Below are 72,089 nucleotides of genomic sequence, written 5' to 3'. Positions count from 1 at the left end.
TAGCAAAGTCCAATAGCCACGTATAGGATGCCACTAGGTACACTGAGTGTTTGCTAGTATAATGGCTTGGTTAGAATGAGTTGTAGTGTGCAATGCAGGCAGATGTGCTCTGCTAATGTCTTTGCACTAGTGGGACTATAGCAAAGTCCAATAGCCACGTATAGGATGCCACTAGGTACACTGAGTGTTTGCTAGTATAATGGCTGAGTTTAAAAAAGTTAGAGTGTGCAATGCAGGCAGACGTGCTGCAAATATCGTTCCAATACTGTGAATAGACAAAAGTACAATAGCCACGTTTAGGATACAACTAGGTACACTGAGTGTTTGCTACTATAAATGGCTGAGTTTAAAAAAGTTTGAGTGTGCAATGCAGGCAGACGTGCTGCAAATAACGTTCCAATACTGTGAATTGACAAAAGTACAATAGCCACGTTTAGGATACAACTAGGTACACTGAGTGTTTGCTACTATAAATGGCTGAGTTTAAAAAAGTTAGAGTGTGCAATGCAGGCAGACGTGCTGCAAATATCGTTCCAATACTGTGAATAGACAAAAGTACAATAGCCACGTTTAGGATACAACTAGGTACACTGAGTGTTTGCTAGTATAATGGCTTAGTAACAATGAGTTGTAGTGTGCAATGCAGGCAGACGTGCTCTGCAAATGTCTTTGCACTAGTGGGACTATAGCAAAGTCCAATAGCCACGTTTAGGATGCCACTAGGTACACTGAGTGTTTGCTAGTAAAATTGCTTAGTTTAAAAAAGTTGGAGTGTGCAATGCAGGCAGATGTGCTCTGCTAATATCTTTGCACTAGTGGGACTATAGCAAAGTCCAATAGCCACGTATAGGATGCCACTAGGTACACTGAGTGTTTGCTAGTATAATGGCTTAGTTAAAATGAGTTTGAGTGTGCAATGCAGGCAGACGCGCTATGCAAATGTCTTTGCACTAGTGGGACTATAGCAAAGTCCAATAGCCACGTATAGGATGCCACTAGGTACACTGAGTGTTTGCTAGTATAATGGCTTGGTTTTAATGAGTTGGAGTGTGCAATGCAGGCAGACGCGCTCTGCAAATGTCTTTGCACTAGTGGGACTATAGCAAAGTCCAATAGCCACGTATAGGATGCCACTAGGTACACTGAGTGTTTGCTAGTATAATGGCTTGGTTAGAATGAGTTGTAGTGTGCAATGCAGGCAGATGTGCTCTGCTAATGTCTTTGCACTAGTGGGACTATAGCAAAGTCCAATAGCCACGTATAGGATGCCACTAGGTACACTGAGTGTTTGCTAGTATAATGGCTTAGTTAAAATGAGTTTGAGTGTGCAATGCAGGCAGACGCGCTATGCAAATGTCTTTGCACTAGTGGGACTATAGCAAAGTCCAATAGCCACGTATAGGATGCCACTAGGTACACTGAGTGTTTGCTAGTATAATGGCTTGGTTAGAATGAGTTGTAGTGTGCAATGCAGGCAGATGTGCTCTGCTAATGTCTTTGCACTAGTGGGACTATAGCAAAGTCCAATAGCCACGTATAGGATGCCACTAGGTACACTGAGTGTTTGCTAGTATAATGGCTTAGTTAAAATGAGTTTGAGTGTGCAATGCCGGCAGACGCGCTATGCAAATGTCTTTGCACTAGTGGGACTATAGCAAAGTCCAATAGCCACGTATAGGATGCCACTAGGTACACTGAGTGTTTGCTAGTATAATGGCTTGGTTTTAATGAGTTGGAGTGTGCAATGCAGGCAGACGCGCTCTGCAAATGTCTTTGCACTAGTGGGACTATAGCAAAGTCCAATAGCCACGTATAGGATGCCACTAGGTACACTGAGTGTTTGCTAGTATAATGGCTTGGTTAGAATGAGTTGTAGTGTGCAATGCAGGCAGACGCGCTCTGCAAATGTCTTTGCACTAGTGGGACTATAGCAAAGTCCAATAGCCACGTATAGGATGCCACTAGGTACACTGAGTGTTTGCTAGTATAATGGCTTGGTTAGAATGAGTTGTAGTGTGCAATGCAGGCAGACGCGCTCTGCAAATGTCTTTGCACTAGTGGGACTATAGCAAAGTCCAATAGCCACGTATAGGATGCCACTAGGTACACTGAGTGTTTGCTAGTATAATGGCTTAGTTATCAGTTGGAGTGTGCAGAGGACAAGAGGGTACAGTGGCAGGATTGTGGTGCTCTCGGTAGAGGAATGGAAGCCTGCCTTTCTATTCCCTCCTAATGGTGAAATGCAGGTAGGAAATCCCTGACCTGGGCTACACAGACGCTGTTGCTGTTTGCAGGACCTGTCACCTATGGCTCTCTGACCCTGCCGGATGGAGCCCTTAAAAGGACTGCTATAAAGTGCTCTCCCTAAGCTGTCTAACGCTGTGTATGCAGCGCATACAGCTGTATCGGCTATAGGACTCAGGAAGACGGAGCTGCGACAGTGATGTCTGACACCAAAGACGCAGAAGGCAGATAATGGCGTCCGTGAAGAAAATGTCCGGTTTTATAATGCAGGGACATGTGACATGCAGATCCTATCACACATGCCGTTGCTTCTCTGGCTCAAAGTCCACTTAGCTGTGTGTGTGTCTGGGATTGGCTGACATGCTGGCCCGCCCCACAAGACGCGCGCGCTTAGGGAAGGAAGACAAGAAAAAAAAAAAAAAAAAATGGCGATCGCCATTATAGAAACAGCAGTGATCTGAAGGCGCTGTTCACGCACACTATACACTGAAATGTGATAATAGTTTGATTCACAGAGTGACTTACACTATTACAGCAGAAACCAAGCTATGATTTAGCTGTTTTTTGGCTGCTAGAACCGTTCTCGAACGTTTCTAGAACTACCGAGCTTTTGCAAAAAGCTCGAGTTCTAGTTCGATCTAGAACATGCCCCAAAATCACTCGAGCCGCGAACTGGAGAACCACGAACCACGAACCGCGCTCAACTCTAGTATGTACGTGTCTGTTCTTTGAACCGCTGAATTCTCAGAAGGTTCAGAGTCAAACACTTCCTCTCCTGTCAGGGCAGCTTCTTTGGCTAGAGCATCTGCGGTTGCATTTCCTACAGATAACTCATCATCAGATCTTTGATGTGCAGCGACTTTCACTATAGCAAATCTATTTGGGGCCCTAGATGCCATCTCAAAAATTGATTCTAGCGTTTCGCGGTGCAGCAAGGCTTTGTTGGACGAGTCCACGTAGCCTCTCCTTTCCCAAACAGGCAGGTAATCGGTTAGGGATCTGACAACATAGGAGCTATCACTGTAGATTACCATTGGAGTTTGATCATCAGCTTCATTCAGCTGAAGGACCATTCTTACCGCTTCTATCTCTGCCCTTTGAGCTGAGAAATGACTCGGTAACTTGTGTTTTACCACTTGTCCTCGCTTGGAATAGAAAATTCCATATCCTGTGTGATAGTGTCCTTCCAGAAAAAATCTAGAACCGTCTACAAACACAGGTTCATCTGCGTCTTCCGACTGTCGTCTGAAGAGAGATGGACTTGGTTCATGGAACGTTTCTATGCAATCATGGGTTTGTCCTTCATACTGCATCAATTGAGGAAGAACATACTTGGCCTTATAATCTACCTCAATTTGATTTGGAGACAATGAGAGCAACCAATGGGCAAATCTCTGATTTGACACACCTGGGATGTTTTTCTCAAAGAGAAGTTTCAGTGTGGAATGTGGCGTTTGGAGAATAACCTTATGGAACCCGATGATGTGTTGAGTGATTTTTATCGCAAAATACACTCCCACCAGGTGTCTTGCGCACACCTCAAACCCCCTCTCAACAGGTGAGAGAAGCTTAGAGAAGTACCCCAAGATTCTCCATTCCCCCCCTTGCAGCTGCAGCAAAACCACAGAGATACTTGTCTCTGAAGTGTGTGCTTGAAGCGCAAAAGGTGCGTTCCTTTCCACCATACTTAACGCAGGTGCGTGTTGTAGATCATGTTTCAATTGTGTGAAGGCTTTTTCCTGTTCGACACTCCAGGGACCAAAATAATCATCATTGTCACCTTTTAAAAGATCATACAAAGGTCTGGCTTTGTCAGCAAAATTTTCAATGAAATCCCTTGAGTAATTTACAAGCCCTAAAAAATGTCTTAGTGCCTTGTGTGATGTTGGAATTGGAAGAGATGCAATTGCCTCTATTCTGTCCTGTAGGGGTCGCCGTGTACCTGGATTTAACAGAACTCCTAAAAACCTGACCTCAGTCTGCATCAGCTTGACCTTTTTGGTATTCAGTTTTAAACCTGCATCATGCAGCAGCTCAAACAATTCTGCAAGCAAGATCACGTGCATCTCCTTGTCCTCCGTACTCAACAAGATATCGTCCACATATTGCAATAAACATTCCGGACGAGAAAATTTCGACAAAACGTTCGCTAGCGCCTGATGAAAAATGCTTGGCGACATACTTGCCCCCTGAGGAAGCCTACAGCATACAAATTGCTGATCGAGGTGGTTGAATGCAAGCTTATATTGGCAACTTTGCTCAATCGGTATACTGAAAAAACCATTACTGATATCCAATACTGAGAAATACCTTGCCTTAGCATCCAATCTCGACATCATGTCATGTGTATCAGCTACAATCGGTGCTACATTGGGAGTACACTTATTGAACATCCTTAAGTCCAACAACATCCTATAGCTACCATCGCTTTTCAGAACACACCACAATGGATTGTTACAGACAGAATTTGCCTTACGTATTACACCCTGAGCCAACAATTCCTGTATAATCTTCGACATCGGAGCAACTGACTCCGGAGGCAACTTATACTGACGCTGTGGAGGTGGGTCTCGGCCTTCAATTTTGACAACAACATCCTTCATTGTTCCAACCTCATTCCTGTACTGAGCCCATAAAGAAGGAAACCGCTGTACTAACTCAGTCAATACTTCGTCACCACCAGTTTCAGGCCACAAATGATCTGCTGACACTACATCGGTCAAACAAATGGTCCCGACATGACTATATTCATCTGGATCAATAACTACCGCCTTACAACCGTTAGAATCTTTCCAAACTGTTTTGTTACCCAAATCAATAATCCAGCCATGCTTTTCCATAAAATCAGTGCCAATTATATTCTCAGTATCCTGACAACACCAAATATCCATTTTCGTTTTCAAAAAACCAGGTATTTCCAAAGAAACATCCTGCGCTAAAGTCACCTTTGTTCCATTTTTACCACTGAAACCAACAATTGTACATACAGGGGAATCTGGCTTTAAATGTAAATCAACATTTGTGACACTCAATTGCGCACCTGTATCAAGGAGAAATGTTACTTCCTGACCTTCAAGATTTACCTTTAAAAATGGTCGACCACAGCTATCCATTGAAACTCGAGTGACAAATTCCAGTGGATGGAGTCTGGGGACCGGCTTTGCCAGTCAGGATGATGGAGAAGGGAGAAGAGCAGCAGGTGTCTTGCCCCTTCCATCCAATCCCTGTATGGTCATTTCCCTTATCTGTCTGGTCAGAGGTGCATATGGTGATTGGTTATTTCTGTTGTCAGTATGAGTGGGCGTATATGGCGATTGGTTATTTCTGTTGTCAGTATGAGTGGGCGTGTATAATGGTGGAGGTGCTGAAGATGGGGGAGGTGCACTGGATGTGTTTGGCATCAGTCCATTTTCCTTACCCAGCCTTTCCTCAGCTCCCGCCCTCAGGAATTTCTTGCATTCCCACTTCAGGTGTCCGGGTTGGCCGCAAAAAAAGCAATGAATTGTGCTTTTCCTGTTACCCCCCCCCTGAATTCTTGTTTTTAGAATTCAACACCGGTCTTTTGTTGTTTTTGATCTGTTTTTCCTGGGATACTAATGTGTCAGTGTTCCCTTCTATCATGGCTATTTTTGATTTTACCTGATTTTGCTTCATTCGTCTACGTATTCTATCAATAAATGATGTGGCCTCTTGTAGATTTTCCATCCTAGAAGCTATTTCGAATGAAGCAGGGTCCAAATATTTAAACTTTTTAACAAAGGCCTTGATCATGGAAGGCGGTTCTTGATCAGATCCGATTTCCATTATCAAACGATATCCTTGCTCGAATTTCACTAAGAAGACAAACGGATCCTCCTGTATGTGTGTCTTAAGGTTTTCTAACAATTCGACTGTTGGGGTAGACTCTCCTGTGGTAAAGAGAATTAACTGTCTCAGCCTATCTTCCTTTGTGTCATGGATCAGGTCATTGTGTTCGCCTGTCCTAGGTGTTGCTTGTAACCTTTTTGCCATGTGGGAGGGAAGCCATACCCTGAAAATCTTGTTTCTCTGTTCATTTGTTAGATTATATTTATCGGAATGTGACTCAAAAATGTCCGCATTATTGAAGGCGTCCATTTTATCATCATATTTCGGTATGTCTTTAATGATTTTCATTAGTTGGTCATGGATTTTAATGTTAAGACGGGCGGCCTTATCATGTAACTTCTTTTTCCGAAGTTCCCCCTCATTCAGACTCTCGTCCTCGGCCGTATCCAGCCTGTCCGGGATGTCTGAACCTGAACCAGGTGATGCGGAAGCATCTGTCTTGTTCTGTCTCGTATTAACAGATACATATTTAATATCTTTCCGTAGTTTTGATATTAAATCTGCTCTTGTTTCCAACTGATCCTCCAGATGTTCGATATGTTCTGCTAATATCGGACAATTTGGACAATCTGTTGCTTCTGAATCTGTGACGTGTGTGTCTGTTGTATTGGGCGTGCCTGTTGTTATGGGTGTGTCAGTCACCATGCAGATAGTGTGTGCATATGGCTGTGCCCCACCCACCATGGAGTTGTAAGTGTATACCATACCCAATACATTCTGTATCTTTTTCTGTAACCGATTCACAGTAAAAAACTTTTTATCTAGCTTAGTATTCTCAAGTTCACATTGCCGGTACAGATTTGACCATAACTGTGCGTCACTATGTGTATGGTCAAAAGAATACTCTACATGACAGTTACTAGAATAATGATGAATAAAATCCATTTCTCACCAATATGTGATGCTTGTCCTTGAATGGCTCCAACCGTCCTATGGATGGATGGTCCTCAGATGGCTCCAACCGACTGGATGGATGGTCCTGAGATGTCCCCAACCGTCTTTTGGATGGATGGTCCTGGAATGGCTTTGACACATACGACCTCCGTGCAGCTTGTCACGTTAACCCTCTCTTAGGTTCTGATGTGGACACAGTGTATCGTCGTTCGCCTGCAGCTTGGACAGAAATTACTCACAGACCTACAGACCCCCCTTCTCGGACAAAGGCAGGGAATGACGTGAGAAAAAAAAAGAGTCCTTCTGCAAGAATAGGCAGCGTGAAAAAAATCACCTCTCACAGAAAACAGCTGTGTTTCACAATCATTCAGGCTGGTGCTCGCCAAATGTTAAATAATGGGTTTTAGGGCGACAACTGCATAGCCAGTATATAAATGATTGGAGCGAAGATAGGTCAAAAACATATTATGAATTTATTCAGATAAGAATTGGAGGGTTACAGTCATTAGAGAAAAATAACTGTCTTGGCTTGAGTTAATAGATGGATAGACAGATAGGAAAAATAACAGTTCATATGCCTTACATAGCTGTGATGTAGTAAGCCGTCTCTCTGTCTGTAGATCGTCTGGTCGGGTTGGTGAGTCCGTCTTTCTCCTCCCTCCTTCTTCTCAACCTTTGAAGTGTGGGCTTCTTTTATAACCCAAACCCCTCCTCCTGATTATCCTTATCTCTTTACATGGTAACACAAAAACTAACTATCCTTATTTTAGGTTGAGCATTACATCATGTCACGTGGTACGTTTTACCCGCGAAATAAGTGTACCTGCGCACTAGAGACTTGTAACAAAACCTACTTCAACTTATATATATAGACCCTTTGAGGCTCGCTGAACTTTGACCTTAGAGTAACAGTAAGACGTTTCTCATAGCTATTTCAGCTCTTAGCCCAACATTCCAAACAGAATATAGCTCTTCTTTGACAACTTTGACAAACAATGTCAGATGGCTTTGATGAACAACTAGCAGATGACTTTGGTTCTACAATGTCAAAAACCTTGGTTAGCATTTTCCAACTTACAGACTCTCCTTAAAGGGATGGGCGAAATATACATATATTTATGAATATATGTACTCCAGTCTATGAATCAATCTCCATAAACTCACTATTTTACAGTACCCACGCTAGCGATCTCGGTCACGATATTGCAGCGTGTAAAGCGGCCTTAAGTTTTGGAATTGTACTCATGCATAATAAGACATAATGTGCACACACAAAATGACAGCATGACTTCACAGAAGAGTGATTATCAGGCTGACTGCAGTCCAGACCTTTCACAAATGGAAACATTTGGCATATTATCAAATGAAAAACACAGCAAAGACCCCGGACTGAGGAGCAGCTAGAATCATGCATCATATAAGAACTGGATAACATTCTTCTCCCAAAACTCCAGCAATTGTTCTCCTCACTTCCCAGACATTTACAGAATGGTGTAAAAAGTAGAGAGGATCCTACACAAAAGTGGACATCGCCTTGTCCCAACTTTTTTGAAATTTGTTGCTGACATTAGTTTCTAAATAAGGTTAATTTTTTAAAATTAAATGGAAAAATACCTAACATTCAGGTTCTGATCTGTGTTCTATGTTCTAATGTGAATAAAATATGATGATAAGAGATTTCCAAATCATTGGGTTCTTGTTTTCTTTACACTTTACACAACGCCCCAATTTTTTCGAATTGGGGTTCTACCATCTTTTGAACAGAACAAAGAAGAGAGCTAAAGCATCTATAGTGTTTTGAATTCTATGCAAGGGTGCCCTGGGCGGCAGTCGATTGCGAGCAGGTCTTTGTCCCTCCTCGGCGCGCTACAGACAAGGGTGGTTGAGTGCGTGTGAGTGTTTAACCTTTTTGCATTGGTACTTCTTGGCCACAGGTCATCTTCTCATCGTCTGGTTCACACTGTGCGGTTCTGTGCTCAAAGTCATTAAGGATGAGTTCACAACGGTTAGAAACTGTATGCACCTTACTGACGTTTCCAACACCATTCCACTTTGCTTCTGAGAGGTTTCAAACTTGGTCTCTTACAATGCATTAACATTTTAGTATAGGATGACTCTTCCATTATGGCTGCAGCCATGTTCACATCAGTTATCAAGGAGGGAAGAGAAGGTTAGCTCATCTCTGTCCCCGGGTATCTAACCACATGGGTCAATGTGTGTCACTGTGATTAGTGTATCCTGCATGGCTATTCAATTTTTTTCTAGTCATTCCTAGAGTCTGTTTCGTAGTGCCAGTGGCCCTCAGCCAGGCAATCTCTTTCTGTCCTCACGATTCACACTTGCCTGCTTGGTGTCATTGTCCTTCAATAGATTGGGATCACACAAACATATTTTCTCCATTCAAGAAAAAATGATCTAATTATGCTAATCAGACTAATCAGAGTTTGACCAGAGTAAGATCCGCTTTTCTTGGTGGTGGAGAATAAAAAATAAGTTTCTCCATGTTCTCCATTCTGTCAGCCCGTAAAAATTAGACTGTACTTGGATGTCATCCAAATACAGTTGGATTTTTTCCCCAGACTTGATTGGTTGAGTGCCATCTGATTCTCATAGGCAAATTGTGCAATTTTTTTCCTCAAATTACTGAGTCCGAACAAAAAATCAGACCCGTGGATTGCCTCATTGAATAACATTGGCCCAAGTGCAATCCGATATTTTGTTGGATAGTATTTGGACGGAAATTATAATAGTCTGCATGAATATTATGATCCCTTAGAATAGGCCATTAAGCCCCCAACACACGCTTCAATATATCTCACAATCCGTCGTTGGGGTCAAGTTGTAAGTGACGCACATCCGGCATCGTTTGTGAGGTATCTGCGTGTGACATCTACGTGCGATCAGGATTGAACGCAAAACCGTTGATCGCAAACACATCGTATCTTTGTCTAGAATTGAGCGTTTTGTTGCACGAACCTAGTCAATTGTAACATGTGACATCCCTCATACGATTTTGGTGTCTGATGCTATGTGCGCAGGTGTGCGCTCTGCACCGCAGCTTAAAAAAGGTCCGCTTCAGAGCGCAGCTGAAAAGCTGCGTTCTGAAGCGCCTCACAATGTCTGTGATTCACTAATCTCTATCAGTCGGTCACTATCTCTGTCCCTCACTCTCTGTCCATGTCAGTCTATCCCCCTCTCTCATACTCACCGATCCCCGGCGCGGCGCTGCACGGCGTTCACACTGTTCCGGCGGCTTTTACTGTTTTGAAAAAGCCGGCCGCCCATTAGACAATCTTGTATTCCCTGCTTTCCTCGCCCACCGGCGCCTATGATTGGTTACAGTGAGACACGCCCCCACGCTGAGTGACAGGTGTCACACTGCACCCAATCACAGCAGCCGGTAGGCGTGTCTATACTGTGTAGTGAAATAAATAATTAAATAATTAAAAAAAACGGCGTGCGGTCCCCCCCAATTTTAAAACCAGCCAGAAAAAGCCATACGGCTGAAGGCTGGTATTCTCAGGATGGGGAGCTCCACGTTATGGGGAGCCCCCCAGCCTAACAATATCAGTCAGCAGCCGCCCAGAATTGCCACATACATTATATGCGACAGTTCTGGGACTGTACCCGGCTCTTCCCGATTTGCCCTGGTGCGTTGGCATATCGGGGTAATAAGGAGTTATTGGCAGCTCATAGCTGCCAATAAGTTTTAGATTAATCATGTCAGACGTCTATGAGACACCTTCCATGATTAATCTGTAAATTACAGTAAATAAACACACACACCCGAAAAAATCCTTTATTAGAAATAAAAAACACAAACATATACCCTGGTTCACCACTTTAATCAGCCCAAAAAAGCTCTCCATGCCCGGCGGAATCCAGGATGCTCCAGCGTCGCTTTCAGCTCTGCTGCATGGAGGTGACCGGAGCTGCAGCAGACACAGCCGCTCCTGTCACCTCCACACAGCAACTGAAGACAGCCGCGCGATCAGCTGAGCTGTCACTGAGGTTTCCCGCTGTCACTGGATCCAGCGGTGGCCGCGGGTAACCTCAGTGACAGCTCAGCTGATCACGCTACTCACCTCAGTTGCTGCGTGGAGGTGAGAGGAGCGACGGTGAGTAGCGCGATCAGCTGAGCTGTCACTGAGGTTATCCGCGGCCACCGCTGCATCCACCGCGGGATCCAGTGACAGCGGATAACCTCAGTGACAGCTCAGCCGATCGCGTGGCTGTCTTCAGTTGCTGCGTGGATGTGACAGGACTGCCGCTCCTGTCACCTCCACGCAGCAACTGAAGACAGCCGCGCAGCTCCGCTCACCTCCATGCAGCAGAGCTGGAAGCGACGCTGGAGCATCCTGGATTCCGCCGGACATAGAGGGCTTTTTTGGGCTTATTAAAGTGGTTAACCAGGGTATATGTTTGTGTTTTTTATTTCTAATAAAGGATTTTTTCGGGTGTGTGTGTTTATTTACTGTAATTTACAGATTAATCATGGAAGGTATCTCGGGGAGACGCCTGCCATGATTAATCTAGGACTTATTGTCAGCTATGGGCTGCCAATAACTCCTTATTACCCCGATTTGCCAACGCACCAGGGCAAATCGGGAAGAGCCGGGTACAGTCCCAGAACTGTCGCATATAATGTATGCGGCAATTCTGGGCGGCTGCTGACTGATATTGTTAGGCTGGGGGGCTCCCCATAACGTGCAGCTCCCCATCCTGAGAATACCAGCCTTCAGCCGTACGGCTTTATCTGGCTGGTTTTAAAATTGGGGGGACCGCACGCCGTTTTTTTAAATTATTTAATTATTTATTTCACTGCACAGTATAGACACGCCCACCGGCTGCTGTGATTGGGTGCAGTGTGACACCTGTCACTCAGCGTGGGGGCGTGTCTCACTGTAACCAATCATAGGCGCCGGTGGGCGGGGAAAGCAGGGAATATGAGATTGTTTAATGGGCGGCCGGCTTTTTCAAAATAGTAAAAGCCGCCGGAGCAGTGTGAATGCCGTGCAGTGCCGGGGATCGGGGATCGGTGAGTATGAGAGAGGGCTGCTCAATTCAGTTACTCAGGAGTTTAGCGGTCACCGGTGAATCCTTCACAGGTGACCGCTAATCAGGATGCGGCACAGACAGAGCCGCAGCATGACAATGAAGTCGGGTGAAGTTCACCCGAGTTCATTCAGACAGTGCGGCTCTGTCTGTGTCTGCTGTCATCTGCCATTCAGCTCTGCTACATGGCTGTCTGTGTCTGCTGTCAGCGGCCATGTAGCAGAGCTGAATGGCAGATGGCATAGTAAAAACGCATCCCTACACATTACACACGCTTGTCAAGTCAATAAATTAAAAAAAAAAGGTGCCCAATGCATACGTCACAGAACACATGATCTAAAGGATCGCACACAAAATTGATCAATTTAACATAGACTACTAACGCTCGTGTGACAGCAAATGAACGACCTACGTGTGATCTCATAAGATCCCGTATGCAACCTGGGCGTGTCACATCGCAAATGCGATTGTACAACTAATTGCAACGTGTTTAATCAGTGAGATCAGAGATCAGACCCTTGTACTTTTCCCATGTCTCATTCACTTTGATGGATAGGGCATCGATGTTTATGTCCCGGTGAACCTCTTGTAAATTTCCTTGGTCTCCAAATTCATTAGTAGAATATAGATGAGCATTTAACACATATCCAAGTTGAGGATTTGATCATCTCAAACAACTTTTCATTTAAAGGCTCCAGAGCAGACGATGGTGCCATATATTCCAGAACATGCAGTATTGGGCAGCTGTGTATTACGGATTTGGGCTAATTCTGCAGGAAACAATAATGTCAGCAGAGGGTCTTAAAAGAAGCCATGTCCTGAGCTAAATATGAGGTAGTTCAAAATCATATGAAACAGAAATGAAAATTGCAGTTGTCAGTGTCAGAAATGAAAAACCAAAGGCCAATACGTTTAAAGAATGTAGTAGCGGGGGCAACTGAATCCCAGCCAGAATTTACATTTCTCGGTTAGATCTCCTAACATCATGAATAACATTTTTGTAGCTTTATAAGACAAGACTGGACTGGATCAGGAACCTTTCCAATGTAAACATATAAAACTCAGGATGTAAGAAGAATGAAGAGAGGACACTCTCCATACTGCCTTTACTTTAGAAACTGAAGACTCTGCTTTCTGTAAATGACCCAGGGCTGAATTCTTGTAATAAACAGATGATTCATAATATTCATCTAAATTCTCACTAAAGACGATACCATGGGGGCAAAATGGACCGGCATTTAGATTTCCCTTTAATGCGGTTGTATTTTTTAAACTTTTTACTGTGCTGGGCTCAGAGAGGCGTAAAGTAAAAATATTACTGCTTCTCACCCTCCTCAGTTTCATATCTTTAGTGGTGAAATCATGTTGAAAATGTTGCTGCCAATCACTTAGCTCAGTGGTTTGTGATGTCTACATCGCCAGAGACACTGAGCTCTATCTGTGTGTGTCTCTTTCTGTGTGCGTGTGTTTCTTTCTGTGTGTTTTTTGTGTGTGTCTCTTTCTGTGTTTCTGTCTCTGTGTATATCTTTCTCTGTTTTTGTCTTTCTGTGTGTGTCTCTTTGTGCGTGTCTCTTTTTCCGTGTGGGTCTCTGTGTGTCTCTTTCTCTGTCCATAATAGGAGTCTATAATAACAGATCCGTTCCCAGCTTCATTGACTTTAGTGTAAGCAGGTTTATTGGCGAATAACTGTAAAGCGCAGGGTTAAATTGTCCCTTCTAAACATAGTCTATAATGTTCCCTGAGTCAAATGGGTTGCCTATTCAAAAATTTCAAGATTGTAAATGCGATGGTGCAGATTCCTTTAGTGGACATACACATCACACACACGCACACACATATACATACACTCAACGTTATATGTTAGATTTAATATATAAAGCTGAGTGTATGTGTGTGTGTGTGTGTGTGTGTGTGTGTGTATGTCCACTAATGGAATCCGCACCGTCGCATTTAAAATTACAAAGTTTTGCACAGACGCCTCATATGACTCAGGGAACATCATAGGCTATGTATTAGGGGGAAAATTTAACCCCACGCTTTACATTTATTTGCCAAAAAACCTGCTTACATTAAAGTCAATGGAGATGGGAGCTATAGGTCATAATTAGGAGCTCTAATTGGTTGCTATAGGCAACGAAGGACATTCTTAAGGCCACGTCACACTAAGCAACATCGCTAGCAACATCGCTGCTAAGGAACAACTTTTGTGACGTAGCAGCGATGTAGCTAGCGATGTTGCTGTGTGTGACATCCAGCAACAACCTGGCCCCTGCTGTGAGGTCGCCGGTTGTTGCTGAATGTCCTGGACCATTTTTTAGTTGTTGCTCTCCCGCTGTGAAGCGCACATCGCTGTGTGTGACAGCGACAGAGCAACAACTGAATGTGCAGGCAGCAGGAGCCGGCTTCTGCGGACACTGGTAACCACGGTAAACAACGGGTAACCAAGAAGCCCTTCCCTTGGTTACACGATATTTACCTTCGTTACCAGCGTCCGCCGCTCTCAGCTGTCAGTGCCGGCTCCACTAGGTTTTTACATCATGCAAGCCCCGTTAACAATCACTGCCGGCTTCTCTCTCCCCGCCTTTGGATGTATAAGTTAATCAACAGGAAGGGAGAGCTACAGCTGCTAATCACTTCCTGTTGTTTACCAATATATCTGATGGCGGGGAGAGAGAAGCTGGCGGGGAGAGAGAAGCCGTCGTGGAGAGAGAAGTGGGCAGATAGAGCACAATGGATTATATGTGCCAGGGGTGGACATATCAATGGTGCAGCCTGTGCAGCCACACATGGGCCCAAGAGAAAAGGGAGGCCCATTTCCACTTTCAAATCTGTTGGAATTTTGCAAAATTCTAAGCTAATGCACTGCAAAGGGCCCATATATTGTTCTTGCACAGGGGCCCTTTTCCTTTTCTTTTCTGTGTCCTCCGGTGGGCCAACCTACACCTTTAAATCAGCAAACAGGTTCTGCATAAACATAAAGAGAGGCCTATATACTGTTCTTGCACAGGGGACCTTTTCCGTCTGTGTCCGCCACTGATATGTGCTATCATTCATCTCAATCACAGAAGGATGATTTAGCCTCTGACAGCAACACCATCAGATGCAGTCAGCAATCTTCTCAGTCCACCTACTCCACCAGCATAAGTTAATGTTGTACAGTACAGGGTAATATTTCTATTCTGTTAATGACACCTAGTTCTTTTCTGCCCTAAAGTCCCCCAAACCACAGCTCCCTCGGGGCTTAGAAACATGCTATACCATAAAAAATTCTTCAGGTTGATATTTTGTAAGACATCAACAGTCAGCCTTTATTCACGGAAGGCATGGTGTGACACCCTGGGCAAGCCAGGGGTCACAGGTCATCACACCACCACACCCTACACCCCAGTTAGGAACACCAAGGCTAACCAAAATCCTTGTTGCCTTCCTCCAGGGGCTGGTGTTCACACCAGGGGGTGGGCCAGGCGGTTGGCTCCGCCCACCGAGGAGTTCACAGCCCTGGAGGCGGGAAGAACCAGGCAGTTTAGCTCAGGCAGAGCTTGAGTGAAGAACAGCTAGAGAAGTAGAAGGAGTAAACAGTTAGCTCAGGGAGAGCTTGAGTGTGGAGCAAAGATAAAGTTTGGAGGAGGAAGTGGAAGGAGTACAGTGGAGTTCAAGTTGGAGTTGAAAGTAGAAGGAAGTAGTAGTGGAGCTAAACAGAGAAGCTGAAGTGACAGTAGTAAAGCCTGAAGTTGGTCCGGCTGTGTGCCAGGACAATGACAGCAAGGTCAGCAGACGGCGGTGATAGTCTGGAGGGGGACTGCTCGGAGGTTGCTGGAAGGACCGCGGACGGGTAGTGGCCCGGCGGTCTGGAGCAGTATACGAAGAACAGTCAGCACCAGGGCAGGGGCCTCTCGGATCCCGGCAAGGCTAGGAGTCGCCATAATTTGCCAAATCCGTCAGTGAAGGGGACGTCTGTCTCCAAACAACCAAGTCCCGATTGAAGGCAACAGTCCAACCGTAACGGAGAGACACCGCCACCGCCAGGGCACCAGTTTCTCAGGGCCAGCGCCTGCGGGCAAAGTAGGGCTCCTCCGGCCCATATCCAAGCCGGGGAGCGGGTTACCGGTGGGAACCCATCGCAACCATCATCAACTTAGGTGCAGGACAGAGGGACCGTCACCTACTGGGGAAAGCAAGTGCAGCCGTCCGTGGGAACCGTCTTTCCAGCCGTGTGTTTTACCGAAAACTGTGTCAACGTCTCAGGCTGAGTGAGTACCACAGTGCCACAAGGCACAGCGCTGCCCCCCGCGTCCCTGCGCCCACCAAGCCCTGCAGCACCCACCTAATCACTGGGCCCCGGGATCACCAACCCCTACCCACGGAGGGGTAACACAACAACTGGCTGCTCCATACCATCCTTCCCGGGATCCCCATACAGAGCAGCGGTGGTGTCAACAAATCACCACAACCGTGGGTGGCGTCACGGACAATAACCAATCCCCACACCCAAAATCCCCTTTCACTCACGGGCGAGGAGCGCCGCTAGAGTCCCCGGGATCCGGCCCATCGCTCGAGCCACCGAGCAGCAGCAGGCCGCAGCAGCCACGGCAGCCGAACCCGAGCCGCAGTGGGAGAGCGCGACGTCCCCTCCTCCGCCCGCGACAACTTGGCGTCACGAACAGGATCTTACCGCTCTGCCGTTGGGTAGAGGTGCGCCTTCTAACCGCCGGAGGTATCCGGCTGAAAAATTTCAGAAGTCGCCATCTTTGGCGCGAAAAGTTCCCGCTCGAGCGTCTTCTCGGGTAGCAGAGGCGCGAAGGCCAAAACCCCGCCCCAATAGAGGAGGGGCCGGAAAGAAGCTAAGGGGGACGGAAACAAGATGTCTGCGCCCGACGGAGCCGCTGGAGGAGCGGCGGTCGCAGCCGCAGTGGCACCCGTGGATGGGAATGGGCCTGCCCAGGTCCCGGCCGCGCTGGCGGGAGGTGCCGCGGCCCCCGCGCTCGCTCAGGTGATGCCGTTCTCCTTGCCTTATGCGCCCGGAGCTACCTGGCTACCGCAGTATGACGGGAAACCTGATGCTTTACAGGTCTTCCGGAAAAAGCTTAACCTGTTGCTAGAGCTGTACCCCCTGACCGATAAGCAACGTGCAGCGGTAGTGCTAGGCCAGTTAACCGGTGCGGCTTAGCAGGAGGCAGAGACCTGGGCCGAGGGGGACCGGCTCTCTGTAGCCACCATCTTTGAGAAGCTACAGACTGCCTTTGAGACCCGGACTGAAGCTGAGCTGAGGATGCAGTTTTACCAGTGCCGGCAACGGGCTGTGGATAGCATTTGGGACTATGCTTTACGTCTGCAATCCGCCCTCCGCACGCTAAAGCGGGTGAATCCTATCAATGAGGCGGACAGCAACAAGATGTTAGTAGAGCAATTTGTGCAGGGGATGAGATCCCCTGAGGATCGCAAGCAACTCCGGCTGTGGGCCCTGGAACACCCTGATGTGGACTTTGCTGTGTTAAAGGAACGGGCCATTAAAGCACTACAGCCCCCAGCTTCAGAAGTCCTGGAGCCAGCCCCGTGGCCCATTGAGACGGCTCCCGTTGTGGTGGCCCCTGCCCTACCAACCTCTCCAACGCCTGCAGCCCCAAGCAGCACTATGGAGGAACTGGCAGCTCAGGTCCATCGCATGGATGGAGACCTCGCCAAGATTCTTGCTGCACTCCAACCTTTGACCAGATCTCAGCCTTCAGCACAGATACAGCTTGCCGACAGCCCTGAGGATGTCCCCTGGATGCAGCGGAGAAGTAAAAGCAACCTGCGGAGCAGACCTCCAACCTGCTACAAGTGCCGTAAGCCTGGGCATTACATCCGACAGTGCCCGTTAAACGAGCAACCCCTGGGGCCCCGGACCAATCCTCAGGAGTAGAACCCCGTGGCCCCCCGGACTGGCGGGACCGATATATCGGGGCCCGGCCCATCATCCCCGTGGCTGTGGACGGCGTCCCGGTGATGGCTCTCTTGGACACTGGATCACAGGTAACCACCATACCATACACATTGTACCAGCGGTATTGGGGAATGGACGAGCTGGCACCCCCAGATACTAGTATAACACTAATTGCTACCAATGGACTCCCATTGACCCAAGTGGGGTATAAACAGGTGTTTATGACAGTAGGGCAAGCTGAACTGCAACACCAGGGTATGATTGTGATCATGAATGAACCCAGTGATCATAACCCGAAGATAGTGCTAGGAACCAATGTGATGGAGCACTGTATGGGTGATGTGTTGGCCCTACTGCAACAGCTGGCCGCCACGGCAGCGGGGAGCCGACAGAGAGCTGTGCAGCGTGAGATCCGAGCCTTGATGTACCGCCAGCATGTAAACTCAACAGGAGGAGAGATTGGTGGAGTGAGAGTGATGGATGTTGCTCCGTTGATTGTGCCCCCTAGGAGTGAGATGATGATTTGGTGTAGGGCAGCAGTAGGGCCTCAGGGGCGTGACTACCTTGCCATGATGGAGCCCATACCCTCCGAGCACTGGCCCACTGTAATGGCCGCCCGAGGGGTGGTAGATGTGAAGAAGGGGAGAGTGCCCGTGAGGGTGCTGAACTGTGGGGAGGAAGAAGTCAGGCTTCCCTGGTATGCCACCATTGCCAAGCTGCTCACCCTGGATCCCCACACCATCCACGAAGCCAGTCCCTCAGTTTCCCCACCTACTACCAGCACTTCCCCACCTCCAGGGGAGGTAAATGAGTGGCACCAACAGCTACACGTGGGCACTGATGATACCCCTACACATCATAAAGCAGGAGTATACAGGGTGGTGCGGGAGTATGAACAGGTGTTCAGTAAACATCCACTAGACTTTGGGCAGATCAAAGGGGTCCAACACCATATCCCCACCGGTGAACATCCCCCTATCAAAGAGAGGTACAGGCCTATTCCCCCTGCACATTACCAGTGTGCCAAAGATATGTTGAGGAATATGAAGGAGGCAGGGGTTATTCGGGACAGCTGTAGTCCCTGGGCCGCTCCGTTGGTACTGGTCAAGAAGAAGGATGGTACCATGCGGATGTGTGTGGATTACCGGAAGATTAATCAGATAACCCATAAAGATGCCTACCCACTGCCCCGTATTGAAGAGTCTTTGGCCGCACTGAGAACTGCAAATTACTTCTCTACCCTTGACCTCACCAGTGGGTACTGGCAAGTGGCCGTGGCCCCAGAAGACCGGGAGAAAACCGCCTTCACCACCCCGATGGGGCTATGCGAATTCAATAGTATGCTGTTCGGGCTGTACAATGCCCCAGGAACCTTCCAACGGCTGATGGAGTGCTGTCTGGGACACCTAAACTTCGAGACCGTCCTATTGTACTTGGATGATGTGATTGTTTACTCCCAGACGTATGAAGCCCATCTGGAGCACCTGGCCAAGGTATTCGCATCCCTTGCCAAATACGGGATGAAGTTGAAGCCCTCTAAGTGTCACCTGCTGAAGCCCAGAGTGCAGTACCTGGGGCACGTGGTAAGTGCAGAAGGTGTCGCCCCCGACCCTGAAAAGATCACTGCCATCCAGGGTTGGCCGAGACCAACCACCGTGAGGGAAGTAAGGCAGTTTCTGGGTCTGGTGGAATACTACCGGCGCTTTATCAAAGGGTACACGAAGATGGCTGCCCCCATGCAAGATCTCCTCGTGGGACAGACCAAAGGTGGTAGACCCATCGGAGCCCCACTGGTGTGGGAAGAAAAGCATGAGGAATCCTTCTGCCAGCTGAAAGCGGCCTTGACTGGAGAAGAGGTCCTAGCGTATCCTGACTATGGCTGCCCGTTCATCCTCTACACAGACGCCAGCAATGTGGGACTAGGAGCAGTCCTGTCCCAGGTCCAGGATGGGAAGGAGAAAGTGATTGCTTATGCTAGCCGGAAGCTTTGGCCAACTGAAAGGAACCCTGAGAACTACAGCTCCTTCAAGCTCGAGCTCCTGGCATTGGTATGGGCTATCACAGAGAGGTTCCGCCACTACTTGGCTGCAGCAAAATTCACCGCTTTCACGGACAACAATCCGTTGACTCACCTGGACACGGCCAAGTTGGGCGCGTTGGAGCAGCGGTGGGTGGCCCGGCTAGCCAACTATGACTTCACCATCAAGTACCGTGCTGGTCGTGTCAACATTAATGCTGATGCACTCTCCCGAATGCCCCATTTGTCAGAGGAAGGGTGCGAGGATGACGACCTCGAGGAGATCGAGTTGCCTGCATTTCACCAGCCACCAACGGAGAAAGTACAGGTACACCAACAACGGGTGGATATGGACCCACTGCCCAGTCAAGAGTGGCAGGAAGCTCAAAACCAGGCGCCGGCTGTCCGCCTCGTCAAGACCCTGGTGGAACAAGGTGCTGTTGGAATGGACCCTGCTGCCCCTGCTGAAGCCCAGCGCTTGTGGAAGGAACGGAAACGGCTGTATCTACATCAAGGGAAGCTGTACCGTGAGCTGATCAACCCGAAGACTCATGAGAAGATCTGCCAGTTGGTTATTCAGCCAAGCTGGTGTGGCTATCGTTTTGCGGGCATACCATGATGGTGCTGGACACTTCGGGTGGAGAAAAGCTGGAGATGCTGTTGAGAGAGCGGTTCTACTGGAGTGGGATGCGGGAGTCGGTAGAAGCCTGGTGCCGAGAGTGTGGTCCTTGCACGCTGAGGAGGAAGGACGAGACCAGCCAGAGGGCGCCCCTACATCCAATCATCACACATCAGCCGCTGGAACTGGTCGCCCTAGACCATGTCAAGCTCACCCCCAGCCGAAGTGGGTACGCCTACGCGTTGACCATCGTCGACCACTATTCAAGATTCATGGTGGTTGTCCCCGTCAAGCACCTAACTGGTCGAACTGCCGCTCGAGCGTTCCAGGCTTATTTCTGCCGACCAAATGGATATCCAGAAAAGGTGCTTACTGACCAAGGCCCGGCTTTTGAAGCGGAGGTGTTCCATGAGTTCTGCCAGTTGTACGGCTGTAAGAAGATCCGGACCACCCCTTACCATGCCCAGACCAACGGCATGTGTGAGAAGATGAACCACTTGGTCCTGGGACTCCTCAAGACGTTACCGCTGGAAGAGCGGAACCTGTGGCCGGAAAAGCTACCCGACTTGGTCGATATGTACAACAATATCCCGTCCAGTTCAACAAAGTGCACCCCAGCATATCTGATGAGGGCTCGCCCCGGCCGCCTGCCGGTGGACCTGGAAATGGGGTTGGAGGCCCCAGAAGCACTCTCTTCGACAGCGGAATGGGAAACTCGGCGGAGAGCACAATACCGGCAGATTCAAGAATATGTCGAGAAGAACTTGAGTCGGAGTCGGGAACTGCAGGAGCAGCGCTTTAATCAAAAGGCGTCTGTTGGGCCTTTTCAGCCCGGAGATGTCGTGCTGAAGCGGAAGAGGAGAACCCACAAGCTGGATGATCAATGGGAACAGAACCCGTACGTCATACAGCCCACAGGATGGGAAGATGGGAAGGCCTACCAAATCAGTCGTGACCAAGGAGGCACTTTGGCCACAGTTTCCCGGGACCATCTGAAAAGGTGCCCACCAGCCCTAAGAGCGGCGGCAGAAGTACCGGTTCCCCTACCAGCGGATAAGGCGAAAGAGGTGATCCACACTGCGATGGGAGACTTCCCAGCAGACTGGCCTACACAGAACGGCGCGGTGATTCTTCCAGTGATACTGTTCCCACAACCTGTGGATGAAGAAGTGGTGGAAGTGGTCAACCGTGAGCCAGAACCATTGCCGGTGCCCAGGGATGAATCTGTGCCCAGCTCCCCTATGCCTCCGCCTGCCCCACACGATAGCCGGGAGGAGGAACCGATTGTTCCCTCTGCCCCACTGCCTAGCCACACTGACACCGGACCCCGGAGGTCCACCCGTCCCAACCTAGGTAGGCCCCCACTTAGGTACAGGGAAACCGTTCTTTAAGGGGGAGGAGAAAGAAAACAGGTGTGTTAAGTGTGTTTGTTTGAAAGTTTTAAAGATGATAAGAGAAATGATTACCGGAGTTTTACCTGATTTACCGTGATTGAGGAAACCGGCCGTTGCCGGCACCGTTGTCCCCGTGGGGACCGTTTAAAAAGTTTGCATGGAGGACTTTCCATGGACAAGCCCGTGAACTTGCAGGGCCACCACAAACGTTAGTGGCTTGTAAATAAGTTGTTTTACCGTTACCGTTTCTGCAATTGCCGCCTCCGGAGAGGCAGGTTGGAGGGAGGGCCCTCAGCAGAGCAGGCTGGGGCCCAGCCACCACAGGAACCGGTGGCTACCCTCTGAAGGGGAAGGACAGATCCCGCTCAGGTAACTTGTGCTGGACTTGGGTCAAGGGGTGCTGCCTGGGTTTTAGGGGCAGCATCAGGGCCAGGTTGCTTGGGTGGGAGAGAGCGGAGACCGTAACCGTAAACCGTTTTGCAACGTTTAAGAAATGTGCCTCCCGTTGTGGGATGATGTTATGATTTATATGTTACCGTTTACCTTTTTATATATATTTTTCAGAAAATAAAACCGGTGTTGGACGGGCAGCCCGCGGACGGTCTCCATTTTGCTAAGGGGGAATGTGACGCCCTGGGCAAGCCAGGGGTCACAGGTCATCACACCACCACACCCTACACCCCAGTTAGGAACATCAAGGCTAACCAAAATCCTTGTTGCCTTCCTCCAGGGGCTGGTGTTCACACCAGGGGGTGGGCCAGGCGGTTGGCTCCGCCCACCGAGGAGTTCACAGCCCTGGAGGCGGGAAGAACCAGGCAGTTTAGCTCAGGCAGAGCTTGAGTGAAGAACAGCTAGAGAAGTAGAAGGAGTAAACAGTTAGCTCAGGGAGAGCTTGAGTGTGGAGCAAAGATAGAGTTTGGAGGAGGAAGTGGAAGGAGTAAACAGTGGAGTTCAAGTTGGAGTTGAAAGTAGAAGGAAGTAGTAGTGGAGCTAAAGAGAGAAGCTGAAGTGACAGTAGTAAAGCCTGAAGTTGGTCCGGCTGTGTGCCAGGACAGTGACAGCAAGGTCAGCAGACGGCGGTGATAGTCTGAAGGGGGACTGCTCGGAGGTTGCTGGAAGGACCGCGGACGGGTAGTGGCCCGGCTGTCTGGAGCAGTATACGAAGAACAGTCAGCACCAGGGCAGGGGCCTTTCGGATCCCGGCAAGGCTAGGAGTCGCCATAATTTGCCAAATCCGTCAGTGAAGGGGACGTCTGTCTCCAAACAACCAAGTCCCGATTGAAGGAAACAGTCCAATCGTAACGGAGAGACACCGCCACCGCCAGGGCACCAGTTTCTCAGTGCCAGCGCCTGCGGGCAAAGTAGGGCTCCTCCGGCCCATATCCAAGCCGGGGAGCGGGTTACCGGTGGGAACCCATCGCAACCATCATCAACTTAGGTGCAGGACAGAGGGACCGTCACCGTTACCTACTGGGGAAAGCAAGTGCAGCCATCCGTGGGAACCGTCTTTCCAGCCGTGTGTTTTACCGAAAACTGTGTCAACGTCTCAGGCTGAGTGAGTACCACAGTGCCGCAAGGCACAGCGCTGCCCCCCGCGTCCCTGCGCCCACCAAGCCCTGCATCCCCCACCTAATCACTGGGCCCCGGGATCACCAACCCCTACCCACGGAGGGGTAACACAACAACTGGCTGCTCCATACCATCCTTCCCGGGATCCCCATACAGAGCAGCGGTGGTGTCAACAAATCACCACAACCGTGGGTGGCGTCACGGACAATAACCAATCCCCACACCCAAAATCCCCTTTCACTCACGGGCGAGGAGTGCCGCTAGAGTCCCCGGGATCCGGCCCATCGCTCGAGCCACCGAGCAGCAGCAGGCCGCAGCAGCCGCGGCAGCCGGACCCGAGCCGCAGTGGGAGAGCGTGGCGTCCCCTCCTCCGCCCGCGACAACTGTGCCAGAAGAGGTGGACGACACGATCCTAATACCATTCTGAGAGCTGAAGTGGTAGAGACAATGTAGTAGCACTTAGAGCCAGGGCAAACCTTTCTGGACTTGTCTTTGAGCTGCAAAGTGCACTCCACTATAAATACCTGAAGCAGCAACTATGCTCAGGGACAGAACATGAGTTTCACAGCTCCCTCGGTGAATATTTTCAGTGTCAGTGATGGAATACTGCATCTGTGACAGGTTGAGGCCTCGCGACTGGGAGCTAAATCTGATTCCACCAACAGGGGATTGTTATCTGTCTCCTCCAACACCTCCTCCCATTCCTCCTCAAATGACATGTCATCATCCCCAACAAGCACAAGGCACGTAGATGATTTCACGCAGAGCCTTCATTCTTGTCGGTAATACAAGTCCAAGCGCTGCCGAGCAAGTTTTATACGGAAGCGATTTGTGCCCATTTATTGTCTGCAAATTAAATATTTTGGGGGAATTTTGGCAAAGTTGGCAAATTTGAATTTCAAAAGCTCCGAAAGTCTGTACTTATCAAGAAACATCCCCTTTCATGCTGTATTGCAGCCACTGCTCGTATGATCAGCTGATCACTGTAGGTCCAACTTTTGGCAACTGCAAGAAGTTGATTAAAGCCGTCATTGGCCACCATCAACTGCAGGGGAAAAGTAGACAAGTAGAGCACTAGATTTTGGCCTGGGCGATGTACACACTGCAGCCCAACTTGCTGTGAGTAAAAATTAGACTTACATAATGGTCATTTGGAAGAATCTTACCAATTGCCTTTCCAATCTGGCCTGTTGAGGAGGTTGCCAAGATGGGACTTCCCTCTATGTTGTCTTTATGCGTTTGCATGCAGGGTTTGTCATATAACAGTGCATCTAACCCTGTTAGGGTACCTGTGTAGTACAGTACCACTACATGTATATCCACCCCTTACATATTATTCTCTCACAAATTTTTAATATTTTTATCCATGAGTAATGGCATTTGCTGCTGAAGTACAACCACTGACAATCTCCACCTGTCTGCAATATATTACCGATTGAAAGGAAATGACATATTTGCTTGCAAAACATTAATTGGTAAGAAGTACATTTTTTAGATATTAGCCTCTGATCTAAACTTGTGTTCCCAGCGGTTTTGACGAGTTTTGTACTTTGTACGTGAAGGGAGTTCATTTGATTAATGGATAAAAGCAAGCTTGTAGCAAGAGAATTTATAATGATATTGCTACTTGATGAAAAGTCAAATATTTAGCATTTTTTGCTGAAAGAACAATTTTGTGATGATCAGATACTAAAAATGTATAATTTCATTAGTAGCATTTCTTTATATACTATCCTTTTTAAAATGTTTATGTGCAGTGATTACTTACTACTACATCACTGCCTAGATACAGTTAGGTCCAGAAATATTTGGACAGTGACACCATTTTCGCGAGTTGGGCTCTGCATGCCACCACATTGGATTTGAAATGAAACCTCTACAACAGAATTCAAGTGCAGATTGTAACGTTTAATTTGAAGGTTTGAACAAAAATATCTGATAGAAATTGTAGGAATTGTACACATTTCTTTACAAACACTCCACATTTTAGGAGGTCAAAAGTAATTGGACAAATAAACCAAACCCAAACAAAATATTTTTATTTTCAATATTTTGTTGCGAATCCTTTGGAGGCAATCACTGCCTTAAGTCTGGAACCCATGGACATCACCAAACGCTGGGTTTCCTCCTTCTTAATGCTTCGCCAGGCCTTTACAGCCGCAGCCTTCAGGTCTTGCTTGTTTGTGCGTCTTTCCGTCTTAAGTCTGGATTTGAGCAAGTGAAATGCATGCTCAATTGGGTTAAGATCTGGTGATTGACTTGGCCATTGCAGAATGTTCCACTTTTTTGCACTCATGAACTCCTGGGTAGCTTTGGCTGTATGCTTGGGGTCATTGTCCATCTGTACTATGAAGCGCCATCCGATCAACTTTGCGCCATTTGGCTGAATCTGGGCTGAAAGTATATCCCGGTACACTTCAGAATTCATCCGGCTACTCTTGTCTGCTGTTATGTCATCAATAAACACAAGTGACCCAGTGCCATTGAAAGCCATGCATGCCCATGCCATCACGTTGCCGCCACCATGTTTTACAGAGGATGTGGTGTGCCTTGGATCATGTGCCGTTCCCTTTCTTCTCCAAACTTTTTTCTTCCCATCATTCTGGTACAGGTTGATCTTTGTCTCATCTGTCCATAGAATACTTTTCCAGAACTGAGCTGGCTTCATGAGGTGTTTTTCAGCAAATTTAACTCTGGCCTGTCTATTTTTGGAATTGATGAATGGTTTGCATCTAGATGTGAACCCTTTGTATTTACTTTCATGGAGTCTTCTCTTTACTGTTGACTTAGAGACAGATACACCTACTTCACTGAGAGTGTTCTGGACTTCAGTTGATGTTGTGAACGGGTTCTTCTTCACCAAAGAAAGTATGCGGCGATCATCCACCACTGTTGTCATCCGTGGACGCCCAGGCCTTTTTGAGTTCCCAAGCTCACCAGTCAATTCCTTTTTTCTCAGAATGTACCCGACTGTTGATTTTGCTACTCCAAGCATGTCTGCTATCTCTCTGATGGATTTTTTCTTTTTTTTCAGCCTCAGGATGTTCTGCTTCACCTCAATTGAGAGTTCCTTAGACCGCATGTTGTCTGGTCACAGCAACAGCTTGCAAATGCAAAACCACACACCTGTAATCAATCCCAGACCTTTTAACTACTTCATTGATTACATGTTAACGAGGGAGACGCCTTCAGAGTTAATTGCAGCCCTTAGAGTCCCTTGTCCAATTACTTTTGGTCCCTTGAAAAAGAGGAGGCTATGCATTACAGAGCTATGATTCCTAAACCCTTTCTCCGATTTGGATGTGAAAACTCTCATATTGCAGCTGGGAGTGTGCACTTTCAGCCCATATTATATATATAATTGTATTTCCGAACATGTTTTTGTAAACAGCTAAAATAACAAAACTTGTGTCACTGTCCAAATATTTCTGGACCTAACTGTATCAGTTATGTTGGATCATATCCTATTCTTATCCCCTAGTTTTAGGTGCCATCTAGAATTGGTATACCAAAGATATCAGTCTATCCCTAATGTAAACCTGCAGCTATGAATATTCTTTAATATCTTCTCTGTATAACTAGTTGGTAGTATCCACCTCAAATTGTTCTATTCCATACATTACTTTCATAAAGCCCCCCACCCCATGAAGCCAAATTATATAGTGCCTTATTGTAGCCACATAGAGCCATACAGTGTCCACTAAATTGGAAATGTAGACATTTATATAGCTTTGGATTTGGATTCACATGAATCTCAATGGATGAGGCTACAAGAATAATAAATGTCGTACTATTATCTGTCTAATCCTCTTGCCAGGTGAATTTGAAGACAGAATTCAACACTATTGTACATACTACTAGTCCTGTGCCTGACTGTACTCCACTGAGAACCGATGATCACCCGGTGGTGTACTGTCCACCACTGTACAGTTTATGATTAACCGCATGATATACTAGGATGTGATGTTGAAAATTGAATCTCAAAATATTTGAATACACATGGAACTGCCAATGTCATTACATTTCTCTCGATTCTCCCTGGATCGATCCTCTTATCTCTTCTTATGCCCATGTAAATGGCCGATTTAGGCTGTAAAATGACCTATGGTTGGCTACATAATGTACTAGTCAATCAGTGGTGTTTAATTGACCTATTTGACAAGCCAAAGAAAAATGAATGAGACAGAACGATCATTACTACAATTCTTTTTTCATCATACAACATCATGTTATGGGCGGCACAGTGGCTCAGTGGTTAGCACTGCAGTCTTGCAGCGCTGGGGTCCTGGGTTCAATTCCCACCAAGAACACCATCTGCAAGGAGTTTGTACGTTCTCCCTGTGTTTGCGTGGGTTTCCTCTGGATCCTCTGGGTTCCTCCCACACTCCAAAAACATACTGATAGGGAATTTAGATTGTGAGCCCCAATGGGGACAGTGTTGCCAATGTATGTAAAGTGCTGTGGAATTAATAGCGCTATATAAATGAATAAATATTATTATTATGATTATATTATTGGCAGTACATATTTCTGTTAGCCTGCTGTGATTTGCTGAACATAATGATTTTTCTGCATGCTTTTTAACTTCAAATATTTGGAAATGAGTATTCTGAAGTGCCTTAGTATATTTTTCCTATTATTCCTCTACTATACAGCTCTCCCTTAAGAAAAAACACCTACACTTGCATATTTCACCCCAACAGAGGACAAAATAACTATCTCAGCCTCTGTTAAGATATTTGAGCGCTATAGATATATTCTGCATTTCTGTCATAAGCTTTTCCAATAAAGACACCATAATACGACCAGGATCTCACGCTAACTTTATAACCGGAGGGCCCCCGTACTTAAACCAACATCATGGCAGGCCACACTGATATTGGCTCGGGCTGACTCTGCTATGAGTTGCCCAGTCATAAGCAGGCATTGACAGAGCAGAAAAAGAACCCCCCCCCACCATAGCTTACTTTTCTCATTGTGTGAGAGGAAATGATAGAGCTCCGATCTCCTGGTTTTACTTCCTGTATGATTAGAAAGTGCTGGCAGTGATCTGGGAGGTCACAACTAGGAAAAGAGGATCGGAAAGCGCAGAGAACTGCTGAACATGGCGACCAATAAGTATTCTACTACAGACAGGGAACATACATTAGTGATACCTCTCCAGGGATGAAGTAAAAAAAATAAGATGTTAAATATTTACAGCCATTTAAGGAATAATATAAAAATACATTATTTTATTAAAATACAAGATAAAAGGTTTTGAAGGAGAAACTATTTTATTTGGCTCAACATTTAACCAATGAAGATGAGTTAATGCCATATAATGTGTTGCAGGCACAGTTTAGGTTAATTAAAGTGCACGCTTTTAGATATTGTCACATTCAACACAGTGAAGAGTATGAAGAGTTCAAATCATTTTTTCCTTGCCTCTCATAGAGGAATGGAGGATTTGTTGATAAGTTTCAATTCAATAAAGGACCTATCAAATATTTATAACTTTGTATATAATATACATACAAAATGCTATAATAGATATAATATTGATAAGCCAATAAATGTAGCTTACATGTTGAATTTCACATTCAATAGTAAGATTAGTTGAGGAAAAATATGCAGGAAATATTATAGAGGCACAATGGCAAAATGTATAACAATATAACTGGGATCACAATCGATAAAATCATAAAGTGATCTGATTAATCAATTGGTTATATTTTTCCCATCAAATATTTTATAGAATGGGGAATTTTGATAGGCTTTGTGTTACGGTTGCTGCGAGCGCTGGAGACTAAAGCGGGCTTTACACGCTACGACATCGCTAATGCGGAGTCGTTGGGGTCACGGAATTCGAGACGCACATCCGGCCGCATTAGCGATGCCGTTGCGTGTGACATCGATTAGCGATTTTGCATCGTTGCAAAACAGTGCAAAATCGCTAATCGGCGACACGGGGGTCCATTCCCAATTATCGTTACTTCAGCAGTAACGAGGTTGTTCGTCGTTCCTGCGGCAGCACACATCGCTGCGTGTGACGCCGCAGGAGCGATGAAGCTCTCCCTACCTGCCTCCCGGCCGCTATGCGGAAGGAAGGAGGTGGGTGGGATGTTACGTCCTGCTCATCTCCGCCCCTCCGCTGCGATTGGGCGGTGGTTCAGTGACGTTTCAGTGACGTCGCTGTGACGCCGCATGGACCGCCCCCTTAGAAAGGAGGCGGTTTGCCCGTCACAGCGACGTCGCCGGACAGGTAAGTATGTGTGACGGGTCTGGGCGATGTTGTGCGGCACGGGCAGCGATATGCCCGTGTCGCGCAACAGATGGGGGCGGGTACCCACACTAGCGATATCGGGACCGATATCGCAGTGTGTAAAGTAGCCTTAAGTCCAGATTTCTTGCTACTGCACATGTGCGAGCGCTGGAGACTAAGTCCAGATTTCTTGCTACTGCACATGTGCGAGCGCCGGAGACTAAAGCGGGCTTTACACGCTACGACATCGCTAATGCGGAGTCGTTGGGGTCACGGAATTCGTGACGCACATCCGGCCGCATTAGCGATGCCGTTGCGTGTGACATCGATTAGCGATTTTGCATCGTTGCAAAACAGTGCAAAATCGCTAATCGGCGACACGGGGGTCCATTCCCAATTATCGTTACTTCAGCAGTAACGAGGTTGCTCGTCGTTCCTGCGGCAGCACACATCGCTGCGTGTGACGCCGCAGGAGCGAGGAAACTCTCCCTACCTGCCTCCCGGCCGCTATGCGGAAGGAAGGAGGTGGGCGGGATGTTACGTCCCGCTCATCTCCGCCCCTCCGCTGCGATTGGGCGGCGGTTCAGTGACGTTTCAGTGACGTCGCTGTGACGCCGCATGGACCGCCCCCTTAGAAAGGAGGCGGTTCGCCCGTCACAGCGACGTCACCGGACAGGTAAGTATGTGTGACGGCTGTGGGCGATGTTGTGCGGCACGGGCAGCGATATGCCCGTGTCGCGCAACAGATGGGGGCGGGTACCCACACTAGCGATATCGGGACCGATATCGCAGTGTGTAAAGTAGCCTTAAGTCCAGATTTCTTGCTACTGCACATGTGCGAGCGCTGGAGACTAAGTCCTATCTTGGAGCCATTGCACATGTGCGGGTGACATCATCGCTGACACGAGGTCACATGTCTCTGACACCTTCTATGCCGATTGGTCGCTGGTCATGTGCTTGTGATGCCTTGCTCGGTGATAGGCCAGCATAATGTCACTCCTGTCGTTCTGGCAGCGGATTGGCTCTGGTGTCCTCCATCTTGGATGAGGCACAGAGTCTATATAAGACCCTGACACACGCCGCATGGCGCTCAGTCCTCTTGGTTCATGTGTGTCGCCCTGGGCAAGCCAGGGGACACAGATAACAACACCACTACACCCCACACTCCAGGTAGGCACACCTGCTAACCAGAAATCCTTGTTGCCTTCCTCCAAGAGTCTGTGATGCACACCAGGGGGTGGTCCAGGCGGTTGGCTCCGCCCACCAAGGAGCTCACAACTCTGGAGGCAGGAAGTAAACCAGGCAGATTGCTCAGGGGAGAGCTGGAGAGAGGAGTTCTGTCAGGGAGGAGGAAGTGGAAGGAGTGAGGAGTAGCCCAGGCAGGGGCTAGAGTAAACAGAGAAGTGAAAGTGGTGAGAGTAAAGAAGCAAGCAAAGTGACAGAAGGACGGAAAGCCTGAGAGCCCAGCTGTGTGTAGGGCTAGAACAGCAAGGTCAGCGACGGCGGTGACTGTCCGGAGTGGGACAGTTCGGAAGTTCCTGGAAGGACCCCGTTGGCTGTGTGCCCGGTGGTCTGGAGCAGTGTTCCGAAGGACAGTCAGCACCAGGGCAGGGGCCTCTCGGACCCCGGCAAGGCTAGGAGTCGCCCAATTTGCCGAATCCGTCAGTGACGGGGACGCAGATCCCCCAACAACAAAGTCCCGATTGACGGCAACAGCCCGACCATTAACGGGGAGACACCGCCACCACCAAGGCACCAGTTTCCCCAGGGCCAGCGCCTGCGGGCAAAGTGTAGAGCTCCTCCGGCCCAGATTGCAGTCGGGGAGCGGGTAACCGGAGGGAATCCACCGATACCACCAGACCACACAGGTGCAAGGAAGAGAGAAGTCACCGCCACCTACCGGGAGTGCAGGTGCAGCCGTCTGTGGGACCGTCCTACCAGCCGTTGGTTTACCGTACAAACTGTGTCCGTGTCAGGCTGAGTGAGTACCATAGTGCCGCAAGGCACAGCGCTGCCCCCGCGTCCCTGCGCCCTCCAGGCCCTACACCTTGCATCTCTTCACCGGGCCCCGGGATCACCAACCCCTACCCACGGAGGGGCAACACAACACCTGGCTGCTCCCATCACCATCCCCGGGACCCCCACACTGAGCAGCGGTGGTGCCATCACCACAACCGTGGGTGGCGTCACGAACTATAATCCCAACAAACACCCCCTTTTCACTCACGGGCGAGGAGTGTCGCTCGAGACACCCCGGGATCCGGCCCGCCGCTCGAGCCACCAGGAGCAACTGCCGGACCCGAGCAGAAGGGGTGAGCGCGGTGTGCTGACACCCTCCTCCCCGCCCGCGACAACTTGGCGTCACGAACAGGATCTTACCGCTCTGCCGTCAGGTAGAGGTGCGCCTTGTGACCGCCGGAGATATCCGGCAGAAAAATTTCAGAAGCCGCCATCTTTGGCGCGAAAAGTTCCCGCTCGAGCGTCTTCTCGAGCAGTAGAAGCGCGAAGGCCAAAACCCCGCCCCGGGAGAGGAGGGGCCGGAAAGAGCTAAGGGGGACGGAAACAAGATGTCTGCGCCCGACGGAGCCGCTGGAGGAGCGGTGGTCGCAGCCGCAGCGGCACCCGCGGATGGGAATGGGCCTGCCCAGGTCCCGGCCGTACTGGCGGGAGGTGCCGCGGCCCCCGCGCTTGCTCAGGTCATGCCGTTTTCCTTGCCCTATGCGCCCGGAGCTGCCTGGCTACCGCAGTATGACGGGAAACCGGATGCCCTACAGGCCTTTCGGAAAAAGCTTAACCCGTTGCTAGAGCTGTACCCCCTAACTGATAAGCAACGTGCAGCGATAGTGCTAGGCCAGTTAATCGGTGCGGCGGAGCAGGAAGCGGAGACCTGGGCCGAGGGGGACCGGCTCTCTGTAACCACCATCTTCGAGAAGCTACAGACTGCCTTCGAGACCCGGACAGAAGCTGAGCTGAGGATGCAGTTTTACCAGTGCCGGCAGCGAGCTGGGGATAGCATTCGGGACTATGCTCTACGTCTGCAGACTGCCCTCCGCACGCTGAAGCGGGTGAACTCTATTAATGAGGCGGATAGCAACAAGATGTTAGTGGAGCAATTTGCGCAGGGGATGAGGTCCCCTGAGGATCGTAAACAACTCCGGTTGTGGGCCCTGGAACACCCTGATGTGGACTTTGCCGTGTTAAAGGAGCGGGCTATCAAAGCACTACAGCCCCCAGCTGCTGAAATTCTGGAACCCGTCCCGTGGCCCGTCGAAACAGCTCCCGTTGTGGCGGCCCCAGCCAAACCAACCTCCTTACTACCTGCAGCCTCGAGCAGTACAGTGGAAGAACTGGCAGCCCAGGTCCGTCGCCTGGACGGAGACCTTGCCAAAATCCTTGCTGCACTACAACCTCTGACCAGGCCTCAACCCCCAGCACAGATACAGCTTGCTGACAGTCCCGAGGATGTTCCCTGGATGCAGCGGAGAAGCACTACCAACCCGCGGAGCAGACTTCCAATCTGCTACAAGTGCCGTAAGCCGGGCCATGTTTACCGACAGTGCCCGTTAAACGAGCAACCCCTGGGGCCCCGGGCCAATCCTCAGGAGTAGAACACCGTGGCCCCCCGGACTGGCGAGACCGATATGTCGGGGCCCGCCCTATCATCCCTGTGGCTGTGGACGGCATACCCGTGATGGCTCTCCTGGACACTGGATCACAGGTAACTACCATACCGTATACCTTGTACCAGCAGTATTGGGCCACAGACGAGCTGGCGCCTCCAGACCCTAGTATAAATTTGATTGCCGCTAATGGACTTCCATTGACCCAGGTGGGGTATAAAGAAGTGGCTATGACAGTGGGGCAAGCCGAACTGCAACACCAGGGCATGATTGTGATCATGAATGAACCCAGTGATCATAACCCGAAGATAGTGCTGGGAACCAATGTGATGGAACACTGCATGGCTGATGTGTTGAACCTTTTGCAACGGCTAGCCGCCACGGCGGCGGGGAGCCGGCAGAGGGCTGTGCAGCGTGAGATCCGCGCCCTGATGTACCGCCAGCATGTAAGCTCAACCGGAGGGGAGATTGGTGGAGTGCGAGTGATGGATGTTGCTCCATTGACTGTGCCCCCTAGGAGTGAGATGATGATCTGGTGTAGGGCAGCAGTAGGGCCTCAGGGGCGTGACTACCCTGCGATGATGGAACCCATGCCTTCCGAGCACTGGCCCACTGTAGTGGCCGCCCGAGGGGTGGTAGATGTGAAGAAAGGGAGAGTGCCTGTGAGAGTGTTGAACTGTGGGGAGGAAGAAGTCAGGCTCCCCCGGTATGCCACCATTGCCAAACTGCTCACCCTAGACCCTCACACTATCCAGGAAGCCCGTCCATCCACACTCCCACCTACCACCAGCACTTCCCCACCCCAGGGGGACACCAAGGAGTGGCACCAACAGCTACATGTGGGCACTGATGATACCCCTACACATCACAGGGCAGGGGTACACAGGGTAGTGCAGGAGTACGAACAAGTTTTCAGTAAGCACCCCCTAGACTTTGGGCAGATCAAGGGGGTCCAACACCACATTCCCACGGGTGAACATCCCCCTATCAAAGAGAGGTATAGACCCATTCCCCCTGCACATTACCAGTGTGCCAAAGATATGTTGAAGAATATGAAGGAGGCAGGGGTTATTCGGGACAGTTGTAGTCCCTGGGCCGCTCCGTTGGTACTGGTCAAGAAGAAAGATGGTACCATGCGGATGTGTGTGGACTACCGGAAGATCAACCAGATAACCCATAAAGATGCCTATCCCTTGCCTCGTATCGAAGAATCTTTGGCTGCACTGAGAACTGCAAACTACTTCTCGACCCTTGACCTCACCAGCGGATACTGGCAAGTGGCCGTGGCCCCCGAGGACCGGGAGAAGACCGCCTTCACCACCCCGATGGGGCTCTGCGAATTCAATAGCATGCCGTTTGGGCTGTGCAATGCCCCCGGGACCTTCCAACGGCTGATGGAGTGCTGTTTGGGACATTTAAACTTCGAGACCGTCCTGCTGTATTTGGATGATGTGATTGTTTATTCCCAGACGTATGAAGCCCATCTGGAGCACCTGGCCGAGGTGTTCGCGTCCCTTGCCAAGTTCGGGATGAAGTTGAAGCCCTCGAAGTGCCATCTGCTGAAACCCAGGGTACAGTATCTAGGACATGTGGTGAGTGCGGATGGTGTTGCCCCCGACCCTGAGAAGATCACTGCCATCCAGAGCTGGCCGAGACCAACCACAGTGAGGGAAGTAAGGCAGTTCCTGGGCCTGGTGGGGTACTATCGGCGTTTTATAAAGGGGTACACGAAGATGGCTGCCCCCATGCAAGATCTCCTCGTGGGACAGACCAAAGGTGGTAGACCCATTGTAGCCCCACTGTTGTGGGAGGACCAGCATGAAGAGTCCTTTGGCCAGTTGAAAGCGGCCTTGACCGGAGAACAGGTCTTGGCGTACCCCGACTATGGGCGCCCGTTCATTCTCCACACGGACGCCAGTAACGTGGGGCTAGGAGCGGTCTTGTCCCAGCTCCAGGATGGAAAGGAGAAGGTGATTGCCTACGCCAGCCGGAAACTCCGGCCGACCGAAAGGAACCCTGAGAACTATAGCTCCTTCAAGCTCGAGCTATTGGCGTTGGTGTGGGCTATCACCGAGCGGTTTCGCCACTACTTGGCGGCAGCAAAATTCACCGCGTTTACGGACAACAATCCGTTAACTCACCTGAACACGGCCAAGTTGGGCGCGCTGGAGCAGCGGTGGGTAGCTCGGTTAGCCAACTATGATTTCACCATAAAGTACCGAGCTGGTCGTGTCAACATCAATGCAGATGCACTCTCCCGGATGCCCCATTTGTCGGAAGAGGGGTGTGAGGACGACGACCTCGAGGAGATTGAGTTACCTGCGTTTCACCAGCCGCCTACTGAGAGGATACAGGTATGTCAGCAAAGGGTGGATCTGGACCCGCGGCCCAGTCAAGAGTGGCAGGACGCCCAGGACCAAGCGCCGGCTGTCCGCCTTGTCAAGACTCTGGTGGAACAAGGCGCCATGGGAATGGACCCCAGCGCTCCAGCCGAAGCCCAACGCTTGTGGAAAGAACGTAAACGGCTTTACCTACACCAAGGGAGGCTGTACCGTGAGCTGATCAACCCGAAGACCCATGAGAAAATATGCCAGTTAATCGTTCCTCAGGCTGAGGTCGCTACTGTACTGCGGGCATACCATGATGGTGCTGGCCACTTCGGGTGGAAGAAGCTGGAGATGCTGTTGAGGGAGCGGTTCTATTGGAGTGGGATGCGTGAATCGGTGGAAGCCTGGTGTCGAGAGTGCGGTCCTTGTACGCTGAGGAGAAAGGACGAGACTAGCCAGAGGGCGCCGTTACATCCCATCGTCACCCATCAGCCGCTGGAACTGGTCGCCCTAGACCATGTTAAGCTCACCCCTAGCCGAAGTGGGTACACCTACGCATTGACCATGGTAGACCACTACTCGAGGTTTATGGTGGTAGTCCCCGTCAAGGACCTGCTGCTCGTGCGTTCCAGGCTTATTTCTGCCGACCTCATGGGCACCCCGAGAAGGTGCTGACTGACCAGGGCCCGGCTTTTGAAGCAGAGGTGTTTCACGAATTCTGCCAGTTGTACGGCTGCAAGAAGATCCGGACCACTCCGTACCACGCCCAAACCAACGGCATGTGCGAGAAAATGAATCACTTGGTCCTGGGGCTCCTCAAGACGCTACCGCTGGAAGAACGGAACATGTGGCCGGAAAAGTTACCCGACTTGGTCGACATGTACAATAACATCCCAACCAGCTCGACGAAGTGTACCCCAGCGTATCTGATGAGGGCTCGGCCTGGCCGCCTGCCGGTGGATCTGGAGATGGGGTTGGAAGCCCCGGAAGCACTCCCTTCAACAGCAGAGTGGGAAAGTCAGAGGAGGGCCCAGTACCGGCAAATCCAGGAGTATGTGGAGAAAAACCTCAGTCGAAGTCGAGAACAGCAAGAGCACCGGTTCAACCAGAAGGCGCCTGCAGGTCCTTTCCAGCCAGGAGATGTGGTGCTGAAACGGAAGAGAAAAGCCCACAAACTGGATGACCAGTGGGAGCAAGTCCCTTACGTCATACAACCCACTGAGTGGGACAATGGGAAGACCTACCTGATCAGTCGTGACCAAGGGGACACCCTGGCCACAGTTTCTCGGGACCATCTAAAGAAATGCCCCCCAGCGCTGAAGGCAGAGGCCGAAGTACCGGTTCCTCCACCAGTGGAAAAGGCAGCAGAGGTAATCCACACTGTAATGGGTGACTTCCCAGCAAACTGGCCTACACAGAACGGCGCGGTGATACTTCCAGTGATACTGTTCCCACAACCCGTGGATGAAGAAGTAGTGGAAGCGGTCAACCGTGAGCCAGAACTAGTGCCAGTGCCCAGGGATGAACCTGTACCCAGCTCCTCTGCACCTCCGCCTGCCCCACACTGTAGCAGGGAGGAGGAACCGATTGTTCCCTCTACCCCACTGTCTAGTACCACTGACACCGGGCCCCGAAGGTCCACCCGTTCCAACCTAGGTAGACCCCCACTTAGGTACAGGGAGACCGTTCTATGAATGAAAAGGGTCCGCGAATGTAAAAGAGTGTTGTTTGAAAAAGTTTGAAAGTTTTTGAAAATTCTGCAATGATGAAAGATGATTACCCGAGTTTGTTACCTGATTTGCTGCAGTGATTTGCCACCGGCTGGAGCCGGCACCGTTGTCCCCGTGGGGACCGTTAAAAGTTTAAAAATGCATGGGAACTAGCCATGGACAAGCCCGTGAACTCTGCAGGGCAACCACAAACGTTAGTGGCTTGTAAATATGTTGGGTACCGTTACCGATTCCGCAATGCCGCCTCCGGAGAGGCAGGTTGGAGGGAGGGCCCTGAGCAGAGCAGGCCAGGGCCCAGCCACCAAAGGGACCGGTGGCTACCCTCTGGAGGGCAAGGACAGATCCCGCTCGGGTGACTTGTGCTGGACTGTGGGTCAAGGGGTGCTGCCTGGGTTTTAGGGGCAGCATCAGGGCCAGGTTGCTTGGGTGGGAGAGAGCGGAAACCGTGACCGTATACCGTTGAAACGTTAAAAGTAAAATGTGCCTCCCGTCTTGGGAAGAGTTGATTAAAAATGTTATGCTTATGTTATGTTTAACCCTGTTATCCCCTTTTTACAGAAAAATAAAACCGGTGTAGGACGGCAGCCCGCGGACGGTCTGCATTTTGCTAAGGGGGAATGTGTCGCCCTGGGCAAGCCAGGGGACACAGATAACAACACCACTACACCCCACACTCCAGGTAGGCACACCTGCTAACCAGAAATCCTTGTTGCCTTCCTCCAAGAGTCTGTGATGCACACCAGGGGGTGGTCCAGGCGGTTGGCTCCGCCCACCAAGGAGCTCACAACTCTGGAGGCAGGAAGTAAACCAGGCAGATAGCTCAGGGGAGAGCTGGAGAGAGGAGTTCTGTCAGGGAGGAGGAAGTGGAAGGAGTGAGGAGTAGCCCAGGCAGGGGCTAGAGTAAACAGAGAAGTGAAAGTGGTGAGAGTAAAGAAGCAAGCAAAGTGACAGAAGGACGGAAAGCCTGAGAGCCCAGCTGTGTGTAGGGCTAGAACAGCAAGGTCAGCGACGGCGGTGACTGTCCGGAGTGGGACAGTTCGGAAGTTCCTGGAAGGACCCCGTTGGCTGTGTGCCCGGTGGTCTGGAGCAGTGTTCCGAAGGACAGTCAGCACCAGGGCAGGGGCCTCTCGGACCCCGGCAAGGCTAGGAGTCGCCCAATTTGCCGAATCCGTCAGTGACGGGGACGCAGATCCCCCAACAACAAAGTCCCGATTGACGGCAACAGCCCGACCATTAACGGGGAGACACCGCCACGCCAAGGCACCAGTTTCCCCAGGGCCAGCGCCTGCGGGCAAAGTGTAGAGCTCCTCCGGCCCAGATTGCAGTCGGGGAGCGGGTAACCGGAGGGAATCCACCGATACCACCAGACCACACAGGTGCAAGGAAGAGAGAAGTCACCGCCACCTACCGGGAGTGCAGGTGCAGCCGTCTGTGGGACCGTCCTACCAGCCGTTGGTTTACCGTACAAACTGTGTCCGTGTCAGGCTGAGTGAGTACCATAGTGCCGCAAGGCACAGCGCTGCCCCCGCGTCCCTGCGCCCTCCAGGCCCTACACCTTGCATCTCTTCACCGGGCCCCGGGATCACCAACCCCTACCCACGGAGGGGCAACACAACACCTGGCTGCTCCCATCACCATCCCCGGGACCCCCACACTGAGCAGCGGTGGTGCCATCACCACAACCGTGGGTGGCGTCACGAACTATAATCCCAACAAACACCCCCTTTTCACTCACGGGCGAGGAGTGTCGCTCGAGACACCCCGGGATCCGGCCCGCCGCTCGAGCCACCAGGAGCAACTGCCGGACCCGAGCAGAAGGGGTGAGCGCGGTGTGCTGACACCCTCCTCCCCGCCCGCGACACATGCATAAGAGTAGACGCTCTGTGCGCGTTCCTCTAGGCATTCCTCTGTCTATGCTAGGTGAGCGCTACCGGCAGGGTAGCGTTCTTATACCTTACAGCTTCGGCTGCTGTCCATATCCTTACCTCTTAGGGGAGCGGACATAGGCAGGTGCCTGAGGCACATGGTCTGGCTGGGCCTTGTGGTTCGACTCGTAGGTGGACGTTGCCGCTAGGGTAACGTTCCTTATACTGCGACTAGCAGTTGTTCGTATCCTCGCACACTAGGGGAGCGAACAGAGGTAGGAGCTTTGTGCAGCTTACGCTGCTGTTCGTCTCTTTTTCACCACTAGAAGAGCGGACCTAGGCAGGTGCCATATCTAGTGGTTCGTGTCCTCGCACACTAGTGGAGCGAACGCAGGTAGGAGCTTTGTGCGGCTTACGCTGCTGTTCGTCTCTTTTGCACCACTAGAAGAGCGGACCTAGGTAGGTGCCATTTCGCACACATTGCCTTTGTCTCTGTGATTATTAACAGAGATCATTCCACACACCCTCCAAGTAAGGGAGGACTTGCTTTACTTTCTTATTATATCCTTCTGTGAGTTAACAGAGGTATTGCACTCTGCCATAGTCTGCAGCAGAGTCTTTGCACGGTGGACCCTGACTGTCTGATACTCCTTTAGGTTATTATCAGACAGCCCCCCGTAACACTTTGATTGACTTTTTCTGTAACTCCAAATATATCATATAACTCCCAAACATCAACAGAGTCCTGTACAAACACTCCCATATCTCCATTACAATCTATGGAGGCTACCCAGAGATTGCAAATAAGACCATGGGATGCCCATTTTTATGTTAAATGAAACACCCAGTGGACAGACACCTACATTTCCTCATAGCCCCCAATGTACAGCATGAGTCCATATATAGTCTGCTATATACTGTATAAGCCCCCACACATGCCACTATATATAGCATGAGCCCTATCATAGCCTGAATATACAGCATGAGCCCAAACATATTCTCCTATGTACATTATGAACCCCCACACATGCCCCTATAACGAGCATGAACCCTCACATTGTCTTCTATATACAGTAAGAGCTCCCTCACATCTCCTATATACAGCAAGAGCCCCCATATAGGCTCCTGTATAGAGTATGAGCCCACACACATGCCACTATATACAGCATGAACTCCACATATCGCCCATATACAGTCAGGGCCAGAAATATTTGGACAGTGACACAAGTTTTGTTATTTTAGCTGTTTACAAAAACATGTTCAAAAATACAATTATATATATAATATGGGCTGAAAGTGCACACTCCCAGCTGCAATATGAGAGTTTTCACATCCAAATCGGAGAAAGGGTTTAGGAATCATAGCTCTGTAATGCATAGCCTCCTCTTTTTCAAGGGACCAAAAGTAATTGGACAAGGGACTCTAAGGGCTGTAATTAACTCTGAAGGCGTCTCCCTCGTTAAACTGTAATCAATGAAGTAGTTAAAAGGTCTGGGGTTGATTACAGGTGTGTGGTTTTGCATTTGGAAGCTGTTGCTGTGACCAGACAACATGCGGTCTTAGGAACTCCCAATTGAGGTGAAGCAGAACATCCTGAGGCTGAAAAAAAAGAAAAAATCCATCAGAGAGATAGCAGACATGCTTGGAGTAGCAAAATCAACTGTCGGGTACATTCTGAGAAAAAAGGAATTGACTGGTGAGCTTGGGAACTCAAAAAGGCCTGGGCGTCCACGGATGACAACAGTGGTGGATGATCGCCGCATACTTTCTTTGGTGAAGAAGAACCCGTTCACAACATCAACTGAAGTCCAGAACACTCTCAGTGAAGTAGGTGTATCTGCTCTAAGTCAACAGTAAAGAGAAGACTCCATGAAAGTAAATACAAAGGGTTCACATCTAGATGCAAACCATTCATCAATTCCAAAAATAGACAGGCCAGAGTTAAATTTGCTGAAAAACACCTCATGAAGCCAGCTCAGTTCTGGAAAAGTATTCTATGGACAGATGAGACAAAGATCAACCTGTACCAGAATGATGGGAAGAAAAAAGTTTGGAGAAGAAAGGGAACGGCACATGATCCAAGGCACACCACATCCTCTGTAAAACATGGTGGAGGCAATGTGATGGCATGGGCATGCATGGCTTTCAATGGCACTGGGTCACTTGTGTTTATTGATGACATAACAGCAGACAAAAGTAGCCGGATGAATTCTGAAGTGTACTGGGATATACTTTCAGCCCAGATTCAGCCAAATGCCGCAAAGTTGATCGGGCGGCGCTTCATAGTACAGATGGACAATGACCCCAAGCATACAGCCAAACCTACCCAGGAGTTCATGAGTGCAAAAAAGTGGAACATTCTGCAATGGCTAAGTCAATCACCAGATCTTAACCCAATTGAGCATGCATTTCACTTGCTCAAATCCAGACTTAAGACGGAAAGACCCACAAACAAGCAAGACCTGAAGGCTGCGGCTGTAAAGGCCTGGCAAAGCATTAAGAAGGAGGAAACCCAGCGTTTGGTGATGTCCATGGGTACCAGACTTAAGGCATTGATTGCCTCCAAAGGATTCGCAACAAAATATTGAAAATAAAAATATTTTGTTTGGGTTTGGTTTATTTGTCCAATTACTTTTGACCTCCTAAAATGTGGAGTGTTTGTAAAGAAATGTGTACAATTCCTACAATTTCTATCAGATATTTTTGTTCAAACCTTCAAATTAAACGTTACAATCTGCACTTGAATTCTGTTGTAGAGGTTTCATTTCAAATCCAATGTGGTGGCATGCAGAGCCCAACTCGCGAAAATTGTGTCACTGTCCAAATATTTCTGGACCTAACTGTATACAGCATTAGCACCAACATATTCTCCTATGTACATTACGAGCCCCCACACATGCCCCTATAAATAGCATGAGAACCAACACATTGTATTCTATATACAGTAATAGCTCCCACACATTCCCTATATACAGCAAGTGCCCCCATATAGACTCCTGTATAGAGAATGAGCCCCCACACATGCCACTATATACAACATGAACTCCACATATCACCCATACAGGGTCAGTCTGGCTCGCTGGGGTAGCAATCCCCCGGTAAGCCTCGGGCCCTCAGTGGGCCCCTGTGCATTATATCGTGCGGGACAGTGTATTGTGCCGTGGGGCCACCGGTTTCTCGGGGCCGGCGTTATGTGCGGCAGACTGGGCAGGGCCCCCACGCTCTGATGGGCCCCCTCTCCGTCGCTCTGAGGGTCCCCAGCCTTTCAATCACAGACTGCAGCGATAGCACAAGTTCTGTACTATCGCTGCAGTTTCCGCGGCTGCAGAAGGACCTGTGGTGACATCACAGTCATGTGATATCATATCACCATAGGTCCTGCACTGCAGAAGTCCCAGACCTATCCTGGAGACCGCACCGCTTTTCAAATGTACACGCACCGCTATTCAAATGTACGCGCACATTTCAGACGTGCGTACATCTGAACAGTGCGGCCGGTGTCAGGACTGAGGTGGAGGACCTGCTCAGCCCCGCACTGACACAGCGGCCATCATCACACTGCCGCCAGAGCAGCAGAGAAGAAGACGCGCAGGGCTGCAGGTAAGCGCTCAGGAGGAGCCGAAGAAAAAAAAAAATATATACATTCTCACCTATCCTCCTCCATGCCTCCAACTGTTTCTTCCAGACCGCAGGACACAGACCCCTCGATGATCCCGCACGCTGCACGGAGCCGTCGCTGCAGGTGACTTCATGGCTTTACTGCAGTTAAATACTTTACGGCGCCGCAAAGCATTTAACTGCAGTAAAGCCATGATGGCATCCTGCGGCGGCGGCTCCATGCACCGGACGAGATCATGGAGGGGTCTATGAGCCTGCGGACTGATAAGGTAAGGACAGCGCAGGAACGGAGAACAGGTGAGCATAACGTGTGTGTGTGTGTGTGTGTGTGTACTGGAATGAGGATATTACTAAAGGATGGGGGGCCCATTCATACACTGCACAAGGATGGGGGGGCCCATTCATACACTGCACACGGATGGGAGGGCATTCATACACTGCACAAGGATGGGGGGGCATTCATACACTGCACATGGATGGAGGGGCCCATTCATACACTGCACAAGGATGGGGGGGCCCACTCACACACTGCACAAGGATGGGAGGGGCCATTCACACACTGCACAAGGATGGGGGGCATTCACACATTGCACAAGGATGGGGGGCTCATTCACACTGCACAAGGATGGGAGGGCCCATTCACACAGTGTACAAGGATGGGGGGTCCATTCATACAGTGTACAAGGATGGGGTGCCCATTCACACACTGCACAAGGATGGAGGGCCCATTCATACACTGCACAAGGATGGGGGGGCAATTGCAACACTGCACAAGGATGGGCAGCCCATTCATACACTGCACAAGGATGGGGGGCCCATTCACATACTGCACAAGGATGGGGGGCCCTGTCATACACTGCACAAGGATGGAGGGGACCATTGCTACACTGCACAAGGATGGGGGGGACCATTGCTACCCTGCACAAGGATGGGGGGACCCGTTGCTACACTGCACAAGGATGGGGGGGACCCGTTGCTACACTGCACAAGGATGGGGGACCCGTTGCTACACAGCAAAAGGATGGGGGGCCCGTTGGTACATGGCACAAGGATGGGGGGGCCCGTTGGTAAACTGCACAACCATGGGGGGCAGATTCATACACTGCACAAGGATGGGGGGAACATTGCTACACTGCACAAGGGTGGGAGGGCCGTTGGTACACGGCACAAGGATCGGGGGGCCCGTTTTTACACGGCACAGGGATGGGGCACCCGTTGCTACACAGCACAGGGATGGGGGGGCCCGTTACCTATATACAGATCTGTTTATAAAGTCATCTGTGATCACTCTATTACCTATATACTGACACTTTATACAGAGCTCCTGTGTATAATGGCACTGATGGTAATATTAATGTTATTAGTTTTGTGGTTTTTATTCATGATCATTTATTGTAGTACTCATCTGTGTGTAGTAGTAATATGTGGTCTTGTCATGGTTTGGTGGTATTTGTCTCTTGTATGTAGTATTATTTGGTTGTCTAGTCATAGTATCGTCGTATTTCTCCCTTGTATGTGGTAATATTTGGTTACTATGTGGTCTAATTATGGTGTGGCGGTAGTGCTCTCTTGTATGTGATTGTATTTGGTCACTATGTAGTGGTAATATATTGTCTAGTCACGGTGTGGCGGTATTTCCCCCTTGTATGTGGAATTATTGGTCTTGGTATAGTGGATTGTGTTGTGTTTGGAGGTCACTTTTTCTCTCTATCAATATGGGGAATATTCTTTATTTCCAATAGTTTAAATATTTGAATGTTTAACCCCTCCCTGTCCTGTGACTATTGCACTGCAGCAAATATGCACTTACAGAGGTTCTCCAGTGAAAACAAGTAATCTCCTTTACTAAGGCCACATGCACACAATATTTGGTGAGTTTTTTACCTCAGTATTTGAAGCCAAAACCAGGAATTGTAAAATCAGTAAAATGAGAGGAAAAGTATAATAGAAAGACGGGCACCGTTTCTGCATTTCTCAGCCACTCCTGATTTTGGCTACAAATACTAATGTAAGATACTGACCAAATACTGACAGTATGAACGTGGCCTAAGCATGTGATAACTTATTCATCAGTGGGGTGTGATTGCTGGGACCCGAATTGATCAACAAAATGTGCAACTTTTATCCCCCATTACACTGGAGCTCATGTCTGACTCGACCCCTGATCCATTCATTCCCTCAGTGGCTGTGAGCGCTGCGCTTGTTTTTATCTGGCTGCTCCACAGAGGATGAATGGAGCTGCGGTTGTGACGCCCTGGGCAAGCCAGGGGTCACAGGTCACAACACCACCACACCCTACACCCCAGATAGGTACACCAAAGCTAAACAAAAATCCTTGTTGCCTTCCTCCAGGGGCTGATGTTCACACCAGGGGGTGGGCCAGGCGGTTGGCTCCACCCACCGAGGAGTTCACAGCCCTGGAGGCGGGAAAACCAGGCAGATCAGTGAGAGAACAGTTAGAGATGAGTTGAGGAGTTAGAGTGAAGTGGTAGAGGAGCAAGAGAGAGGAGTAAAGGTGGAAGAGAAAGTGACAGTTGAGAAAGCCTGAAGTTGGTCCGGGTGTGTGCCCCGGACTAAGAACAGCAAGGTTAGCAGACGGCGGTGACCGTCTGCAGGAGAGGCTGCTTGGAGGTTGCCGGAAGGACCGTGGACGGGTGGTGGCCCGGCGGTACCGGAGCGGTATACGAAGAGCAGTCAGCACCATTGGCAGGGGCCTTTCGGATCCCGGCAAGGCTAGGAGTTGCCATGAATTTGCCAAATCCGTCAGTGAAGGGTACCTCTGGGTCTCCCAACAACCAAGTCCCGATTGAAGGCAACAGTCCAACCGTTAGAGAGAGACAAGACCACCGCCAGGGCACCAGTTTCTCAGGGCCAGCGCCTGCGGGCAAAGTAGGGCTCCTCCAGCCCATAACCAAGTCGGGGAGCGGGTTACCGGTGGGAACCCATCGCTACCATCATCATCTCAGGTGCAGGAAAAGGGACCGTCACCGCCAACTACTGGGGAAAAGCAACTGCAGCCGTCCGTGGGAACCGTCTTTCCAGCCGTGTGTTTTACCGAGAACTGTGTCCCCGTCTCAGGCTGAGTGAGTACCACAGTGCCGTGAGGCACAGCGCTGCCCCCGCGTCCCTGCACCCCACCAAGCCCTGCACCGGCCCCGCCATCCCTCATCACCCACCTCATCACTGGGCCCCGGGACAACTACCCCCTACCCACGGAAGGGAGAACCAACAACTTTGCTGCTGTCACCGCTCCCGGGATCCCCATACAGAGCAGCGGTGGTGTCCACACAATCACCACAACCGTGGGTGGCGTCACTGACAATAAACAATCCCAAAAACCAATCCCTTTTCACTCATGGGCGAGGAGCGCCGCTCGAGTCCCCGGGATCCGGCCCATCGCTCGAGCCACCGAGCAGCAGCAGGCCGCAGCAGCAGCGGCAGCCGGACCCGAGCAGTGGGAGAGCGCAGCGTCCCCTCCTCCGCCCGCGACAACTTGGCGTCACGAACAGGATCTTACCGCTCTGCCGTTGGGTAGAGGTGCGCCTTGTGACCGCCGGAGGTGTCCGGCCGAAAAATTTCAGAAGTCGCCATCTTTGGCGCGAAGAGTTCCCGCTGGAGCGTCTTCTCGAGTAGCGGAGGCGCGAAGGCCAAAACTCCGCCCCGATAGAGGAGGGGCCGGAAAGAGGCTAAGGGGGACGGAAACAAGATGTCTGCGCCCGACGGAGCCGCTGGAGGAGCGGTGGTCGCAGCCGCAGTGGCACCCGTGGATGGGAATGGGCCTGCCCAGGTCCCGGCCGTGCTGGCAGGAGATGCCGCGGCCCCCGCTCTCGCTCAGGTGATGCCGTTCTCCTTGCCCTATGTGCCCGGAGCTACCTGGCTACCGCAGTATGACGGGAAACCTGATGCTTTACAGGTCTTCCGGAAATAGCTTAATCCGCTGCTAGAACTGTACCCCTTGACTGATAAGCAACGTGCAGCGGTAGTGCTAGGCCAGCTAACCGGCGCGGCTGAGCAGGAGGCGGAGACCTGGGCCGAGGGGGACCGGTTCTCTGTAGCCACCATCTTTGAGAAGCTACAGACTGCCTTTGAGACCCGTACCAAAGCTGAGCTGAGGATGCAGTTTTACCAGTGCCGGCAACGGTCTGTGGATAGCATTCGGGACTATGCTTTACGTCTGAAAACCGCCCTCCGCACACTAAAGCGGGTGGACACTATCAATGAGGCGGACAGCAACAAGATGTTAGTAGAGTAATTTGTGCAGGGGATGAGGTCCCCTGAGGATCGCAAACAACTTCGGCTGTGGGCCCTGGAACACCCTGATGTGGACTTTGCTGTTTTAAAGGAACGGGCCATTAAAGCTCTGCAACCCCCAGCTTCAGAAATCTTGGAGCCAGCCCCATGGCCCATTGAGATGGCCCCCGTTGTGGTGGCCCCTGCCCTACCAACCTCTCCAATACTTACAGCCCCAAGCAGCACGACGGAAGATCTGGCAGCCCAGGTCCGCCGCATGGACGGAGACCTCGCCAAGATCCTCGCTGCACTCCAACCTTTGACCAGATCCCAGCCTCCAGCAAAGATACAGCTTGCCGACAGCCCTGAGGATGTTCCCTGGATGCAGCGGAGAAGTGCTAACAACTCGCGGAGCAGACCTCCAACCTGCTACAAGTGCAGTAAGCCTGGTCATTACTTCCGACAGTGCCCGTTAAACGAGCAACCCCTGGGGCCACGGGCCAATCCTCAGGAGTAGAACCTCGTGGCCCCCCAGACTGGCGGGACCGGTATATCGGGGCCCGGCCCATCATCCCCGTGGCTGTGGACGGCATACCGGTGATGGCTCTCTTGGACACTGGATCACAGGTAACCACCATACCATACACATTGTACCAGCGGTATTGGGGGACAGACGAGCTGGCACCCCCAGATACGAGTATAACACTGATTGCTGCTAATGGACTCCCATTGACCCAAGTGGGGTATAAACAAGTGGCTATGACAGTGGGGCGAGCTGAACTGCAACACCAGGGTATGATTGTGATCATGAATGAGCCTAGTGATCATAACCCGAAGATAGTGCTAGGAACTAATGTGATGGAGCACTGTATGGGTGATGTGTTGGCCCTACTGCAGCAGCTGGCCGCCACGGCGGCGGGCAGCCGACAGAGAGCTGTGCAGCGTGAGATCCGAGCCTTGATGTACCGCCAGCATGTAAACTCAACAGGAGGAGAGATTGGTGGAGTGAGAGTGATGGATGTTGCTCCGTTGATTGTGCCCCCTAGGAGTGAGATGATGATTTGGTGTAGGGCAGCAGTAGGGCCTCAGGGGCGTGACTACCCTGCCATGATGGAGCCCATGCCCTCCGAGCACTGGCCCACTGTAATGGCCGCCCGAGGGGTGGCAGACGTAAAAAAGGGGAGAGTGCCCGTGAGGGTACTGAACTGTGGGGAGGAAGAAGTCAGGCTTCCCCGGTATGCCACCCTTGCCAAGCTGCTTACCCTGGATCCCCACACCATCCACGAGGCAACTCCCCCAGCTTCCCCACCTACTACCAGCACTCCCCCGCCCCAAGGGGAGGTAAATGAGTGGCACCAACAGTTACACGTGGGCACTGACGATACCCCTACCCATCACAAAGCAGGGGTATACAGGGTGGTGCGGGAGTAGGAGCTATTTTTCAGCAAACATCCACTAGACTTTGGGCAGATCAAAGGGGTCCAACACCACATCCCCACCGGTGAGCACCCCCCTATCAAAGAGAGGTACAGGCCTATATCCCCTGCGCATTACCAGTGTGCCAAAGATATGTTGAGGAACATGAAAGAGGCAGGGGTTATTCGGGACAGCTGTAGTCCCTGGGCCGCTCCGTTGGTACTGGTCAAGAAGAAGGATGGCACCATGCGGATGTGTGTGGACTACCGGAAGATTAATCAGATAAGGCATAAAGATGCCTACCCACTGCCCCGTATTGAAGAGTCTTTGGCCGCACTGAGAACCGCAAATTACTTCTCTACCCTTGACCCCTCACCAGTGGGTACTGGCAAGTGGCAGTGGCCCTGGAGGACCGGGAGAAAACCGCCTTCACCACCCCAATGGGGCTCTGTGAATTCAATAGTATGCCGTTTGGGCTGTGCAATGCCCCTGGAACCTTCCAACGGCTGATGGAGTGCTGTCTGGGACATCTAAACTTTGAGACCGTCCTGTTATACCTGGATGATGTGATCGTGTACTCTCAGACGTATGAAGCCCATCTGGAGCACCTAGCCGAGGTGTTCGCGTCCCTTGCCAAATACGGGATGAAGTTGAAGCCCTCTAAGTGTCACCTGCTGAAACCCAGAGTGCAGTACCTGGGGCATGTGGTGAGTGCGGAAGGTGTCGCCCCCGACCCTGAGAAGATCACTGCCATCCAGGACTGGCCAAGACCAACCACCGTGAGAGAAGTAAGGCAGTTTTTGGGTCTGGTGGGGTACTACCGACGCTTCATCAAGGGGTACACGAAGATGGCTGCCCCCATGCAAGACCTCCTCGTGGGACAGACCAAAGGTGGTAGACCCATCGGAGCCCCACTGGTTTGGGAGGACAGGCATGAGGAATCCTTCCGCCAGCTGAAAGCGGCCTTGACTGGAGAAGAGGTCCTAGCGTACCCTGACTACGGCTGCCCATTCATCCTCTACACAGACGCCAGCAATGTGGGTTTGGGGGTAGTCCTGTCCCAGGTCCAGGACGGAAAGGAGAAAGTGATTGCCTATGCTAGCCGAAAACTCCGGCCGACTGAAAGGAACCCTGAGAACTACAGCTCCTTCAAGCTCGAGCTCCTGGCACTGGTATAGGCTATCACCGAGCGGTTCCGCCACTACTTGGCCGCAGCAATATTCACCGCTTTCACGGATAACAATCCGTTGACTCATCTGGACACGGCCAAGTTGGGCGTGTTGGAGCAGCGGTGGGTGGCCAGACTAGCCAACTATGACTTCACAATCAAATACAGGGCCGGTCGTGTCAACATTAATGCTGATGCACTCTCTCGGATGCCCCACTTGTCAGAAGGAGGGTGTGAGGATGACGACCTCGAAGAGATCGAGTTGCCTGCATTTCACCAGCCACCAACTGAGAAGGTACATGTCCACCAACAACGGGTGAACCTGGATCCGCTGCCCAGTCAGGAGTGGCAGGAAGCTCAAAATCAGGCGCACGTTGTCCGCCTAGTCAAGACCCTGGTGGAGCAAGGCGCTGCTGGGATGGACCCTGCCGCCCCAGCTGAAGCCCAACGCTTGTGGAAGGAACGGACCCGGCTGTACCTACATCAAGGGAAGTTGTACCGTGAGCTGATCAACCTGAAGACTCATGAGAAAATCCGCCAGTTGGTTATTCCCCAAGCTGATGTACCCACTGTTCTGCAGGCGTACCATGATGGTGCCGGACACTTCGGATGGAAGAAGCTGGAGATGCTGTTGAGGGAGCGGTTCTATTGGCGTGGGATGCGGGAGTCTGTGGAGGCCTGGTGTCGAGAGTGCGGTCCTTGTACGCTGAGGAGGAAGGACGAAGCTAGCCAGAAGGCGCCTCTACGCCCGATCATTACACATCAACCGCTGGAGCTGGTCGCCTTGGACCATGTAAAGCTCACCCCCAGCCGAAGTGGGTACACTTACGCTCTGACCATAGTAGATCATTACTCCCGGTTCATGGTGGTTGTCCCGGTCAAAGATTTAACCAGCCGTACCGCCGCTAGAGCGTTCCAAGCTTACTTTTGTCGACCCCATGGATACCCTGAGAAGGTGCTTACTGACCAAGGCCCAGCCTTTGAAGCAGAAGTGTTCCATGAGTTCTGTCAGCTGTACGGCTGCAAGAAGATCCGGACCATGCCTTACCATGCCCAGACCAACGGTATGTATGAGAAGATGAACCATTTGGTCCTTGGCCTCCTCAAGACGTTGCCGCTGGAAGAGCGGAACCTGTGGCCGGAGAAGCTGCCTGACTTGGTCGATATGTACAACAATATCCCGTCTAGCTCAACGAAGTGCACCCCAGCATATCTGATGAGGACTCGGCCCGGCCGACTGCCAGTGGACCTGGAAATGGGACTGGAAGCCCCAGAGACACTCCCCTCGACAGCTGAATGGGACACCCGGCGGAGGGTGGAGTACCGACAGATTCAGGAGTATGTGGAGAAGTCAGAGTCGAGAACAACAGGAGCGGCGTTTCAATCAGAAGGCGTCTGCAGCCCCTTTCCAGCCTGGAGATGTGGTGTTAAAGCGGAAGAGGAAGACCCACAAGCTGGATGATCAATGGGAACAAACCCCATACATCATACAGCCCACAGGATGGGAAGATGGGAAGGCCTACCAGATCAGTCGTGACCAAGGGGGCACTTTGACCACGGTTTCTCGGGACCATCTAGCTGCATAGGGAACTCTCTATGGATAAGCCCGTGAACTTGCAGGGCAACCACAAACATTAGTGGCTTGTAAATAAAAATGTTGTTGCAGCAACCGTTACCGCCTCTGGAGAGGCAAGTTGGAGGGAGGGCCCGCAGTGGAGCAGGCTGGGGCCCAGCCACCACAGGAACCGGTGGCTACCCTCTGGAGGGGAAGGACAGATCCCGCTCGGGTAACTGGTTCAGGACTGGGGTCAAGGGGTGCTGCCTGGGTTTTAGGGGCAGCATCAGGGCCAGGTTACTTGGGTGGGAGAGAGCGGCAGCCGCATCCATTTTAAATGTTACGTAACGTTTAAGAAATGAACCTCTCGATGTGGGATGAAGTTATTTTATTTGTATGTCATGTTTTTATATCTTTTCAGAAAATAAAACCGGTGTTGGACGGGCAGCCCGCGGACGGTCTGCATTTTGCTAAGGGGGAATGTGACGCCCTGGGCAAGCCAGGGGTCACAGGTCACAACACCACCACACCCTACACCCCAGATAGGTACACCAAAGCTACACAAAAATCCTTGTTGCCTTCCTCCAGGGGCTGATGTTCACACCAGGGGGTGCGCCAGGCGGTTGGCTCCGCCCACCGAGGAGTTCACAGCCCTGGAGGCGGGAAAACCAGGCAGATCAGTGAGAGAACAGTTAGAGATGAGTTGAGGAGTTAGAGTGAAGTGGTAGAGGAGCAAGAGAGAGGAGTAAAGGTGGAAGAGAAAGTGACAGTTGAGAAAGCCTGAAGTTGGTCAGGGTGTGTGCCCCGGACTGAGAACAGCAAGGTTAGCAGACGGCGGTGACAGTCTGCAGGAGAGGCTGCTTGGAGGTTGCCGGAAGGACCGTGGACGGGTGGTGGCCGTGAATTTGCCAAATCCGTCAGTGAAGGGGACCTCTGGGTCTCCCAACAACCAAGTCCCGATTGAAGGCAACAGTCCAACCGTTAGAGAGAGATACCGCCACCGCCAGGGCACCAGTTTCTCAGGGCCAGCGCCTGCGGGCAAAGTAGGGCTCCTCCGGCCCATAACCAAGTCGGGGAGCGGGTTACCGGTGGGAATCCATCGCTACCATCATCATTTCAGGTGCAGGAAAAGGGACCGTCACCGTCAACTACTGGGGAAAAGCAACTGCAGCCGTCCGTAGGAACCGTCTTTCCAGCCGTGTGTTTTACCGAGAACTGTGTCCCCGTCTCAGGCTGAGTGAGTACCACAGTGCCGTGAGGCACAGCGCTGCCCCCGCGTCCCTGCACCCCACCAAGCCCTGCACCGGCCCCGCCATCCCTCATCACCCACCTCATCACTGGGCCCCGGGACAACTACCCCCTACCCAAGGAGGGGAGAACCAACAACTTTGCTGCTCCCTGTCACCGCTCCCGGGATCCCCATACAGAGCAGCGGTGGTGTTCACACAATCACCACAACCGTGGGTGGCGTCACGGACAATAAACAATCCCAAAAACCAATCCCTTTTCACTCATGGGCGAGGAGTGCCGCTCGAGTCCCCGGCATCCGGCCCATCGCTCGAGCCACCGAGCAGCAGCAGGCCGCAGCAGCAGCGGCAGCCGGACCCGAGCAGTGGGAGAGCGCAGCGTCCCCTCCTCCGCCCGCGACACGGTCACACATCCCACCTGCCGCCGCTGCATTGTATAATGGGCATATAAGTGCCCTGTCAGGGATAAAAGTTCCTCATTCTTTGATCGGTGCGGTTTCCACTGGTCTAGTTCCACCAATCAATAAGTTATCACCTACCTAACCTGTGGATCGGTGATAACTTGTCACCAAAGATACCATTACTGCAAACTACTGTAATTGTACAGAGTTATTGTATGTGCACAGGAGATGTGCAGGAGCCGCCTGTGCTTTATAGTCAGCGCTAAACTATAATGGGCAAAGCAGCTAATAGATATTTGCATGTACATGTAGGGTGGGCCCCTAGAGTTATTTCCCCTGGTGGGCCCAAGACACCTCAGTCCGACTCTGCACCCATATATACAGCATGAGCCCCAACATAGCCTCCTATATACAGTATGAGGTCTCACACATGTCACAATATAATGCATTAGCCCCCGTATAGCCCCTATATACAGTTTGAACATACACTCAGCCCCTGTATACATAACTGGGATTTGATTGGTTGTTATAATCAGCTCTCTATTTTACGTTTTCACTAATATTAAATCTGCAGTAAATTTTCCCTTTCATAAACATTTGATACCCTGGACTTCATATGTCAATACAGCAGGCAAAGCAAACAGAAAGACGTAAAGGCCTTGTGACCAGTGTTTATCATGCATAGATTCAGATTAGAGGGATTGTGCACCACGTAACACATTGGAAAGCCCAGGGATGTAGCCGCAGAATATAAAAATTAAAGGTCAGAACAACCTGTCCCTGAAAACTGAGAGATTGAACTGAATACACTAAATATACCTCTTATTATAATTAAAAACAATCCTGTACTGCCTGAATAAATGTCATCATGGCCACCGCGTGTAATCAGAAACATCAGCCTTCAGCATCTTGTGTCATTTACCAGATTCAGAAAGAAATTAATTTATTTTCCATATAGCAGCATTTATGTATTTTTATATTTGTCTTATTATCAGACACAATTTAACTTACACTATCAATATGTTGTTCGTCTTGGAGTCTACAACAGCTGCAGGCTTATGCCGTGAGTGACTGTTTATTGTACTGTGGGACCTGTTTGGCTTTTCTGTTTTAGTTTCTCCTCTAATCCTTCACAATATTTATCATTGAAGAAAAAACAAAAAGCCAGCACTAAATGTGCACTTCAGCACTAAACATTCCAAACTGTATTTATTATAAAAATTTTGAGATTTTTGGCAAAAAATTGCAATTTCTTGAGCTGCCTTGCCACGTCACGGCAAATCTTATTTGAGGCAGTCCTACACTAAAATATTTTTATAAAATGTGCCATACGGCATCACATATGAATAGTAGAACTGCTCTTAGCAGCACTCACCTGGTCTATTTCAATCCCGTACCCATGACTGAGTCATGGCTGTGGGCGGGACAGGTCCAAGCAAATGCTGCATGAAGTAAATAGCCTGTGGACAAAGCCTGATGACTTAATGTGAACAGTCACCAACCGCCAAAATCTAGACAGATGGAATACATCCCAAATTGGGGTGCATAGCAAGGTGGAGGTCAACCACCGACCAATTCAATGAAGAAAAAACAAAAAGCCAGCACTAAATGTGCACTTCAGCACTAAACATTCCAAACTGTATTTATTATAAAAATGTTGAGATTTTTGGCAAAAAATTGCAATTTCTTGAGCTGCCTCCCCACGTCACGGCAAATCTCATTTGAGGCAGTCCTACACTAAAATATTTTTATAAAATGTGCCATACGGCCTCACATATGAACATTTGGTGCTGGCTTTTTGTTTTTTCTTCATTGAATTGGTCGGTGGTTGACCTCCACCTTGCTATGCACCCCAATTTGGGATGTATTCCATCTGTCTAGATTTTGGCGGTTGGTGACTGTTCACATTAAGTCATCAGGCTTTGTTCACAGGCTATTTACTTCATGCAGCATTTGCTTGGACCTGTCCCGCCCACAGCCATGACACAGTCATGGGTACGGGATTGAAATAGACCAGGTGAGTGCTGCTAAGAGCAGTTCTACTATTCATAGTGAGGCCGTATGGCACATTTTATAAAAATATTTTAGTGTAGGACTGCCTCAAATGAGATTTGCCGTGACGTGGCGAGGCAGCTCAAGAAATTGCAATTTTTTGCTAGAAATCTCAAAATTTTTTTTATAATAAGTACAGTTTGGAATGTTTAGTGCTGAAGTGCACATTTGGTGCTGGCTTTTTGTTTTTTCTACAATATTTATCATGTACAGTGCCTACAAGTAGTATTCAACCCCCTGCAGATTTAGCAGGTTTACACATTCGGAATTAACTTGGCATTGTGACATTTGGACTGTAGATCAGCCTGGAAGTGTGAAATGCACTGCAGCAAAAAAGAATGTTATTTTTTTTTTTATTTTTTTTTTAAATTGTGAAAAGTTTATTCAGAGGGTCATTTATTATTCAACCCCTCAAACCACAAGAATTCTGTTTGGTTCCCCTAAAGTATTAAGAAGTATTTCAGGCACAAAGAACAATGAGCTTCACATGTTTGGATTAATTATCTCTTTTTCCAGCCTTTTCTGACTAATTAAGACCCTCCTCAAACTTGTGAACAGCACTCATACTTGGTCAACATGGGAAAGACAAAGGAGCATTCCAAGGCCATCAGAGACAAGATCGTGGAGGGTCACAAGGCTGGCAAGGGGTACAAAACCCTTTCCAAGGAGTTGGGCCTACCTGTCTCCACTGTTGGGAGCATCATCCGGAAGTGGAAGGCTTATGGAACTACTGTTAGCCTTCCACGGCCTGGACAGCCTTTGAACATTTCCACCCGTGCCGAGGCAGGCTTGTCCGAAGAGTCAAAGCTAACCCAAGGACAACATTGAAGAAGCTCCGGGAAGATCTCATGGCAGTGGGGACATTGGTTTCAGTCAATACCATAAGTAATGTACTCCACCGCAATGGTCTCCGTTCCAGACGAGCCCATAAGGTACCTTTACTTTCAAAGCGTCATGTCAAGGCTCGTCTACAGTTTGCTCATGATCACTTGGAGGACTTTGAGACACTGAGACAGACTGCTTCAAGGTTCCCTGGTCTGATGAGACCAAGATCGAGATCTTTGGTGCCAACCACACACGTGACGTTTGGAGACTGGATGGCACTGCATACGACCCCAAGAATACCATCCCTACAGTCAAGCATGGTGGTGGCAGCACCATGCTGTGGGGCTGTTTCTCAGCCAAGGGGCCTGGCCATCTGGTCCGCATCCATGGGAAGATGGATAGCACGGCCTACCTGGAGATTTTGGCCAAGAACCTCCGCTCCTCCATCAAGGATCTTAAGATGGGTCGTCATTTCATCTCCCAACAAGACAACGACCCAAACCACACAGCCAAGAAAACCAAGGCCTGGTTCAAGAGGGAAAAAATCAAGGTGTTGCAGTGGCCTAGTCATTCTCCTGACCTTAACCCAATTGAAAACTTGTGGAAGGAGCTCAAGATTAAAGTCCACATGAGACACCCAAAGAACCTAGATAACTTGGAGAAGATCTGCATGGAGGAGTGGGCCAAGATAACTCCAGAGACCTGTGCCGGCCTGATCAGGTCTTATAAAAGACGATTATTAGCTGTAATTGCAAACAAGGGTTATTCCACAAAATATTAAACCTAGGGGTTGAATAATAATTGACCCACACTTTTATGTTTAAAATTTAACTGAGCAACATAACTTGTTGGTTTGTAAGATTTATGCATCTGTTAATAAATCCTGCTCTTGTTTGAAGTTTGCAGGCTCTAACGTATTTGCATCTTATCAAACCTGCTAAATCTGCAGGGGGTTGAATACTACTTGTAGGCACTGTATATCAGATATTTATTTTCTGACTTTAACTGGCCATTCACAATAGAATTATATTAGATGAACTTGCTGGTTTCGGTGCATGCGTTTGACTATCTAATATGTATTGGTGCCATTGAAATGGTAAGTTGGATCCTTTGGTTAAATGGAAACAAGCTGCCAGCAGAATTTTCTTACTTAGGGGTACTTTGCACGCTGTGACATCGCTACTGCGATATCGTCGGGGTCAAATCGAAATTGACGCACATCTGGCGCCGGTAATGACGTCGCAACGTGTAAAGCCTAGATGCACCGATAAACGATCGCAAAAGCGTTGAAAATCGGTGATCTGTGTAGCGTCAGTCATTTTCATAATGTCACACCAATAGGAGATACGATGTTGTTCCTCGTTCCTGCGGCAGCACACATCGCTGTGTGTGAAGCCGCAGGAGCGAGGAACATCTCCTTACCTGCCTCCACTGGCTATGCGGAAGGAAGGAGGTGGGCGGGATGTTTACGTCCCGCTCATCTCCGCCCCTCCGCTTCTATTGGCCGCCTGCCGTATGACGTCGCTGTGTGCGTGTGAAGCTGCCGTAGCGATAATGTTCACTACAGCAGCTATCACAAGATATCGCATGTGCGACGGGGGCGGGTACTATCGCGCTCGGCATCGCTAGCCGATGCTAGCGATGTCGCAACGTGCAAAGTACCCCTTACTCTCCTCTCCATATGCACATTCGAACATGTTGAGTGTGCATGCGTATGGGAGGCCAAAAGACATAACTGTTGGACAAACAACTACTATTTGACCCACTGCTACTGTATGTAACGTGTGTGGCTATGATTTAGTTTTTCTATATTCAGGTGCCTGTTGTAAAATATATTTGTGGAACTTTGCAATCAAGGAGATATGGGGTTCTGCTACTCATGCAAAGGAAACAGAGTAAAAGAAATATACACATAGAAAAGGAAAATAAATGAAAATAAATGAAAATAAAAATAAAACATCACATTTATACATATGGTTTTAATTATGATCAATAGTGATGAGCATGCCCTAAAATGCTCTAGTGCTCGGTACTCAAATTGAGCAGGTGGAACTCTCCACAGACTCGACTCGAGTAACGAGTATAATCGAAGTCAATGGGAAACTAGAGGATTTTTCTGGAAGACCATAACAGGAGGGCTGGAAGGCAGGAAAATCACTAAAATGGATGAAAACAGCACTCAAATGGAATGGGCACATGATGGAAAAGATAACTAAATGCATCTCTGACTCACAAGTTGCTGCTGGGAACTAAATAAATAAATAATAAAAAAATGATGTGGGGTCCCCTTATTTTGATAACCAGCCAAGGTAAAGCAGACAGCTGGAGGCTAATATTATCAGACTGGGAAGATCCATCGTTATTTGGTCCTTCCCAGACTCATGATACCAGTTTGCAGCTGTTCCAAAATTTGCGCATCACAGTAGGTGCACCAATTCTGGCACTTTGCCCAATTCCTCCTGATTGTTTTGCTGTGGTGGCAATCAGGGTAATATTTTTTGGGAAATATGACAGCTGTGTAGTGTCAGATGGCATCAAATCCATGGGGGTTAGTAATGGAGAGGTGTCTATCAGACACCACCGTTACTAATTCAGTAATACATTATGAAAGACAGTAAGCGAGATTGAGGCACCACGAGTAATTCAAACATGTAACGTCTCTGTTACGCAAAATCTGTGCCCAATAGAAAAATTCTGAAAACAGATTTGGAATCAGGGTACAAGAAACAGCCTAGTTCATGCATTTAACACAAAAAGGTAAATTTTTATAGGCCAGGGATTATTAAAAATATATGCATTTTTCAAAAGGTTTGGTGACAGCCTACAGCGACTGTCAGCAGACTTAATTCCACACCAAAACTTTTCTGAATACTAGGACATGGGAGTCTGTTTGAAAATCTGTAGATTAGTGATCACGTACTGTAGGTTCATATTGGTTGTCACTTTCCTAAAAACAAACACAAATATAATTTTTACATGAAGTTAAATACTTTTTATTAAATATTTAAATATTTTTTTTCAGGAGAAATTAACGTTCATTGATTTTGTTTCAAGCTATCCAATATAAAGTAATCCTAATATTGCTGATTGCTGAATAGGATTCATGTGCATGTCCTTGCTTCTTGGTATTCTCTGTAACTTCTAGTTTCCTATGGGAAAAACTACTGCGCTGAAATGAAAAAGAATGTCATGGAAACATTGGTGCCATCCCCACAATAACCATGAAACATGACCACACATATGATACTACTACAGCTAAAGAAATAGTCAGCAGTTTCCAGTCCTGCAAAACTGAGATTTCTTATGGCAAATCAATAAAACGAAATGGTGGCTACAGCTAAGGATAATATTATTAAAGACTAGGATCATAAAAAGGCCAACTGTGTTACTGCTGTGTAGGTGGTCCTGACGTCTGGAGTGTATTGGTGGTCTACTCTTTCCAGTTCCAGGTCAGTCAATCAGAGGAGGCTCCAATATATACTAATAAAGGGAAATAATGTGCAGACAATATGTTTCAGGCTATAGTTCTCGATAGCTTTAATATTAAATAAAAATGGGCAACCATAAATTTTAGGTCACATCCTCATCAGACTGTGTAATCTAAAATAAAGAGCCATGTTTAAGACAACTCACATCACATCCTTTAAAATATTGTTAAATACACATCTTTGAAAAAAATAGTAATTAAAAAAAAATATATATATATATGTAATATATATATATATACAGTTAGGTCCAGAAATATTTGGACAGTGACACAATTTTCGCGAGTTGGGCTCTGCATGCCACCACATTGGATTTGAAATGAAACCTCTACAACAGAATTCAAGTGCAGATTGTAACGTTTAATTTGAAGGTTTGAACAAAAATATCTGATAGAAATTGTAGGAATTGTACACATTTCTTTACAAACACTCCACATTTTAGGAGGTCAAAAGTAATTGGACAAATAAACCAAACCCAAACAAAATATTTTTATTTTCAATATTTTATTGCGAATCCTTTGGAGGCAATCACTGCATTAAGTCTGGAACACATGGACATCACCAAATGCTGGGTTTCCTCCTTCTTAATGCTTTGCCAGGCCTTTACAGCCGCAGCCCTCAGGTCTTGCTTGTTTGTGGGTCTTTCCGTCTTAAGTCTGGATTTGAGCAAGTGAAATGCATGCTCAATTGGGTTAAGATCTGGTGATTGACTTGGCCATTGCAGAATGTTCCACTTTTTTGCACTCATGAACTCCTGGGTAGCTTTGGCTGTGTGCTTGGGGTCATTGTCCATCTGTACTATGAAGCGCCGTCCGATCAACTTTGTGGCATTTGGCTGAATCTCGGCTGAAAGTATATCCCGGTACACTTCTGAATTCATCCGGCTACTCTTGTCTGCTGTTATATCATCAATAAACACAAGTGACCCAGTGCCATTGAAAGCCATGCATGCCCATGCCATCACGTTGCCTCCACCATGTTTTACAGAGGATGTGGTGTGCCTTGGATCATGTGCCGTTCCCTTTCTTCTCCAAACTTTTTTCTTCCCATCATTCTGGTACAGGTTGATCTTTGTCTCATCTGTACATAGAATACTTTTCCAAAACTGAGCTGGCTTCATGAGGTTTTTTTCAGCAAATTTAACTCTGGCCTGTCTATTTTTGGAATTGATGAATGGTTTGCATCTAGATGTGAACCCTTTGTATTTACTTTCATGGAGTCTTCTCTTTACTGTTGACTTAGAGACAGATACACCTACTTCACTGAGAGTGTTCTGGACTTCAGTTGATGTTGTGAACGGGTTCTTCTTCACCAAAGAAAGTATGCGGCGATCATCCACCACTGTTGTCATCTCTGGACGCCCAGGCCTTTTTGAGTTCCCAAGCTCACCAGTCAATTCTTTTTTTCTCAGAATGTACCCGACTGTTGATTTTGCTACTAGAAGCATGTCTGCTATCTCTCTGATGGATTTTTTCTTTTTTTCAGCCTCAGGATGTTCTGCTTCACCTCAATTGAGAGTTCCTTAGACCGCATGTTGTCTGGTCACAGCAACAGCTTCCAAATGCAAAACCACACACCTGTAATCAACCCCAGACCTTTTAACTACTTCATTGATTACAGGTTAACGAAGGAGACGCCTTCAGAGTTATTTGCAGCCCTTAGAGTCCCTTGTCCAATTACTTTTGGTCCCTTGAAAAAGAGGAGGCTATGCATTACAGAGCTATGATTCCTAAACCCTTTCTGCGATTTGGATGTGAAAACTCTCATATTGCAGCTGGGAGTGTGCACTTTCAGCCCATATTATATATATAATTGTATTTCTGAACATGTTTTTGTAAACAGCTAAAATAACAAAACTTGTGTCACTGTCCAAATATTTCTGGACCTAACTGTATATATATATATATATATATATATATATATATATATATATATATATATATATATATATATATATATATATATATACATATATATATATATATATATATATATATATATATATATAAAAATTAATATATAATATACATTGTTTATTTGCCACAGGCCATTCCAGATGGTCATAATGAACTTGAATTTTTGGATCTAAATTTATTTGTAGCACCAGGTGTTACAGGCGTACTGTAGGCCCAAAGATGCATTTCTATTGTGTGCTTCTTAAAAAGGTCTAAGACAGGTTATAAAGAAATTTAGCATTGGATCTAACATAGGCACAGGTTGAAAATGGAAGACGCATGGAGTAATGCAAAAGTTATCCCTGTTTGAGGATTTTCAAAAGCTTTCTTCTTTGCTAAATCAAGAAGCTGTCCAAAAATGATCCCTTAACCTGGGGAAGAAACACTTTTATGAAAAACGAATGGTTTCTCTTTTAGGATTGAGAAAAAATATCCCTTTTTTGTGAACCAAAATAGGTTTGCTATTCCAAAATTATTAATCAACTAGCTGTAACACCCAGTGTTGCCCGGGATTGTAACTATGTCTCTCTCTGCCTCTCTGTCTCTCTCCTACTCTCCCTCTTTCCCATTCTCCCACTCTTCATCTCTCCTACTCTCCCTTTCTCTCTCTCAAAACCAAAATCATATTATCTGACACATAAGCTGTTTTATACTGTCCTTTATTGCCTATATCAACCAATCAGAGCTCCTTTTAATGACCTGTAGCAAAATAGAAGCAGAGCTTTAATTGTTTGCTATAGGCCACCTGAAAATATTCAGAGTAACTGTCAAAACAGCCAATATATTACCTCACATATCCAAACAGTGTCTGTGTGTTTCTCTTTCTGTGTGTGTATCTTACTATGTGTGTTTCTCTTTCTGTGTATGTGTCTCTTTCTGTGTGTGTCTTTGTGTGTCTCTCCCTGTGTGTCTCTTTCCGTGTGTGTGTCTCTTTTCATACATGTATCAATTTCTGTGTGTGTATCTATCTGTGTGTCTTTGTGTGCCTCTATCTGTGTGTATCTCTTTCAATGTGTGTGTGTGTCTCTTTCCATGTATGTCTCTTTCCGTGTGTGTGTCTCTTTCTGTGTTTGTATCTTTTTGTTTGTCTCTTTCTGTGTGTGTCTCTTTTTGTGTGTGTCTTTGTGTGTGTCTCTTTCCTTGTGTTTCTCTTTCCATGTGTGTCTCCATGTGTGTATCTTTTTCTGTGTCTCTTTCTGTGTGTGTGTGTCTCTGTGTGTCTTTTTCTGTGTGTGTCTCTTTCCGTGTGTATGTCTCTTTCCATGTTTGGGTCTCTTTCTGTATATGTCTCTTTCTATGTCTGTGTCTCTTTCTGTGTCTGTTCTTATGTCTGTGTCTTTCTGTGTGTGTGTGTGTGTGTGTGTGTGTGTGGGTGTGTGTGTGTCTGTGTGTGTGTTTCTTTCTGTGTGTGTTTGTGTGTATCTCTTTACATGTATGTCTCTTTCTGTGTGTGTCTCTTTATATGTATCTGTCTCTTTATCTGTATGTGTGTCTGTGTCTTTTTATGTGAGTGTAGGTCTCTCTGTGTGTCTCTTTCTCTGTCTATAATAGGAGTCTATAATAACAGATCCACTCCCAGCTCCATTGACTTTAATGTAAGCAGCTTTTTGGCGAATAACTGTAAAGTACGGGTTAAATTACCCTTCATATTCCTTTAGTGCACATACATACCACAGTCACTAATAATATGGCTTTCATAGGAGCATCGTCAGCAAAGGCACAGAAGTCTTTAGCTCTTGGCTAGCATAGAAACCTATTGGCACCCCGCTAAGCCACCGAAGGGTGGTTAGAAGTGTTCGTCCCCTGGTACATGAGCTGTAAATATTACTTTCACAGATATTTATCAGGTTATCAGCTGCAATCAGAGCTGTGCTACATGGGTTGCGTTAGAGTTAACTAATGGCTTTAACACAATTTTTTTGTTGATCTTCGTGAATTGTATTGCAAGCAGTATAAATTCGCGGGGACCTACGAATTTGAGGTAGTTTGACTTAAAGTCATTTCACAGTGGATCGATTCACTCTTCTTTACAGGTCAGCTTTTAATTAGTAGGAAATACCATACTTTTCAGATTATAAGACACACTTTCCTTACTAAAAATTTGGGAGGAAAATTAGGGGTGCGCCTTTTAACCCAAATGTTGCTTACTGGGGGTGGTGGAGAGGGGTTGCAGAAGCAAAGCTGATGGCGCTGTGCTGGGGCTACAGGCACTGTGCTGTGCTGGGGCTGCGGGCTGCATGCGCTGTGTTGGGGCTGTGGGCGTCATCCTGAACATGTCAGCAAAGGGAACTTCAAATAATGGCGCCCGGAGTCGGCGCGTGTACAGATGAAGCTCCTGGCTCAAGATCTCATCTGCGCATATACTTCCTATGGCCAATCGATCTATGGCGGACTTACGGAAAAGGGTGCCTGGAGGTGGCACGTGCACAGATAAGATCTTGAGCCAAGAGCTCCATTTGTGCACATGCCCAGTCCGGGCGCCATTTCTTTAAAGCCTGCACTGCTGATGTGGTGCCCTGGACAAGCCAGGTCGTCACAGAACAACACCAACACACCCCACACCCCGGTTAGGCACACTGAAGCCAAACACAAAATCCTTGTTGCCTTCCTCCAGGGGCTGATGTCCACACCAGGGGGGTGAACCAACATCCAAGCTGCTCCCTGTCATCGCTCCCGGGATCCCCGTCCAGAGCAGCGGTGGTGTCACCAATCTCACCACAACTGTGGGTGGCGTCACAGACAATATCCCTAACCCAAACCACCCCCTTTCACTCACGGGCGAGGAAGGCCTCTCGAGTCCCCGGGATCCGGCCCACCGCTCGAGCCACCACCGAGCAGCAGCAGCAGCAGTAGCCGGACCCGAGCAGTGGGTGAGCGCAGCGTCCCCTCCTCCGCCCGCGACACTGACAGTCCCTAGAAGTTCCGCAGCGAGCATCTGGGACTCCTGCAGCACTGCCCCTGGCATCACCCTACTCCACCACCGCCCCTAGCTCCTGTAAACCCACTCCACCACTGCTGCCGCCCGCATCCAGTAAGATACCACTGGATTGTAAGATGGACCCCTTTTTTTACCTTTTTTTCCCCTCTAAATTTGGGGTGCATTTCATAATCCAGTGCGTCTTATAAAACAAAAAATACAGTATCTCATTTTCTGTTGCCTAGAACTGGAATGCATCTAATTTGCATCTTATAGTCCGAAAAATATATTAATAAAAAAAAATGTTTTTGAAAAATGGCCAACATTTTTATAGATTTTTTTTTCTCTGTGTATGAATCAGCGGTCGAAGAAGGAAGGTAATAAGATTATTATTTTTTTTGGGACAAGTAACTTGATATTTGAGTAGATTTTGTTTGTTTCTTATATTTAGATTTGTAGAAGAATTAAAAAAATAAAAGTGACCATTTATTTGTTTTTAGAAGCAATTTTTCTAATTTCTTTCTTTGTATGTTTTTATTTATTAAACCTCCTATATTTTTTGTTGCTTTTGAAGACACTCAGACTGCATGAAAGAGGGATTATTTAATATAATATATTACAGGCACTAAGAATAACACAGTTTAACAGTCATGAATTTATTTCTGTTTACTGATAAAACATTCTCATTTCTTAGAAAATATAAAGCACATGGCTCCGAATACTTACTGCAGGTCAAGTTCTGAGGGGGCCATGTTATTTTAGGGAGCGCTGTAAAGAAACAGCAGAGATACCAATACGTTTGGTGCCAAAAAGATAATTTATTACGGTATATTGGCCTCCATTCAACAACATTTTCACAACACTGGTTTCCTGCCACATCCTTTAATGGAGTCAATTTTAATATGATACTTCAAAATATATCATTCGTGGAAAGCAACAATTTATAAACCTAAGAGATGATTTTTCCCAAGGCCGTAAATTGTCATTCGGAAAGACAAAGCAATTACTTCTTGGAACACCTTATTTTGCATTTATTTAATAAAATAATATAATAATAGTAATACATATAACATTTTAAAAATTAAAAACTGAACTATAGAAGAAGAGTCAAGGTTACCACAAGGGTGTAGGGCACTGACGGAAAGGAGTAATTCAAATCGGCAATGTGAGAATGTTTTTTAGAAAAAAATGTAGCGCCTGTAGTATTGTTTGGTATAAAAAAACAATCTCAGGAATGGACAGACTTTTTAGAGGCTATGGCCAATTTGTTGTGAAAGACACCTTGTTTTAGGTTGTTCTACACTGCATAGAAAGTATATATTTAGTATGAACTTTTTTGAATAAGCTGTCTTGTATTTACAAGAGGAATAATGCTATTTCTCGTTATTTTAGGAGTTAACCAGTTTTCCTCTTTCTAAGTTTAACTTCTGATCTTCTCTTGTCTCTAAGGCTAGTTTCACACTTGCGTTGGACGGCTTCCGTAGCATTGCGTTGTGTGACAGATGCAACGGATGCGTTGCATATAGTGGCACAACGGATGCTACGGATCGTACAAAACAACGGAAAGCTTTTTTTTTTTTATTTTTCCTTCTTTACAGTTTTACCGGCAGCAGACTATTGTGAACGATCAGCTGATCGCTCTCAATAGCCGGCGCCCGGTCGCTCAGCTGAGCGCTGTCACTTGCCGGCAGCCGAGCATGCCGACGGGCGGGCGCTCAGCTGAGCGCTCTCACTTGCGGGCGGGCATGCCGGCGGGCGGGCGCTCAGCTGAGCGCTGTCACTTGCCGGCGGCCGAGCATGCCGACGGGCGGGCGCTCAGCCGAGCGCTCTCACTTGCCAGCAGCCGGGCATGCCGGCGGGCGAGCGCTCAGCTGAGCACTGTCACTTGCCGGCGCGCAGGCGCTCAGCTGAACGTTCGGCCACCGCGAGACAAAATAAAGTTTGTGATTTAAAAAAAAAAAAAAAAAGAGCATGTGCAGTGAAATCCTGAGGATTCCGCTGCTCAAAAACAACGTTACAAGCTGCGTTCCTCCCGCTGGGCGGAAGCAATGGAGTGTCGCCAAGCGGAAGCAATGCAGGTCCTTTTGGCACAATCCGTCCACCATACAAGTCTATGGGAAACAGCGGAAACTGTTAACGGATTCCGCTGTTTTCCAAAAGGGCGGATTGTAATGGAAGGAAAACAACGCAAGTGTGAAAGTACCCTAAGCTAGTGCTAGAGAACTAGCTGATATGATTTGAGGCGCCTATTCTTGAAGGACTTTTGCCATGAACTTGTAATGCCTCACATGATGCAGCAAAGCAACATAAAATGCTTGCCAAAGCAATCTAGAGAAGCTATGAAATGGTGTGGCATATGTTTTTAGGCAATTCCAAAGCCAGGAGAAAGAAAACAAATGCTTTCTTTTATTTTTCAAACAAACAAAGAGAGGAAAACTGAGTGTTACTGTACCATTTGTGGGGAAAATGTCTGTAAAGAACATTCTTCAGAAAAGATAACATGTAAATTGTGCGGAAGATCAATAACATTGGAAAGGAAATGTTGAAAAAGAAATGTAGCTGCAGCTAGTTTACTTCGACATTATATATTAATATATATTTTTTGCTCGTGTGTTTTTCATATCTTTGTTTGACATTTGAAAAAAAAATTGTTAAATGATAAAAAGGATTAATAACATAGAATGCATAATGTTGCCCTTTTAGGCCCAAGTACTTACTTTTTACTTTTTTTCTGAAAACATTTATAATTACATTGTTTTGCATTATTCATATCATATCTTACTTTGCAATTTTGAAATAAACTTGTAAAAGTTATTTATTTGAGTTCCTCCGTATGATTTTTACAAGGGCCTAAAGGGCCCCCGTTACGTGAAAGGGTATAATTCAGACGTCAAGCATTCTACACTGAACAATGCAGCTGTAAGTCCAGTCATAAACATTTCTTAGAAAGCAGCAGGAAGGATTTGTGTGTCTGCCTCTTTTTCACTCTGCTCATCCCTCCTTCCATTTCACTCTACATAAACTTTAGTGGATAACTACGGTAATTTGACAGCTCTGTGAGCTTGCAGTCTTACCTTGAGCAAGATGGATTTTGCCAGTTTTCCATGATGAGTACAATAAGCAGGTTGGAGAAAAAGAAGGGGCTAAAAAATGTTATAGTTCATGTAAAGTTTTTCGCCATGACAGTGACCGTTTAAGTAATGAGACGTTTTATTTTGTGACGCCAGTGTCCCTGCAATGTCCTGCTTCCTCCACCCAACAGGAACACTAATGTAATAAGGGCTTCCTGCTTGTTCACACGCTCTTTCTCTGGTATCCACGCTAAAGGGCATGCACATGTCATGTTGGTCTCCTGGCAACGAACATAGGGTGCGCACATACTCCCTGCCTTTTAAATAGGCTCACATAGGCTCAAATAGGCTCAGGTGTGCACATACTCCCTGCCTTTTAAATACCCTCCTGCCTTTTAAAAGGCAATATGTGCACTCTGAACGTGTTCCCCAGGTTGGGAGGCACTGGGAGTTTAAGGCACCTTCCTCTGTATGGAGGTGCCCGAGCAATTAGCTTCCTGGTCAGTCTGATCCTGTCAGTAAACGAGTCTGCTTTCTGTCTGAATCCAGTCCCTGAACCTGTCCTGCCTGTCCGTGTACCAGAACTCAACCTGCTTGTCTCCAGTACCTGCCTGTCCATCTGTTCAGCCTCCTTCCTCAATTCACTCCATCCTGCCTCTTCTCTTTACATGTGTTCCTGACATTTTGGTCAGCTGCTGCAGTACTGGGGACTGCCTTGTAGTGGTACCTGGTGTCTACCGGCAGCCCAGTCCATCCTCACCCTCAGAGGGTCTGTTGAAAACGGATTAGGCACTTAGGCACTCCCCTTCAGAATGAGTCCGGTACATGGTATAGTGGGTCTGTACCGGCTAGCATCCCATGCTCTACTTGTTTTGCTTGTTATTTTACTTTTAACGTTACATGACCATTATGTCCTTCTATGGTTTATGTTCATCATTTGTTTGTTTTATTAATTGTTTGGTTGCTATCATTGAAAAAGGACAACCGTTCATTCATGAAGACAAGCTCAATACAGTAAGTTCCTCCTTGAGGATATTTATAAGATGAACCACTTTCATGTTCAAGTGGCCGTGATGTCCTTTGCTGCTGTAAGCTTCATGTTTGATGGAGAGGTTATTGATGTAGAACAATGCAGAGTACATAGATCATAGAAAATAAACCTGAATTATCATGGAATACACATGAATGGAAAAACTACATAAATGTTTCTCTCAATAATATGTGTATAGACTAATTTATGATGTCATGTAGATTAGCTTTTGAAGCCTGGGCAGACTTATAGTCACGTCCTTGGTTGAAACCGGGGACAATCACATTGTACTCCAAACTACAATTAGTTCTACCCTCATTTGCTTTAGATCTACATGCAGACTCATATTCATATATTCATTCCTACAGTTTCTTAGCAATTTTTTTCCAACATTTGTCATAAATTTGTGGTTTTCCCTGCTCGTGAAGCGCTATGGAATATATATATACAGTTAGGTCCAGAAATATTTGGACAGTGACACAATTTTCGCGAGTTGGGCTCTGCATGCCACCACATTGGATTTGAAATGAAACCTCTACAACAGAATTCAAGTGCAGATTGTAACGTTTAATTTGAAGGTTTGAACAAAAATATCTGATAGAAATTGTAGGAATTGTACACATTTCTTTACAAACACTCCACATTTTAGGAGGTCAAAAGTAATTGGACAAATAAACCAAACCCAAACAAAATATTTTTATTTTCAATATTTTGTTGCGAATCCTTTGGAGGCAATCACTGCCTTAAGTCTGGAACCCATGGACATCACCAAACGCTGGGTTTCCTTCTTCTTAATGCTTTGCCAGACCTTTACAGCCGCAGCCTTCAGGTCTTGCTTGTTTGTGGGTCTTTCCGTCTTAAGTCTGGATTTGAGCAAGTGAAATGCATGCTCAATTGGGTTAAGATCTGGTGATTGACTTGGCCATTGCAGAATGTTCCACTTTTTTGCACTCATGAACTCCTGGGTAGCTTTGGCTGTATGCTTGGGGTCATTGTCCATCTGTACTATGAAGCGCCGTCCGATCAACTTTGTGGCATTTGGCTGAATCTGGGCTGAAAGTATATCCCGGTACACTTCAGAATTCATCCGGCTACTCTTGTCTGCTGTTATGTCATCAATAAACACAAGTGACCCAGTGCCATTGAAAGCCATGCATGCCCATGCCATCACGTTGCCTCCACCATGTTTTACAGAGGATGTGGTGTGCCTTGGATCATGTGCCGTTCCCTTTCTTCTCCAAACTTTTTTCTTCCCATCATTCTGGTACAGGTTGATCTTAGTCTCATCTGTCCATAGAATACTTTTCCAGAACTGAGCTGGCTTCATGAGGTGTTTTTCAGCAAATTTAACTCTGGCCTGTCTATTTTTGGAATTGATGAATGGTTTGCATCTAGATGTGAACCCTTTGTATTTACTTTCATGGAGTCTTCTCTTTACTGTTGACTTAGAGACAGATACACCTACTTCACTGAGAGTGTTCTGGACTTCAGTTGATGTTGTGAACGGGTTCTTCTTCACCAAAGAAAGTATGCGGCGATCATCCACCACTGTTGTCATCCGTGGACGCCCAGGCCTTTTTGAGTTCCCAAGCTCACCAGTCAATTCCTTTTTTCTCAAAATGTACCCGACTGTTGATTTTGCTACTCCAAGCATGTCTGCTATCTCTCTGATGGATTTTTTCTTTTTTTTCAGCCTCAGGATGTTCTGCTTCACCTCAATTGAGAGTTCCTTAGACCGCATGTTGTCTGGTCACAGCAACAGCTTCCAAATGCAAAACCACACACCTGTAATCAACCCCAAACCTTTTAACTGCTTCATTGATTACAGGTTAACGAGGGAGACGCCTTCAGAGTTAATTGCAGCCCTTAGAGTCCCTTGTCCAATTACTTTTGGTCCCTTGAAAAAGAGGAGGCTATGCATTACAGAGCTATGATTCCTAAACCCTTTCTCCGATTTGGATGTGAAAACTCTCATATTGCAGCTGGGAGTGTGCACTTTCAGCCCATATTATATATATAATTGTATTTCTGAACATGTTTTTGTAAACAGCTAAAATAACAAAACTTGTGTCACTGTCCAAATATTTCTGGCCCTGACTGTATATATACTATATATATATATATATATATATATACTATATATATATATATATATATATATATAAATATATATATATATATATTGTATATAAATTTTTTTTCGATCTTTCTATATTTCTATATAATATTGTTCGCTAGATAAATATATTTTATATATTTTGGTCTTGGATTGATAATAGATGTTTTGAAGACATGTTCTAGTTTTACAAATAGCCCGTAGCAATTTATATTTGCTGTGCTCAGAACCTAATGAAGAGCATCAGAGAGCCTTGTGTAGGAGTTCATTATCGTCCATATCTTTGGCGTCGTGCCTTAGGAACACGCTGTACCTTGTTGAAGCAAGTAAGGTTTAAGAGACGTACAGTGATAATTAAGCTTAAGGAAACATGTAGGAGAGGATACAGTCTATATATAGTAAAGCAGGACATAACAATTATACCATCTATAGATGAAAAAGCAGATAAATCATGGTTGTAGAATAGTGAAGCTGGTAAACACTACTTTTACAAATCATTTTAAGATAATGGAAGCAATGTTATTTTTATGTAATATTTCCTCATGGGTTTTCTTCTAAATAATGGGCATATTACCGTATTTAGTTTAGTATGAAAAAAACACAGTGAGTGCCAATTTTGCATCTACATTTTTCTTTTTCAGGCATTGCCAAATTGATGGCAGATGTTCAGTGTAAAATAGGTATCTAATATCCTCTATAAATTACTATAAAATAAGTCTAAATGGGGTTTTCAAGACTTCACATATGCAAAATTCAATGCATTTGTACTGTAGATATTCTAGTAGTAAAAGTATACCAATATTTTCATACCAGTAATACTGGATAGGAGGAAATGAAAAGCGCAAAATAGGGTCTTATCTGTGAGGTACAGTGAACCTACAATTTAGGCTTCGCTCACTTGGGGGTTGTGTCAGATACAACCACTGGGAAAAATCTTGGAAAATCACCTGCTGTGGCCCTAGTATCGAGGATACTTTGTGATAGCCGGTAGGAGTGGAAAGGTTTAATTGCTGCGCTGCTGTGCAAAAAAGATGAGTGCTTTATTTTCAAGATGTGACTTTATTCTATGCGTTTCGGCATTATCCTCCTCCTTCAGGATCTTCACATTTCCATGTATGGAATGTAATGATCCTGATGAAGGAAGGTAACTGCGAAATGCTTAGAATGAAGTCACATCTTAAAAATAAAGCACTTATTGTTATTGCTCAGCAGGGCGGCAATTAACCCTTTCCACTCCTACTAGCATAGCAGAAATGCTTGACATGTTGGACACCTGGGCCACCATGCAAAGTAGACCTTGCTCAAGAACAGCCTTCCGGGATTTATATGTCTTACTTTGTGTCGAAGGGCATCAAATTACCTTTGTTCTGTAAAAGAGAAGGCATAACTATGGGTAGCCGAGATTCTCTGTCAATTATTTCCTGAAGGTTATAGAAAACACTAAATAACAGAAAACAATCATGTATCCACTTATTCAACCGTACATTTCACATTTTTCCAAGGCCAACTAAAATTTCTACTACCTCAAAAAATAAAAATCTATATTTTGTATGATCAAATTGTACACAATTGCCAAATTTCAGGTTGTTTCCCCAAACCAATAAACCATGGTACTCTTCCTGGCTTCCCAAAGGA

Source organism: Anomaloglossus baeobatrachus, chromosome 1, assembly GCF_048569485.1.
Source record: "Anomaloglossus baeobatrachus isolate aAnoBae1 chromosome 1, aAnoBae1.hap1, whole genome shotgun sequence".
NCBI lineage: Eukaryota > Metazoa > Chordata > Amphibia > Anura > Aromobatidae > Anomaloglossus > Anomaloglossus baeobatrachus.
Note: the sequence above shows the minus strand (reverse complement) of the source record.